The sequence below is a fragment of the Tupaia chinensis genome, unplaced genomic scaffold (assembly GCF_000334495.1).
Source record: "Tupaia chinensis unplaced genomic scaffold, TupChi_1.0 Scaffold000670_1, whole genome shotgun sequence".
Taxonomy (NCBI): Eukaryota; Metazoa; Chordata; class Mammalia; order Scandentia; family Tupaiidae; genus Tupaia; species Tupaia belangeri.
The window spans coordinates 456,275-510,889 of NW_006160192.1; the positions used below are offsets into that span (position 1 = coordinate 456,275).

The following is a 54,615-nucleotide window of genomic DNA, read 5'->3' on the forward strand; positions in this document are numbered from 1 at the left end:
CAAGAAATCACTCCCCAGGGGGGGATGGCCATGGCACAATCCCTTCTCCTCTATTCTCCTCTAGGGATCTTGGGCACACATGCACATGTGTCCAGTGTGAATTTAAGCCACCGGGTCCGGGACTCGAACCACAGTCAACTACATGGGAGTCCAGCCATTACGCCAACTGCTGGTTCCACACATTGGTCTATTTTAAATAACACAGACAACTGTGTTGTCTACATTAACTGATTGGCTACATTACTTTTTTCTTTATTCATGATAGAGCATGTGTGTGCATGTGAAAGTGAAAGATGAGAGAGACGGAGAGAGGCAGAGAGAGACACCCTCTATAGAGTCTGACCAGGTCTTGATTTTCTCCAGCCCCCACTCTGTCAGAATTGGGTGTTCGCACTTGCACCCAGTGTATTGTGTTGGGGATTTGAACCATGAAAGCCATGTGGGATCTGGCTTTTTTTGAGCAACACATGACCCCTGCATCACAGAACTGGTTATACACTTTATTCTTTACATAATGAATTGTGGGAATGTTGTAAAGGAGAAAAGGGTGGGAGACTGTGAGGTAAATCTCTGACTCTTTGCAGGTTGGTTTGTTTACTGTACACTAAAGTATGCCTCAAAACAAGCACCCTAGACTCCGGCCGCATCCTACCACTCCCATCTTCATTTGAGCTGGTTGGGAGCGGGTACTGTGAGTAAACTGACAAGTAATTAACAGGAGAAAAGAGGAGGGTGTATTTCTTTTTATTATCTGAGTTTAATAGATGGCCTTCTTCTTGGCTAGAAACTCCCCTATAGAGAGTTTTATGGCAACTGAATTTGTGCCTTCCTGAGTTAGTCTTCTCCAAAACAGGAACCAGGGAATTAAGTGAAAGTTATACTGTAGAGAGGCTCCTCTTTAGTCAGTTGAGGGATGTTCAGATGCATTTTTTTAAAACATCTATTGTAACTCAAATGTTTTCACTTTAAAGTAATCTTTATGCTGGTGTGTCTTTTGCCTGTCATCTCTCTCCATAGCTACCTATTGATGTATATGTAGATACAAAGAGAGAGAATACTTCTCTTTTTTGAACCATTTTTTCCCTCACCATATTTATGCCTGATACTTCAGGCTGCGCTTACTAAGAACAGGGATGGGTCTCTTACACAACCACAGCACGGTTGTCAACTTCAGCGGCTGACACGGATAAAATTTTTCCTCCTAATTTACCATCCACATTCTGGTTTGGCAATTGACCCAATAATGTATTCTACAGAAGAGTTTTCTTTCCAGCACGGGATGTAGGCTAAGCTGAGATGTTATATTTAGTTGTCATGTCTCTTTAGTTCCCTTTAATATGCAATATTTTCTTGGCTTTTCATTGTCTTGTTTGGTACTGACATTTTTGAAAGAAAAAGAAAAGTCTCTTTTAAACAACTAGACTATTCCTTATTCTGTTTGTCTGATATTTCTTCATGACTAGTATCAATGATGCGTTCCCTACAGAATAGTTTATTAGTGATATCTCCTCAGAGCATCACACCTAGAGGCAAAAACTCTGTGCACCTGTTCCTCGTTTGTGATGCTCATTTTGATCTCTGGGTGAAAGCGTTAACTGAGTCGTTCATATTATAGCTAGTAGTTTTTTCCTCGTCACTAATAAGCAATTTGTGAGAAGATACCATAAGATCATGTGAAGATCATGTGAATATTCTGCTCTGTATCAAATTTTTTCTCTGGATTTAGCATTTATTGATGATTTTTACCAGACTCAATTAATATTATTGTGTGGGCTGAAAAAATTTTCCAACTGAAGCATTCCGCCTATTTACAAATCAACACTTGGCATTCTTGTGAGGCAAGAGTTCTCCCTTTTATCTACAAAGGGTCTTCAAGAACTTCATGAAAGGGACCAGCAGATGGCGTAGCAGTTACGTCACTGGACTCCTACATGGCTCATGTGGTTCGAGTCCTGGACCTGGTGGCATGAAACTCATACCAGACATGTGTGCACGTGTGCCCAAGATCCCAGGAGGAGAATGGAAGAAAAGGGATTCCTCTCTTTCTGTCCTGGACCTGGTGGCATGAAACTCATACCAGACATGTGTGCACGTGTGCCCAAGATCCCAGGAGGAGAATTTCTGTTGAGTGCATCTTTCTGTTGAGTGCATGGGCCCTAAGGCATAAATCCTTAAAAAAAAAAAAAAAAGCTTCATTGAAAAATGGAGTTAAAAGATAAAAGTTAAAAATGTGACTTTATTTCTCAACATAAACTTCGAGTTCAAGACTTAAATTTTTTTTTTCCTTTATGATCTAGCACATGTACTCATGAGAGAGAAAGGAAAGAAGCGCCCTCCAGGGCTCTGGTCATGCTGTCTTCTCACTCCTCCAGCCCTCATCCCACCAGACCCCTGGGCACCTGTGTGTTTCAGGCCGACTGGGCTGGGGGAAGTGACTTCAGTCACCATGTAGGATCTGGCTTTCCTCGAGTAGCACTTTACTATTATGCCAGGGAGCTGGTCCTCCTCCTCCATTCTCCTTTTGGGATTTCTGGGCGCGCACACACACACACATCTCCTTTTGGGATTTCTGGGCACACACACACAGGTAGGCCCAGAGTAAATTTTAAGCCACCAGGTCCAAGACTCAAATTGTGGTTGACTATGTGGGAGTCCAGTGTCATAACCATTACGACATCTGCTGGCCTGGAGCGGGCCCTCAAGGCACTTTTGTGTGTCAATACCAGGCATTTAGTCCATCCCTACAGAAGCGAGGGTCCTGGGAATGTAACCATGGAAATAGTGTCTTTTTTACACTATTAACTAAAGAAAAATGGATGTCTTTTAAAGGTTTTTAATTAATTAATTAATTAATTAATTAATTTCATCTTAATCCATTTTTGTATTGCTAACAAATACCTGAGACTGGGTGAGTTATATATTAAATAAATAAAAAAAAAGAAGTCTATTTGCAAAACTCGCAATTGGTCGGAAAGTCCAAAGGCATCACAAAATGACAGATGGCGGAACTGTTAGCAGAACAGACTAGAACAGGATCTGGCTCCACGAGTTTTACCCTTTCTGGTTTCATCCCCTCCAGGGCCCTGCCCTAATGACCTCACTGCCGAAGGCTCCACACTGGGACACCAAGATGTGACTGAGTTTTCAATATAATCAAGCCCCAAATCATGAATCTTGGATTGGGGTATCTCAACTATACTATTTAGGAAACAAAAAGAAGCCAGAAGGCGCCTCCCTGAGAACATAAGCCAGGCACTCGAGTGCTGTGACCGGGGCTAGCTGGGGTTGGCAGTGGATCGCAGTGCTGGGACCCAGTTGGGAGTGCAGTGTTTCTGTATTTCTCTCTCACTCATGGACTAAATGAATAAACTTATAAAAAAAAAAAGATTCTTAGAATTGAAAATTTTTAGTCAAAGCGTATAATTTTGAAGATTGCTAAGATATATTATCAAACTGCTTCCTAGAGACGTACTCATTTTCTCTCTCACCTTTGGTGCATAAGAATGTACTTCTCTTTCCACACTCACTAAGATTTATTATCTTTTTCTGAACGTTAGAAGAAAATAGATATAATTTCCTCCCTACGTTATTAATTAAGGCTTACTCATTTATTACTTGCTTTTATTAAATTATTTGTTTATGTTGTACCCATTTTTATTAGGAGCTCAAAGTTTTATATCTCTCCTTGTGATGGGTTTTCTAGTTCTTTATTGACATTTCAATTGCGTTTGTACTTTTACTTTACATTTAAACGTTCAATTTTTATATTTTGTAAATCTACACATCTTTTAGGAATTTTTCCCTGTTGCTGTAATGCTTAGAGTCTATTTTTTTTTTTTTTTGGAGAGATTTTCACTATAGGGCGCGTGCGCTTGCTAGAGAGACATAGAGACAAAAAGTGAGAAATCACCCCCCAGGGGGGATGGTCACGCAGCAATCCCTTCTCCTCCATTCTCCTCTCGGGATCTTGGGCATGCACGCACACGTGCCCGGCGTGAGTTTTAAGTCACCGAGTCCAGGACGCGAACCGCGGTCGACTACGTGGGAGTCCAGCGACATAGCCATTGTGCTAACTGCTGGTTCCCTAGACTCTATTTTAATAGACTATATAATACATGTTTTACTGCTGATTATATTTATGTTGCCCAAATTGAAAGCAAGTTGAGTGTGTGTGTGTGTGTGTGTGTGTGTGCATGGAAAATAGGTCCAAAGGAGAATGTCAATTAGTTCCAAAGAGAATTTCATAATAGTAACAGTTATTAGTATTGAAACTGTTAAGAGGTCTATTAACATCAGGATCATTCCTAAACTTTCTGCTTGGAGCCAGACATAGTTAAAAAGTAAAATAGCATAAAGCAAAAGATTACCATTTTACAAAAGACCAAATGGGGTAAAGGTGCCCTCTAGTGGAGAATTGGGTCCTCTCTACAATCAAAGTGAAAGAATAGAAAATTATCTTCTGTTTTATAAAATATTCCACATACAAAATTGTGATTGTGGAGCTTATGTGTTTTTTGTTTGTTTGTTTTTTAAATTTTGCTTTGTATCTTTTTAAAAAGTATCTGTTTCTTCCATGACAGAGACAGAAAGACAGTCCCTTCCAATAGAACCATCTACCTGAGTCTCATCTGGCCTGGAGCATGGCCACATACACATGTGGCTCGCATGCTCGAGATTTGAACCTGGGTGGCACCAGTTGCATTACCACTGCACCAGCCTCACCTAACCTTTGCTTTTTTTTCCTGAACAAAAGCATTGATTAGAGTTTAAAAAATAACTCCTGGGCTCGTCCCATAGCCTATTGGTTAGGAGAGTCAGATCCCACTTTGCTGATTGTGGTTCAAATCCCAGGCCCAGTAACTTGAAAAACATACCAGGTTTGTGTGTGTGTGTGTGTACATGCCTCAAATCCCAACAGGATGATGAAACGGAGGAGAAGTGGTTGTAGTATGACCATACCCCATTGAGGGATGCTGTCCTCCTCTCTCCCTCTCTGTCTCTCTGTCTCTCTCTCTTTGTCTCCTTCATTGGCAAGCACACATGCTCTTTAGTAATTAAAAAAATAATTCCCTCAAAGCTTATATATTTTTTTCTGGAGGGGTTCTATTTATTTTGTTTTCAAGAGGCATTATCCTATAAATTGTAATAACCAAATTATTTTGGTCACTAAAATCTATTGTTCTCTCTTTAAAAAAAAAGTGTTGGCTACTACTCTTTCCTGTAAGTTTATGCAGGTGATTGCTGACTTGTCTAATAGATAATTTTTAATTGTATGAATGAAATTGCTTTAATATTATAAAAGAAAATAGTTTACAAAGTCACCAGGGGATCTAATGGTAAGTATCTAGACAAGGAAGATAAATGCTTATTTTATGACTTTCAGAGAGTCTATGTGTTTGAAAAGAGATAAAAAGATAAAAGGAATTGAGTTGATTTCTTTCTTTCTTTCTGTCTGTCTGTCTGTCTGTCTTTCTTTCTTCCTTTCTTTCTTTCTTCTTTTTTTCTTTCTTTCTTTCTTTTTGGTATACTCTTAGAGACTGCCCAAGATTGTGTTCATGGTGAGAATCAGAAAACATTGCTCTGATGAAGCAAAACAAGTTGTTTCCTAACCATTTGAAATAAAATCTCTGTAGGATGAATTATAAAGATGATTGAGGATGAATTATGAAGATGACTGAGGTAGCAAAATAACTGAAAAGTGCTAAAATTCATTGCTTCATCGATTTAAAATTGGCATAAAACTCACACATAGATCTTTGGTTATCATGAAAGGAATACTGAAATACGATAGTAAGAGGAAAGTCTTTTTGATGAATGATTCTGGGTCAATTGGATATCGATAGGGACCAAAAAAAAAAAAAAAGTGAATTTTAGCTTTTACCTCACAGCTTATACAAAGATAAATTGGGTGTATTGTAGACCTAACTATGAAAGATAAATAAGCAAAGCTTCCAGAGGAAAACATAGGCACCTGGGGACAGCAAATATATTTTTCAAAGAGGGCATGAAAAACACTATCCATAAAGGAAAAGGCTGACGCATTGGACTAAATGAAAATGAAGAACTTCTTTATGTAAGAAGCATCACTAGGAAAGAGAAACGACAAATAACAGTGGGAGAAGATATTTGCAATACATATACTCAATGAATGTGAACTCTTAGCAAGAGTATGTAAAGCATTCCTACAAATCAGCCTCAAAAAACCCCCAAAAATAAACAAAAAAAGCCACACAGTAGAAACATGGGCAAAAGATTTAACAGAGACTTCACAAAAAAGACATTCTAGTGATCAATAAACTTATAAAAATATGTTCAACTTCCTTGACTAAAAAAATAAATTTAAATCATGGTGTGACAGCACTGTAACTAGAGGTACATGGAGAAACAGGCTTTCTAGAGGAAAACAAAGTCTGTGGGGCACAGATTTAAATAATCAATTACTCACTACTCTTGGTAGTAAATCCCATATAGCCAATTGCTTCTTATAAAGTGCTTTTGTTGGGAGCCAGCAGGTGGCATGGTGGTTAAGGTGCTGGACATTCTCACATGGGCGTTGACGGGTTTAAGTCCCGGACCTGGTGGCTTGCTTTCTCACTTTCCCTGTCTCTCTCTCTCTCTCTCTCGGTGTCTCTTTCTGGTCAAATTAAAATAAATGAATGAATAAATAAAATTAAATAAATAATCCTTTTTAAAAATGCTTTTGGTGATTTTTGCTTAACTTTTGTATCTATATCTAAGGTTGCAATTCAATCAAGTGTTGACAATTTTTAGTCACACGTATCAGCTACATACAACACTTTAGCGTTTAATCTGCATCATCATTTTTTGCACCATTTTCTTATGTCTACATAAATCAACAAAATAATAAATCAGGTTCTGATTGGTAGCAGTTTCCAGTTTCCATGGTGAAAATACTCCACTGTGGTCAATTTCAGGAACACACATGACACTGTTGAAGAGACACAGAGAAGCACAGCTTTATCTGCTATTCCCATCATCCAGTACAGGTACAACGGATGTAAATAACCTTAAGAGCTTAGGTAGTGGTCAAATATAGTGAGGAAGTAATGAATTTCAAATACTTTTTACCTTTGTTTTAATACGTTATTTATGTTTATATACCTTAAATTTTAATAATGGTTGTGTATAATGAAGGGCTCACAAAATTCCTGAAAATTAAATTGAGTTAGTATGGACTTACTCCAGCATTCCAGAATAGAATGATAGCCAATATAAGTAAGGTCCTATGACCTGACTTACTGAATACATGTTCCACAGAAATGTACACTTATATTAAATAAAGATATGTATAAGAATGTTCATAGCGTGGATGAATCTCATAAAGGTAACATAGAATGAAAGATGTCAGATCCAAAGTTATACATTTCCCCCCTAGATTAGAAATAACAACAGGGACCAGCAGTTAGCATAATGGCTATGTCACTGGACTCCCATGTAGTCAACCACAGTTCGAGTCCCAGACCCGGTGGCTTAAACTCACGCCGGGCACGTGTGCGTGCGTGCCCAAGATCCCGAGAGGAGAATGGAGGAGAAGGGATTGCAGTATGGCCATCCCCCCTGGGGGGTGATTTCTTGCTTTCTGTCTCTCTGTCTCTCTCTGTCTGTCTGGCGAGTGCATGCACCCTATAGCAAAAACCTCTCCAAAAAAATTAAAAAAAAAAAGAATTATCATTTAAGTCAATCGCTATTGTTGTTATTTAAGTCCATTTGTCATTATTATTATTTTTCAATTTGATCACACAGAGACGAGAGAGAGAGAGAGAGAGAGAAAAGGAAAGTGAAAAAGCAAGTCACCAGATCTAGGACTCGAGCTGCGGTCACCCATGTGGGAATCCAGCACCTTTAACCACCAGGCCACCTGCTGACTCCAAAATCATGCATTTCAAGAAGGAAAAAAGGAAAAATCTAAAGGACTGTGCAAAATGTCTTCCCCAGTCATTATCTAATTATGTAATCACTTGGCATAATAAGAGAACAGTCTACATCAATGTTTTGTATATGGTTTTGTTTTGTTTGTTTTCATTCTAAACGTATGTCTGTAGATGTGAAGAGATTTGTATCTAGTCATCCTTAAGGGCATTCTTTCATCAGGCACAATACCTATTTGCTTTTGGACATGTCCTTCCTTTCAATCCAGTTTTGAATGATAGGATGCCAAGTGGTAGTGTCTCAATTAAACCCCAGCACTTTGGGCCTATCATTGGCTTGTTACATAGTATCCGAGCCTGCACAATATTGCTACAAGTTACACATTTATGCCTATACCTCAGTTTACTGTGACCACTCTTTCAACCAAAACTTAATCATCCCGGACCACCCCACTGATGCAGAGGGCTGATTTGGAGCAGTGACCAGGCTCAGTCCCTGGCTTTGCCATCTTCCAGCTTTGTGATCTTCATCAAGTCCCAGAGATCTTGAGGTTTGCTTTTCTTCATCAGTAAAATGGGATTAAGTCTACCTTCTGGGATAATAGTGACAGTTAAGGTAATGTTTCTGAACTCAATTAGAATGTTGCTTGTCACACAGTCTATGTTCAAGAAATATTAACTGAGTCTCAATCTGACAGATTCAGTTTTTTGGAATCTATGCAAAATCTTTACTGTCATTGGTTTAAAAAATATTCTGCATTTTCGCAATAAATTAATTGCTAGGATTTTAGATGGGTTTGTTGTGTCCGGAACAGACATAAAAATGTTTTCGGCTAAAAGCATTTCCTTGTATGTGAAAATAAGGCTTGTGACTATATGCCAAGCAATTCACGAATAAATATCACATTTTGGGCTGCCACTTCCCCTCTTGGAAGCTTTTCGAGAAAATTAATGAGTACCTAAGAATTTGTTGAACTCAAGTAAATCTTCACTGAGCTGTTTGATTGCTCACTGTGTTAGGCGGATTACAGGCTATTGGAGAGGGGCCATAGCTGACAGTGTAGCTGAGAGACCAGGAGACAGTGAGCCTACACAATGATGTGCAGGAAGGAAAATCACCCATAAAGGGATTAAGATTTTAATTGGTTTCTCAAAACACTTGCAGACTCTATTCAGGAACTAATTCTGAATTTTAAAGAAATACTGGAAGACTGCAGTCATGATCATTTAGGGGTTTCTATTTTACATCCATAAATATTAATTGGACGCATTACCAATGTCTAAAAATGGTCTAATAAATATTTACCAAGATCAGCCACCTATTAGACTTCTTAACTCAATGCTTCCAACTGTGTTAATGTTGGCAATGAATGTGCAAATTACTAAGCTTGCTTAAGGATTCTAAACTTGAAAGGGGCGAAGGTAGGGGAGGAGAAAGTTATTTGAAAATTAGTAAGAGGACAGGCCAGTAGGAATGAGTGGCTCAACTCTCTGTTCATCTTCAGTCATTGTGGAGTCTCCTTTATCTGCTCACATAGACGAGGCTCTGCTGTCTAGAGAGCCTGCCCTGAACCTTCGAGCTAATGATGCAGTAAGTGGGAGCTGTGGAATGCCCTAGGGTGGTCACAGAGCTGAGCCCCTGTGGAGCAGGGGTGGTGGGGCGAGCTTGAGTAGCTGGAGTCTGCACAGCAGTTTATAGCATGTATCCTCCAGGGTAATGTCTGAGTGGTCCTGACTGGTCAGTTGGCTGCTGTGTAACTCTGGGTGCTATTCCCAGATGCATGGCCCTGAGTCTGGTCCTCCAATCCTTCTTTGCTTTCTGGGACCTATCGAAAACAAATTCATAAATTCTTTTCTGCCATCATATAAGCTAGAGTCAGTTTCTCTCGCTCATAAGCACAGTATGTGGTAGAGGAATGAATTCAAGTTTTAAAAAGCCAGAGCTGGACTTAATGAAATGCTTTCATGAATTGGATTTGGTGTTTGGTACAGAAGCTTAAGACTTCCTCAGGAATTATAAGTTGTTTTTATAAACGACAGAGAAGAGAAAATATAAATAGAGTCCCTTTTAGATTTTTCTCACTTTTTCTTCCTAGTTATCAAAATAGCATAAAATCTTATCTTTGGCATTTTAACAAAGCAATAATTGTAAGGTAACTCTTTCATGAAGTATTACAGGTTCAGGGAAAAGGCAGAGGTCAGCAGGGCATGGTTGTCCATCGGGCTCGTCTTCGCTTGAGTTCTTGATAGAACCTGTGACGAGCTGGCTGGGGAATGCGTATTTCATTTCTGTCCTTTCCTTCTGAACTTTGCCAAAGGGTGCATGCCCTTACCAGAGAGAGACCAAGAGAGAGAGGGACAAGGAGAAATCACTCCTCACAGAGAATGGTCATACCACAATCCCTTCTCCTCCATCTCGTCCTCCTTTTGGGATTTTGGACACACGCACACACACACACACACACACACCCACACATATACACACACACATACACATGCCCAGCGTGATTTTCAAGCTGCCTGGTCCGGGACTCTATGTAGTCACCCGTGTGGGATCCAGCTGCCTTAACCACACTACGACGGGCTGGTCCAAGAACACCTGTTTCATTATACATAGGACAAGAATGTAGCCTGGGGGAAAGGGCAATGTCTGGAAGAAGACAAAGGAAACTTCTCTTCTTTAATACTTACAATGACCAGTAAATGTTTACTTTGGGCAAAACACTGTGTTAGCAATCTGGAGAGCTTATCCTTTGGGGTTTGTGGTTAGTTGGTGTGATCGTTCCGACTCACTTGACTAAAGATCTACAAGGCGTCATGATGCACAGGAGTCCATTAGATGTATCTAATTCTGTATTAGATTATTTATTTATTACGAATGATCATAACTGATAGGAGTATTTTTAAATTGGTATTCACTTTGGTATCTTGAGTCTACAGATATAAGCAGTATATAATCAGAAAGTTATAAATGTACTCAGATTATACAGAGGGTCTTCAAACATTTCACGGAAAATGCATATAATGAAAAAATTGTGCATGGATTTAAAAATAAACTCTTGACTTTAATTCCATTTTTCTACAAACTTTTAATTTTTTTTGTTTTTGAAGAGGTTTTTGCTATAGGGCGCGTGCTCTTGCTGGAAAGACAGAAAGCAACAGAGAGACAGCGAGAAATCACCCCCCAGGGGGGATGGCCATGCCACAATCCCTTCTTTTTCACTTCTCCTCTCGGGATCTTGGGCACGCACGCACACATGACTGGTGTGAGTTTAAGCCATCTGGTCAGGGACTCAAGCCACAGTCGACTACATGGGAGTTCAGCAACATAGCCATTATGCTAATTGCTAGTACCTCCACACATTTTTTTTTTTTTGAGAGATTTTCTCTATAGGGCTCGTGCGCTCGCCAAACAGACAGAGAGAGACACAGAGACAGAAAGCAAGAAATCACCCCCCCCAGGGGGGATGGTCACACTGCAATCCCTTCTCCTCCATTCTCCTCTCAGGATCTTGGGCATGCACGCACACACGCCTGGCATGAGTTCTAAGCCACCAGGTCTGGGATGTGAACCGCGGTCGACTATGTGGGAGTCCAGTGACATAGCCATTATGCTAACTGCTGGTTCCTGTCCTCAAACTTTTTGACGTACCCTCATATTGTCAAAGGTGTATCTCCTGAAGTTGACACATGCAGGTACATTAATTAGAAGTATGCTTTTGCACCAACTCTGAGGCCTGGTGGTTAAGGTGCCTGAATCCCACATGGTTTATAAGGTTCAAGTCCCAGTCCCAGAAGCTTGAAAAACACACCAGGCATGCGTGTATGAGTATTTAGGAGGGAGAGATGGAGGAGAAGGGATTGCAGCACAACCATGCCCCCATACTCCATGGGTGTGGTGTTTTCTTACTGTCTACCCTCCCCCCAAAGCTGATGCACCCTTGTGCAAAATTTTAGAAACAAATCCTATGACCACAATACAGAATTTATTGAAGCTTAAAGATTGAAGAACCCCAAAGTCTAAATCCACTCAAGTCATTAGATTGGGAGGAGGTTAAGAACACGTAAATATCTTAACACCTGAGTGAACGTCTGGGCTTCCCTTCTTCCTAGACACCTCACCTTGGCTAGGTAACAATATTTCTGAGTTTCAGCTCTTTCACCTGTCAAGTACAGGTTAATACCTACTTCAAAGATGATTGTGAAAATTAAATGAAATCATGTGTGTAAGGTGTCTGGCATATCGTAGGTAACTTAACAAATATTTGTTTCTTTTCTTTTTTCACTAGGACCTTAAGAGTTAGCTGGAAAGGCTATCTGTAAACCCATGAAGAGGTAAAGAGAAACCCAAGCGTTAAGCCACAATTCATGGGCACCGAGTGGCTGGAGAAGCTGATCTCTAAAGGCCCTTCTAGTCCTACACATTGATTATTCTAATGGCAGCTGTGCGAGAGTGTCACGGGGCAGTGCGTGATGAATTGGCCGTCAGGAGGCACAGACAGTAAGTGCTGGGAGGTCGGAGAGGGGAGCCGCTGCCTTGGGCTGGAATGGTTTAGGAAGACCATTAAAAAAATTCTGAGCTGTCTGAGTTATGACAAAAGCCCAATTCAATTAGGAGAGTGACTGGTAAGAGTCTGATGATAATACAAATTCATGCCAAGCCGAGGAGCATATGAAACAAAAAAATACTGGTAGGAAGAAAGGAAAAGGCAGTATCAGCAATTTGGTTTCTGAAACACACAAAGAATATGAAATCGTTACCATGCCTGTCATCCTTACAGCCGTCTTTTAATGTAGAGGAAGTATATTCGTCCTGCTAAGAATCTCTTGTGAATATCTTTAGGAATGTGTTTGGCAACAAATAATAGCAAATTGGGTAAACAGTGGCCTAAACAAATAGTCTTTTTGCTTTCCTTACAGAGAAGGAACATAAAGGTGGACGGACCAGAACTGGAACCTCCATAAGGACACTGCCAAGACGTAGGCTCTTTCTGGCTCTCTGCATCATTGTCTTTAGAGCGATGGTTGGGACCAGCAGTTAGCATAATGGCTATGTCACTGGACTCCCATGTAGTCAATCGCAGTTTGCGTCCTGGACCCACCCGGTGGCTTAAAACTCACACCGGGCGCATGTGTGTGTGTGTCCAAGATCCCGAGAGGAGAATGGAGGAGAAGGGATTGCAGCATGGCCATCCCTCCAGGGGGGTGATTTCTCGCTTTCTGTCTCTCTGTCTCTCTCTGTCTGTCTGGTGAGCGCACGTGCCCTATAGCAAAAACCTCTCCCCCACCCCTCTCTCCCCCCAAAAAAAGAACAATGGTCTTTGCTCTTACTGCTTGTGGTTGCCTTATGGTCGTTTGATGGCTGTTGCACCTCCAAGTACCACATTAGTTTTTCCAGACCGGAAAAATACAGAAAGGCCAAGAAGCAAACAGAGAAGACAAAATGACATACCTCTGAGTCCAAGTCTTTTTACTGAGAAAGCTAAAGCTTTCCTGGGAGATTGTCCAAAGGACTTTCTCTTATAATTTTCCACTGACCAAAATTATATCTCATGGTTGCTCCTAGTGCGAGAAGGGGGATGTGGATGTGTTTAATCGGTCAACCAATAGTGGAGGCAAAAATGTTGAAACGTTGTAAAAATAGATACTACAAAATATAAAGATTATTGTTTCCCTTAATCTGATAGTTTCTCTTTTTAAAGTTCAACTTTTTAAATTTGGAGATAATTATAGACTAAAATGCAATTGTAAATAGTGTAAAGAAGTATCCTGTACCTTTTATTCAGTTTCCCACAATGGACATCTTCCTTCCTTCCTTCCTTCCTTCCTTCCTTCCTTCCTTCTTTTCTTTCTTCCTTTTTTTGCAGAGGTTTTTGCCTTAGGGTGTGTATGCTCACTTGAGAGAGAGAGAAAGAGACAGTGAGAAGAAAAGTGAGAAATTGTCCCCCAGGGGAGATGTCCACACTGGAATTACTTCTCCTCCATTCTCCTCCTGGGATCTTGGGCACGCACACGATCTGGCCTGAGTTTGTAGTTTCCAGGGCCAGGACTCGAACCACAGTTGGTCATGTGGGAGTTGAGGGACATAACTGCTACACCATCTGCCGGTTCCAACAATGGACATCTTTCAAAACAGTATTACAACTGGGAAATTGACACAGACAGTTAAAATGTAGAACTTTGCCATCACCATAAGCATCCCTCATGTTACGCATTTACAGTTACATATCTGTGTCCCCTGTCCCTTCTTATTTTCTGGCACTAATCTGTTTTCTTTTACTATAATGTTGTCATTTCAAGAATGTTGTAAAGGACTGGCCTGGTGGCCCAGCAGTTTAGCACAGTACAGCAGAAGCCAGATTCCATACAGCCAACCATGGTTTGGTAAATGATGACTCGATATTCTGAAACTATCCTTGATGTTTATATTGAACATCTTAAGTATATGTAAAAGTTGTTCAATTTCCCTAAGTTTGGCCAAGATTACAATGAAATTTCATGCAGCCTTAAAGGAGAGGTGTTTTAAATGTCTAGTCCTCAGGCAATTGGCAGTATTACTTTTATGTAATTATGGATGACCTTGTCAGTTCTTGAATGATGGTAAGTGTGGCACTCCCTCTGGCAGGGAAATTAACTGGGAAACTGTGATTTAACTAATTGAGAAGTATTCCAAAGTAAAGCAGTTACACACCCAGGGATCCTTCTCTATTCGTTAAGGAAGTGAAACAACAAATGAAGCACCAATCGCGTTTGAGATAACCTGATAGGAAGAGATGAGGAGGACTTCAAAACGAGTGAGACACAGACATGGTAGCAATAGCTGAAAAAAAGGACCAGAGGAAAAATGTCTATTGCCTAGTCCTGGTTCTTAATTTTTTGGGGGACACAGAGGGTATAAAATTGTATTGTTGAAAGCTATTTAATTCATCTAAATTTATGTCTGTTTTTACCTTTTGTTCATCTTCTCTGTTAAAATACCAATGAAATTTAACCTGGTATTTCCTTATCTACTACTATAATGTCTCTCTTTCTTTTTTTCTTTTATATTTTCAGAGGTTGTATGCACTCACCAGGTAGGTGGTCATGTCACAATCCTTTTTTTTTTTTTTCCCACTTCTCCAACCTTTTGGAATTTGGGACACACACACACACACACACACACACACACGCACACACACACACTGGGCAAGTTTTTCAAGCTGCTGGGGCTGGTATTGAATTGGTAGTTGGCCATGTGGGATCTGGCTCCCTTGGCCACTAGACTATGGGATCAGCCTTATGATATTATTCTTCCCCATCATTAACATATAAAGGAGATCATTAGTCATGACCTCTTTTAAAAACTGTAGTAAAACATAAATTCTACCTCTAATATTTTGGAACTTTTAAGAATGGAGAAATTGCTCAAACATTATTATTGTACTTTTCTTTTTTTCAAGAGAGAGAGACAGGCACCCCTACTAAGGTCCGCTTGTCTTGATCTGCCCCTAGTTTTAATCAGCTTGAGTTATGGGTATGCAAGTGCACCTGGTGGGTCCATGGAGGCCTGGGGACACAAACCCAGGCTCTCCCATGTGGATCCAGCATTGTGGAGTGCTGTGCTACCCCGGTCCAACCAGCTGGCCACTATAATTTTCCTGTTTCATTGTTTTCCATTTTAGTTACTGAGATTCTGTGGAAGATTTTGTCCATATTTTAAAAACATTTTGTTGAAGTATGTACACATACAGAGATATGCCCAGATCTTAAGTTATAGCTGATGAATTTCACAAAGTGAACACTAAAATTTTTACTTTGTTTATTAAATTTTCTTCCTATTGCAAATTAAGAGTGAAGCAGAGCTGTAGGTGTAATGTTTTATCTTATTAAAAAAATTTGTCAAGCGCATGTGTCCCTATAGTAAAAACCTCTCTAAAAAAAAAAAAAGTCAAAAAATATATATATATGTGGACTGGCAGGTGGCATGGTGGAAAAGGGTGCTGGACCCCCACATGGCCAACCTCAGTTCAAGTCCCAGACCTGGCAGCTTACTTTCTCACATTCTCTCTCTTTTGCTCTCATGCTCTGTCCCTCTCTGGTCAAATTAAAATAAATAAAGTTAAATAAAATAATTATTTAAAAAAATACATGTATATGCTCATCAGAGACTGAGAGACAGAGAGAGGAGAGGGAGAAAGCATTCCCCGTGGGGAATGGTCACTCCACAATCCTTTCTCTTCCACTTCTCCATCCTGTCGGGATTTCGGGCATGCACTCATATGTACCAGGCATATTTTTCAAGCCACCAGGTCTGGGATTTGAACCACAGGGTTAGCCATGAGGGATCTGGAGGCCTTAATCAGTAGGTCATGGAGTCAACCCCAATGTTTTAAATTCTATACATTAAATGTGTGACATAGAAATAATTTCTTTTTAAATAAATTATTGCTAAGACTCTTCACTAGAAAATGGCAATACTTATATTCATAATAATTTTTTGCAGTTTCTTAAACACTTTTATATACCTCGCCTCAGTTAATTCATTTTTAAATTCTAATTTTATGCATCATTATTATTTTAATTGAACAGCAAGAAACAGAAAGAGAGAGAGGGAAATTGAGAAAGCAAAGTGCCAGGTCTGGAAAGTGAACCATAGTCAGCCATGTGGGAGTCCAGCACTCTAACCACCAGGCCACGGCCAGCCCCTTGGTTAATTCTTACAGCAACTTCATGAGGTAAGAATGATTATATAGTTTCTTAAGGAAGGGAGTCTGTAGAAATGTTTATAGACACAGGGGCCGGCCCTGTAGCACAGTTCAAATACTGGTCCTGGTGGCCTAAAAAAATAAAATAAAGTTAGGTGCTGTGTATGCATGTCCCAAATCCTGACAGGATGGAGAAGTGGAGAAGAGGGGATTGCAGCATGACCACACTCCATTGGTGGTAGTGGTGTTGGGGGATGGAGCAGTAGTGCTACAATTTCTTTCTCTCTGATAAGCGCATATGCCATCTAGCAACAACAACAACAACAACAAAGAACAAAACAACAAAAGAAAACAAAATCTCAAAACAAAAATGTAAATAAAAAGAAAGTAAGGGAAAAGATCGTAGAGGTAAAACTATTACTTAGGAGCCCAGAGTCTATCAGTCATAAATCTTAACTTGAAACAAGGACTGAGTCCAGGTCCCGTATCAGTGCTGAATGATATACTGCTTTCTGTGTGGGGCATGCTGTGAGGTACCGCCCAGGTCCCAGGTCAGGAATGGATGACTTACTTCCTCCACTGCAGGGAGTGCTGTTGGCAGAAAGCCTTGTCTCCTCCACTTGGCTGCGGAGAGGAGCATCACTCAAGGTCATGTCTCCTTCCTAAGGCAGTCACAACCAACGACTCACTGATGAGAAAGGCTGGCCTCCTTGGGGAAACTGAATAGTCGTCTCGGCCTCAAAGCTCCCCGTAGGTTAGCCGAGGCCTCTGTCGTACTGCATGGCAGCATATGCCCTCCCTGCCCAATCGTGCTCCTGTCCTTCCCCTCCCACAGCTACTGATGCTAAGAGCAAACTCTAATAAACCTGCCCTGCACTGATGTCCAATGTCATCCTGATCTCCAAATGTGCTATCATAGCTGATCATGTGAGAATTACCATCCTGCACAAGATCTGTATGTAATTTCACTGATTAGCAGATATTAAACGAGCATCTGTTAATCACTAGAGATTAAAGATAGTTAAAACTGGGACCAGCAAACAGTGTAATGGTTCCATGGCTGGATTCCCACCTAGTCGACCGTGCTTTGAGTCCTGGACTGGAGAGTTAAAACTTCTCTGGAGCGAGTGTATGCATGCTCAAGATCCTGAGAGGAGAACGGAGGAGAAGGGATTGTGGTGTCGCATTCGCCATCCCCCTGGGGAGTGACTTCTCACTTTCTGTCTCTCCAGGGAATGCACATGCCCTATAGCAAAAATCTACCTTAAAAAAGAAAAAAAAAAAAAGACACTTAAAATTAATACAACTCTACTTCTTTCAACACACTCATTCAATCTATCTCCAAAGAAGTTATGGTGTAATCCAAAACAAAAGAAATAAAAACACGTATTTATATTGACCTTAGCAGGTTGAGAAAGAGATTTTATGGACTCCAGCCTAAGACATCATTTAGTGAATCTGCAGATGATAAATATAGGCAGTGACTCTGTAAATGGGAAAGTGAGAAAGCATACCTGTGAAGAACAGTCATGTTGTAATCTCCTCTCCTCTGCTTTTCCCTCCCTTCGGGAATTTGGGCACACATGCACATGCTTCTGGTGTGTTTTTTAATCTACCGGGTCCAGGACTCAAACTATGCAGCAGCCATGTAGGATCCAGCCATCTTATCCACCATGCCACAGGCTGGCTCAGAATTTAATTTGAATACCAAGGTCAAACACATAGCATCTAAGTAAGAACTGTGAGACAGGAATACCCATTTCTTTTTTTCCAGGTGAAATTTAAGGATTAAATAAAAAGTACAAAGTGAGTTTCTCTCTGGCATAATTTACTAAGAGTGTCCCACTCTGAGACCAATTCTAGCAAGCTCATCCTCCCCACGGCAGAGACAGTTGATATCAAGTACTTAATTCTGACATCTGGAGCTCTTAGCTGGGAGATGGAGAGACATATCTAGGCACTTTCTGCCACATGAGTATCTCATTTATGAAGAACTTCTGGACAGGAATAGATGACTTCAACCTTAGAAGGTAAAGCAGCCTGGTATGGTTAGGGCGTGGGTACAGAATTAAATAAACTGGAGTTCACTCCTAGGTCTGCTACATGTTTGAGCAAATCATCTCTCCTTGGGTAGCATCCTCCTCTATAAGTCTCCCTTAGGACTGGGATCACGTCTGTGTTGTTTGCTGTCATATTCCAGTGCTTAGTTAGCCTGGCACTGTGGCATTCAGAGCCAAATCAAATAATTGTTGAAGGCTCGTGTTAAGAAAGAAAGAGCAGCCCTTGACAGTTAGAAACTGATTTGGTGCTCAAGGTAGGCCACGTTATTCTCCTCTTAGACAATTTCACAGAATACCAACCTCAGCGTTACTCTGAAACCCATGAAAAAATGAGGCAAAGCAAGGTTGTACCATGATTTTGTCTAAGTACAGCCAAAAGTAAACTCCCAGTGCAGTTCACAAAACACCACGTGTTCCCTCTCTTTGCCAAAATGAATGACTACTAGTTATTTGTGAGTTGTAGCTTTATCCTCCTACCTCCCTGCCTATAATTGAGATTTATTGAAGTGTATAATCACAGGATTGGCCCTACTTTCCAACAGCATCCAATCTAAAGCAAATCTCTATTTCCTTAGACCACCCCCCAGCATACCCAACCAAAGTCCAAATCTTACAATAGATTTGTTCTAACACGCCCTTTCTGAGACATCTCGTCATTCCCCACGCTGTGTGTGTGTGTTCACTTCAATGAGTAATAAACACAGTATGTGTACCCTTGTGTTCCCAGTGGTGGGCGGCTGAGGATACAGACAGTGTAAATGAAAAAAACTGGGAAGAAGGGCTGACCCTGTGGCCTGGTAGTTAAGGAAGCTGGATCCCACACAGTCAATGGTGTGGTTCAAAACGAAGACCCTGGTGGGGGGCTGGGAGGGCTTGAAAAACATGCCAGGCACTTGCATGTATGCCCGGACTCCCAATGAAATAGAAAAGTGGAGGAGAGGGGACTGTGATGACCATGCCCCATTAAGGGGTGTTAGCCCTCTCCTTCTCTGACTCCCTCTGTCAAGTGCCTAAGTGCTCTGACAAAAGACCAAAAAAAAAAAAAAAAAAAAAAAAAAAAAAAAAAAAAAAAAAAAAAAAAAGAAAAAGAAGGCCTCCTTAGATTGTTGTGGGTAGCAAACAGATGATTAATTTACCAGCACCTATGTAGGGCCTGCTGTGCCAGACACTGGGCTAGATACAGGGGATTCTGAGAAGAACAAGGTATGTATTGCTCTGCAGGTATTTGAATCTGCAGGGAATACAGAGTGGAAAATTTATGATCCAATTTAAAGCACTATTACAGAGGCATACAGCTCCCGTAAAGATGTTATACAGCACTATACATAAAGGATGACCCTCCAGCTCCTCTGGTCCTTAGGGAGAGAGAGAGTCAGGACGACAGGATGTGTGGTGGGCAGAATACAGGCTCCCAAAGACGTCCTTGCCCTAATTCCTGAGACTGAATATAAATGAGACTTTGCAGATGTTGATTAAGGATTTTTTTTTTCCCCCCCGAGATGAGATTATTCTGGATTATCTGAGTCTGATGCAGTCCCAAGTGTCCTTGTTAGAAGGAGGCAGGAGGGTCAGAGAAGCAGAAGAGGCTAAGACGTCTGAAAAAAAAACAAAAAAAAAAAAAAAAAAAAAAAAAAAGAAAAAAAAAAAAAAAAGAAAAAGAAGGCCTCCTTAGATTGTTGTGGGTAGCAAACAGATGATTAATTTACCAGCACCTATGTAGGGCCTGCTGTGCCAGACACTGGGCTAGATACAGGGGATTCTGAGAAGAACAAGGTATGTATTGCTCTGCAGGTATTTGAATCTGCAGGGAATACAGAGTGGAAAATTTATGATCCAATTTAAAGCACTATTACAGAGGCATACAGCTCCCGTAAAGATGTTATACAGCACTATACATAAAGGATGACCCTCCAGCTCCTCTGGTCCTTAGGGAGAGAGAGAGTCAGGACGACAGGATGTGTGGTGGGCAGAATACAGGCTCCCAAAGACGTCCTTGCCCTAATTCCTGAGACTGAATATAAATGAGACTTTGCAGATGTTGATTAAGGATTTTTTTTTCCCCCCCCCGAGATGAGATTATTCTGGATTATCTGAGTCTGATGCAGTCCCAAGTGTCCTTGTTAGAAGGAGGCAGGAGGGTCAGAGAAGCAGATGGGGTGGCAGAATGATTTGGGAGCACAAGCTGAGAAGCCTCAAGAGGCTGGAAAAAGCAAGGAAATGGATTCTCTCTGAGAGCCCTATCAATCCATTTTAGACTTGTGATCTTTAGAACTGTAAGGTTAATCTGTGGTTTTTAAATCAAATAGATTTGTGGTAATTTGCTAGAACACTGACAGGAAACTATAACAGAGATATAATCTTTAAGGCAGCGTGTCCCAGGCAAAAGCAGAGGTAGACTGATTTCCTGCACGTACCTGTCAGCAGGTCTGGATAGCTGTGTGCTTGGGAGTATGTCAGGATAGGGGGAAATCAGATCCTGAGGAATCTTCTTTCCATTTGTGGGAATTGAAATAATCCTGAAGGTGATCAGAGACCACTGAAAGATTGAAATCAGGGGAGAGTGACAAAGGCAGAATTGCATTTGAGGAGGAAGAAATGGAGTCTGCAAATGGGAGCATGGATGGGAGACCCATGGGTGAGTGATGAGGCCTTTGATTGTCCATTAAAACACACTCTTGCTTATTCCTTGAAGTCTGGAATGAGAAGACAGCAAAGAAATGGCTGTGCCCCTTTAAATATCTGAAATGTCCAGAGAAAGAATGACTAGACATGGTGTGTGCTACTCTAAGATCAAGAGCTAAAGTAATAAGGAATATAAAGTGCACTATCAGAAAGCACATTCTAATAATTAACCTAAAAATAACTGCTTCACAGATGATTTTGCCTTATAGTTCATTCTTTCATCTGTTCCACAAGTCATTTTTAGCCTTTAGGACTGGGCATGCACTAGGCATATGATGTAAACAAAATGGACTAGAGTTTACATTTTTTGGGGTAATATATTGTTTACTGATAACCTTTATGTAAAATAATTATTCAATCAAGAAGCAAGCTCCCAGTAGGCACGTGTAAAAAGAGATTTATACACGGATGAGGTTGGCTTGGAGTGAACTCTGATCATAGAAAAACTGGAAGTTAGTTAACCCAAAGGTTAGCAGCTTCGGTGAGCGACCTAGAGCTCCCTCCGGCCCTCCTTAACCCCTGGCCTCTCCGCACCAATCAATCTCCCCGCCCCAGTCCCCGCCTCCTTTCCCATGTCCCCGCCCTCTTCCCCCCCGAGCCGGTTAAGGTGGCAGTTGCCAGCTCACCGGGGTCGGTTTCGTTGCAGGTGTTTCGGGGTCTGGCCCGAAGGCGCCAAGTATGTTCCGGTCCCGAGACCGGACTGAGGCGCGCGGGGGCCCCGAGGAGGGAGCGGGGCTACATTCCCGGACTTCGGCCGGCCTCGGTCCTCAGTGCGCCGCGTGTGCGCCACGGGGCCGGGTCCGTGGGAGGTGGCGTCCGGGGGAGAGTCCGGGTCGCGGTGGATGGCCGGCCGGCGCGGTGGCGGCCTAGTCAGCGTGGGTCCGGGCGCGGTCCCCGGTGTGGGCAGGGACTCTGGTGGTGGGGCGCGGGGAGCCCCGGCGTGCGGCCTGCCTGGGCCCGGCTCCGGCATTGCTCGGCCTGGGCGGCAGAGCCTGGCGGCCTGAGGGGCACGTGGGGGACTTCAGAAATGATCTGGCCCTGGTGCTAAAGCGACTTCTTCCTAAATTTCCAAGTGCAGGGGCTTTCCTCCCTTCTTGCTTCATATGAAGCTCTGCTGCCTATTCAGAGAGGCAGAAGGAGACGTGTGTAAAGAGGAGTGTAGACCAATGATTTAAGTCCTGCCGTTCGTAATTCATTCATTTATTTTAATTAAGGTAAACAACGATGGAGTATATGACAGAACCCGCTGATCGCAGCCCCGGACACATGTGAGTCGCTTGTGTGTCTGGCCTCTTCCTTCCCTATCCCCCTTAAGTTTGAAGATCTTAAAGTGAATCTGAAACTTGTTTATGGGGAAAGCTTTTGGGGATGGGAGGAATCTCATTTGTCATTAAATGAAAAAAAAAGTCTCATATCTTTAGAAAATCAAATTTGTTTTTAATTACAAGGTTTGTGAGAGTTAAAATAGTCGCTGTATGTCTTTCCAGCTGCAAGTGGCTACTTCTATGATATGAAATAAAATTAAATACTGGGTCACCCTGTCATGTTTCAGATGCTCAAGAGCCCGCTGTGACTAGGGGCTAATTTGGGACATGGCAGATTACTGAAACTTTTCTTTTGGACAGCATTGCTTTGCATCAGTGGTTTGCAAACATTTTCTGCCCTCCCCACCCCTGGAGTTAGGATATTCCTGTAGGATATTCCTGTCGCTGAATCACTAACGTGATATGCTTCCTGTCCTGTTAAAAGAATTCTGCTCTGAGTAAAATGTTTATATTTTGGCAGTCACTGTGCCTTTTTAAAAAATGGTGAGATTTTTTGAGAATATTACTGTGTAATTACTATAAGAAATGATTTAGATATCTTTTACTGTTGGTATAGTCCAGAGGTTGATACATTTTCCAGAAATGGTTATCAGAAAGAGATGGTAGGAGCTATAGTCTTTTTATCTCATGAGCCTCTCTTTACCTAAGCTATGAGTTTTCTGTAGGCCCTGAAAATGAACTGAATTCTTGGTGTAGCACCAGAGCTAGTGCCCACAACAGATATGGCATCATAATTACTAGACTGAAGGCTTAGCATTTATACAGGTTGTAGTTGAATTAAAGAGAGACAAACATATATATATATTTTTTTTTTCTTTTTTTGGAGAGATTTTTGCTATAGGGTGCGTGTGCTCACCACAAAGAGAGAGACAGAGAGACAGAAAGCGAGAAATCACCCCTCAGGGGGGATGGCCACGCCACAGTCCCTTCTCCTCCATTCTCCTCTTGGAATCTTGAGCACGCATGCACACGTGCCCAGCGTGTTTCAGCCACCGGATCCGGGCCTCGAACCCCAGTGTCCAGCGACAGCAGTTACATTAACTGCCGGCCCTAAGACAAACATATATTCTTAACAAAGAATTTCCTTTTTGACTTTTGCCATTAATATTGCCCTGGCCTTATTATTGTCTGTTACTCTCTTTTTCTATTTTATAAAAGGGATGATGAACAACAGGTTTTCAGATTTCCCCTAAATTTGCTATTACAGTTATATTTATGAAAGTTATTATAAGTACTTGTTGGTAAAAATTAATGTGGATGTTTGTGTCTGCATAGGAAATGTCTGGGAGAGGATATCTATCTATCTATAGTTTTTTTGTTGTTTGTTTGTTTTAAGAGGTTTTTACCATAGGGCGCGAACACTCGTCAGAAAGACAGAGACAGAGACAGAAAGCGAGAAATCACCCCCTAGGGGGGATGGCCACGCCGCAATCCCTTCTCCTCCATTCTCCTCTCGGGATCTTGGGCACGCATGCACACACGCCTGGCGTGAGTTTAAGCCACTGGGTCCAGGACTCGAACTGCGGTCGACTACATGGGAGTCCAGTGACATAGCCATTATGCTAACTGCTGGTCCCTCTATCTATCTATATATATTTAGTATCTGATTTTGCAGGTAGTATTGGTTTGGTAGATAGAACTTTAATATTTTTATTGTATTTAAGTATTTGAAATTGAACTTAGTGCAAGTTTTGTGTTCTCCATTAGTATATCTCCTGTATAGTGATATGACTATATTTCTATTTATTTTTAGTAGAAATAATTTGTTTAAACCTTGCTGACTGTATAAATATCAGGTTGTCAGAAAAGTCATGATGTGTTTTTCTATTTTTTCTATGCAAAAATGTGTCATAACTTACCTGACCACCCAGTTTAAATTTAAATGGTATAAAATGAAAAAAGTGACTAGTGAAATCTCAGTTGCACTAGTCACTTCTTGTCACCCAGCTGTCACATGTGACAAGTAGCTACCTGACTGGACAGATGAGAACATTTCTGTCATTGCATAAAGATCTGTTGGACAGGACTGTCTGGATCCTTAGGACATCAGCTACCTTTTATGAATTTTTAGAATTATAGCTGTTTTTTTTTTGTCCAAGTATTTCAGGATGATTCTATATTTACTGTATTTTTGAAGGCTGCTTGGTTTTTAAGTCATTTTTAAAAAGGCAGAAATAATATTGCCTAACTTAAAGGTTTTTGTTTGGTAGTTTTTTTTTTTTTTTTTTTTTTGCTTTTCTCATTTGACAGTGAATTGTAAATCTAATTTGAAAAATTTGTTCTTTCTTTATTCAAGCTTGTGCTGTGAGTGTGGTGTCCCGATTAGTCCAAATCCTGCCAATATTTGTGTGGCTTGTTTGCGCAGTAAAGTAGACATCAGCCAAGGAATTCCGAAACAGGTCTCAGTTTCTTTCTGCAAACAATGTCAGAGGTATGGTATGGTACTATTTTACCCTACTTAAAGCTCAGATTTATAGGAAGAGAGCTACCGGGATATGCTGAGATTACACTAAGATACATAGAATAAAGCACATGTAATTGAGATTGAATTTTATTGACGTTAGTGTTGCCACAGATTTTAGAATTTGTAATTTTATGATGTGCTTTTCTAGTTGGAATGTTTATGAACCCCTTTGAAAATTCAAAAACTGTATCTCCGCAGGAAAACACATGTACATGTAAATAAACATGAAACTTTGTGTACTGTTTCAGGGTTTACAGTTTGTAGGTTTGGCTAGCGTGAAGCTTAATCTATTATAAATATTAAAAACATGGTGGAGTGAAGAAAAGTGGGCAAAGAATCAAGAGATCTAGTTTGTCTTAAATTTCTCACAAATCAGCTTTTGAAACTCTTGACCATTTATCCTCTCCAGGTCTCAGTTTCTTCTTCAGTGTGAGGAGGGGGTTTTAGTAGATATAAAAGTGTGCTTAAAAGCTTGAACCTAGGAAAGTGAAAATTGAAATTTTAAGTGTGTCAGAAAGGCATTCACATAACACTTTTGGAAGAATGTGTTTAATAAATATTTATAGAGCATCTCTGTCAGACATTGTACTAGGTACTGACTGGGTAGGCTTGGCTAAAGAACTTAAAATACATGTGTAAGGGACTTAACATTTAGTTAGGTTTTACCTAAGATTTTAAGACTTAAGTTTTGTAATTTAAAATTTCCCAAGAGACTTGAAATGTAAAGGAACAGTCTGAATTTAATGCTGGTCTATTGAGGTAGTTATAATACTCTTTGTAAGTTATAAACAGTTCTCAAGCATTTCATTATTTATTTATTTTGCCGAGAAATGATTTTTTTAAAGAATTATTTTATTTAACTTTATTTATTTATATTCATTTGACTAGAAAGAAATGGGGCAGAGGGGGGATGAGAAAGCAAGCCTCCAAATCCAGGACTTGAACCTCAGTCGGCCATGTAGAAGTCCAGCACCCTTAATCACCACGCCACCTGCTAGCCCCAAGAGAAATTTTTGCTTTGGGGTGTGTGCGCTTGCTAGAGAGACAGAAAGTGAGAACTCCTCCTCCCCCCCGGGGGGTGACCATGCCGCAGTCCCTTCTCCTCCATTCTCCTCTTGGGATTTTGGGCTCGCATGCACATGCGCCCAACCTTAGTTTTAAGCTGCCAGGTCCAGGACCCAGACTGCAGTTGACTATGTGGGAGTTCAGCAACAGAACCATTATGCCATCTGCTGGTCCCCTCAAGCAAGCATTTTAGAAGTACATAGTAGACCATTTTAATTCCATTTTGAGATGATTCTTAACCTGTTTTTTAGATCATAGCTTCAGGGAACTCTTGGGCACTTTATCATCCTCACTGGAATTTTTCCTTGTGATTTAAGTAATAAGACTACTTAGGTTATCTCATATTAGCTTTCTCAGTTTGGATTTACCTTTTAAACTAAAGCTACTGGTCTAATTGAAAGGTTTCTGAAATGATTAAAATGTTAAATGCTTCATATTAACCTGGGCATGGTTATGTCTGCTTAATAATCAGTTATATCTTCATGGAAATCTCTATTTTTTCCAGGAGAGAGTAGGCTTCAGCGTGTTATTTTTCTTCCTTAGATATTTTCAGCCCCCAGGAGCTTGGATACAATGTGCTTTAGAATCCAAAGAACTTCTTGCTTTGTGTTTGAAAAAAATCAAAGCCCCTCTGAGTAAGGTAGGTGAAACAGCTAAAATGAGTGTTCACAGGTATGATTTCCTTGAGGTTCTCATTTTCAGAAAATCCTTGTATGAGAAGGTTTTTCGAAAGTAACTGTTAAATATTTCCATTGTTACCAGTAGCACCCTGCCACAAATGCTGTTTTCATTTTTTGTTGTTCAATATATTCTTTCTATAGAAAATGAAAACTTTTTTCCTTTAAAAGACTTATAAAATAATTTCTTCCTCATACATTCATTGAGAACCTTATCCATTTATTGAGCTTTTCCCCTGAAAATCTTTGTATGAAACCATTGGTAAACATAATTTAGGAAATTATATAATTTAGAGCTATGCTATTTAGTTTCTTTTTATTTTCATTATTTTGGAAAGAAAATGTTTGTGCCTACCACCGAAAGTACATAAATGTTTCCAAAAAACAAGTACAGTTTGTTTAGAGTCTTGTTCACTTTTTTTTTTTTTTAAAGTTTATTTAATTTCTATTCGTGATAGAGCCCACATGCATGCATGAGAGAGAGAGAGAGAGAGAGAGAGAGAGAGAGAGTCTTGACAGGTTCTGGCCACCCTGTGATCCCGTGCCACAGCCCTCTAGCTCTTTAGGATCCTAGACACATAGCCTTGCCCAATATTTTACAGGCCAACCCAGGAATCTGAAATCATGGTTAGCCACGTGACTTCCAGCACTGCAGTTCAGTTTGCTACTGACTGTGTCGCCAGGCTAGGCCTCTAGTTTACTTCGTTACATAATACTTGAAAATTTTTTTGTGTTAAACTTTATCACTTATTTCCACTGTTTGTTTTTTAATTGAAATGGACTCTTAAGTTTGAAGGCTTTTCTGATTTTTCTTTGAGCTCTGATAAAATTTCATGTAATAGTTCTTTGGAATTTCTCCCTTTATTCTGCCCCAACTCCCCCCTCCCCAGAGTTTTTGCTAATCAAACATTGACCCTGTTGGCTTAAAACTTTGTCTTTTGCCTTCATATATTTTTATTTTTTTTAATCTTTTTCTCTTTTTTTTCCCTGTGTGTTCTTAGTGATTATTTTTACTTTATTTTCTAGTTCTTCCTATTGATTTGCTTTCTCCAGCAGAAATATTTTTGTTTCAGAGTCTTTTTTGATACATTCTGCCCTGTCATTTTTCTGAAGCTTTCGATAATGGGATTTTTGTTTTTTAAGTTTTCTTCTGTTCCCTGATTTGTTTATTTGTGTCTGGAGTAATTTTTTGTGTATCTTGTTTTTCTTTTGCTTTTATATGTCAGGTTTTTGTCAAAGGTCTAGTTAGTCTTAATAATTCGTTAGTTTATTCAGCAGATTTTCATTAACTAGAAGCTCTTGTCAAACTGCTTTTGTTGTTGGGATAGGCAGTGAATAAAAGACACACAGTCCTGTCTTAGGGAGCTTACCTTCCATGGAGAACAACAGATTAAGTGTTCACCCTCTTAATCCTGTTACAGTGGCTCAACAACTGCATTTTGGTAGTACTGTCCATATTGAGTTATATTCAGCTCTTCACATAAAAGCAATTTTTTTTTTTTTTTTGCCTCTTCAGATGCTGCTGATTTAGCAGTGGATTATAGTAGTGGGTTTAGTATTCAGAGTTTACTAAACTTTTTCTAATGAATGTCTGCCCTTAAAAGAAAAAAGCCACAGTCTTGGGCCAGCCTGTGCCATGGTGATTAAGGAGCCAGATTGTTAATGGCCCATTGTGATTAGAGTCCTGGACCAGAGGGCTTGAGAAACACACCAGGCATGTGTGTGCATGTGCCCAAAATCTCAAAAAGGGGAAATGGAGGAGAAGGGATTATGGCATGATGATGTAACCATTCCCCATGGGGGTGCTTTCTCACTTTCCTTTTCTCTTTCTTTCTCTCTTGCAAATGCATAGGCCCTATGGCCAAAATTTAAAAAAAAAAAAAAAAAATGAAAGAAACCATTCTTAATATAGAGAGAATAATCCAAGGGGAAACTTGTTAATGAGTTTCTACCAGATAGTGAGGCCATCAGGTCTTTGCTATCCTCTAAAAAGCATAATTTCCAGGCAAAACCCAATATCCTTTTTTTAGTGAAAAACGTTTTTTTCTTATGCAAATTGTTTAATTTTTACTTGAATTCATCAGTTGCATTAATATTAGTCATTCGATTGTCCTTTTATTTTCTGCTATTGTTGCCATATCTGTGATTACAGATCTTCCTTTGTAGTGATTGTGTGTAGTGATGTTAATCACAGATTCCTTAAGCATCTTATGAAATCTGTATCTTAATGAGTCATTCTTTTTTTTTAAAGTGAGGAATTACGTTTCTTTGTGTTTTATTGAAGGTACGGCTTGTGGATGCTGGCTTTGTGTGGACTGAACCCCACTCTAAGAGACTTAAAGTTAAACTGACTATTCAGAAAGAGGTAAGCCATATGTAATTTTCATTATGGTAAAAATTTTGGTATTGAGAATGAGGGCTTAGTGTTAAGTTATTTTATGTCTTGAATAGCTTAAAAAGAAAAGGTTGCATAGTTAATTTCAGCCCTTTGTTTTCTTTTGATCATCAGATGATTAGGTCACTTGTAAGAACAACTATTGCTCATGGTTAATGCACTAACTAATCTTTTCCATGTTACTTTTATTAGAAAAAAGATTGAAGTAAAAACATGGGCTAAGGCAGTGATTTTCTGACATGGCTGATAATCGTAATGACTCTCAGTAACTGAATCAAAATCTCTGGAAGCAAGGCCCAGGAGTCTATATATTTAAAAAGCCAAAGCTTCCCATGTGATTTCTGGTATTAAAACCATTACATTGGGAAATTTTTTTTGAGGTTTTTTTTTCTTATTTTTTCCTTCTAAAGATAGATTCTGTGTATCTCAAGGGAGGTCTTCAAAAAGCTTGTGGAAAATGGGTATTATTCAAAAACTAAGGATGGTTTTAAAATTTTTTTGCATCAAAATAGACATGTACTTCAATTCCTTTTTTTTTTTTTCTTTTTTTGGAGAGGTTTTTGCTATAGGGCACGTGCGCTTGCCAGAAAGACAGAGAGAGACAGAGAGACAGAAAGCGAGAAATCATCCCCCAGGGGGGATGGCCACACCGCGATCCCTTCTCCTCCATTCTCCTCTTGAGATCTTGGGCACATGCGCCCGGTGTGAGTTTAAGCCACCGGGTCCGGGACTTGAACCATGGTCGACTACGTGGGAGTCCAGTGACATAGCCATTACGCTAACTGCTGGTCCCCAATTCCATTTTCTTAATGGACTGTTTAATGTCCCTGCATTTATATAGACACATGTGTGTGCATGCACACATGTGTATAAATATTTGAAAGAATATCCTCATGACCACTTCATGTAAACATAAATTTGTAATGAGAATATGTAAATACTAGGAATTAAACCTGTGTATCTTTTTTGAAATAGTGTGACTTACTCTTTTGACTTTAAATTTGACTGGTACCCTCAGAGTGTTCATGGGAAAAAATTTTAAATTAAAGCATTCTTAAGAAAAAAACGTTGTTATTAAATAGAACTGAAAGAATGAAGAAGTATTATTTTCTTTATCAGGTGATGAATGGTGCCATACTTCAGCAAGTGTTTGTGGTGGATTATGTCGTTCAGTCCCAAATGTGTGGAGATTGTCATAGAGTAGAAGCTAAGGATTTCTGGAAGGCTGTGATTCAAGTCAGGCAAAAGGTAATGAGAGAAAGATGAACCCTCTATCTTATATCTCATTTTTGTCAGTTATAAACAGCTAGTACAACTTAATTCTTTTCAAGTTCCTCTGGCACCAGGGATATAGTCTTAAGTCTCCAGAGCACTCATCTTTGGAAATAGATCTAACATTTTAGATAATCCTTTTTTGGGGTGTGTGTGTGTGTGTGAATGTTTCATAACGTGTGCGCATTCTTCAGAGAGAGACAGAGAGACAGCGAGAATGAAAGTAAGAAATCACCCTCGAGGGAGGAGGGCCACACCACAGTCCCTTCTCCATTCTCCTTTTGGGATTTTGGGCATGTACGCACATACACCCAGCATAATCTTCTAGCCACTGGGTCCAAGACTCCAACCATGGTTGGTGGCTATGTGATCTTAATCACCACGCTATTTGCTGACCCTTTAGATAATCTTTAAAGATTGTTTTTGTTTGAAATTTTAATGTGTTATAACTGTGATGTATGTGTGCTATACCTATAAATGACTTTTGTGGGGTATTTAATTTGTCTGGTAATGTATTTGTATTTAGACTTTGCACAAAAAAACTTTCTACTATCTGGAACAGTTGATTCTGAAATATGGAATGCATCAGAATACACTTCGGATCAAAGAGATTCATGGTGAGTTAAAATTGAAAATTTGAAATGATGTCAAGTTTTTTTGTTTTTTGTTTTTTGTTTTTTGCCAGTAGACATGGAGACATGATTGTTTGGATTTGCGGATGCAGGAACCACATATATGGAGGACCAACTATAATATATAGTTCATTACCATGTTAGAAATTACCTTGCATGGGATTTTTTGATAGCAAAGGACTTGGATACAGGATACATTTGGCAATCACTTTCAAACTAAAAGAATTTCAGGTTTACCAACTGTTCTTCCATCTGGAGGAATTAATCTTTTTTTTTTCCCCCTGAGAATTGTTGGTTTGATTCATTTTTATTAAAAAAATTTTTTTTCTTTATTTGTGATAAGAGTTTATGTGCATGCATATTGCAAGAGAGAGAGGAGCACACTCAGCAGGGTCTGATCACATCGTAACCTTCCTTCAGTCCTGTAGCCTATAGATCTTGGGTATTTTTACACATGCCTGAAGTGTTTTCAGATTGATTGGGCCAGCTATTGGAATGGGGGTTGCCAGGTGGGATCCAGCTTTTCTTGAGTAGCACATTTCTGCTGCACCATGGAGCTGTCATTCTTGGTTTGAATTAAATGACTCTTGTTTATTTGCAACTTCTTTTTAAAAATTTAAATATGGAAATCAAAGCATTGAAGAAAATCAGTAATGTTTTAGTCTAAATTTAAATATTCTATTTCACCAGTTCAGACTCACATAAATTAATCTCTCTTCTATTGAATTTACAGTGGTACTATGGTCTGATCTATCCATTTAAACTCTGGAAGTTAACATTCAACTCTGGACTTGTCCCTACCATTAAGCTGGCCATTCTTTTGGTTGTTTTTTGTACTCTTATTATTGTGTATTCAACTTCAGTTTTCCTGGTATAGGACTGGCAAGCTAGTCTGGTGTTGGTAAATTCTTTCAGATTTTGTTTATCTGAGAACGTTTTTATCTTTTTTTCCCATATGAAGGATAATCTTGCTGGGTGTAGTGTTCTTGTTTGAAATTGTTTTTCACTTAACACTTTGAATATATTTTCCCATTCTTTGCTTGCATTGTTTCCAGTTAGAGGTCCAATGTTAGCCTTAATGGGATATCCTTTGAAAGTAACTTGATGTTTCTTGCCAAATGTAGTATCTTGTCTCTGTGGTTTTGGTAATCCAGCTATGATGTGCCTTGGGGAAGATCATCTTGGGTTGATTCTGTCGGGGGCTCCTTTGTATTTTTTGATCTGGATATTTGAGTGTCTCTCTAGGTTTGGAAAGTTTTCTTCCAAGATTTCATGGACTAGATTATCAATGCCCTTATTAGTTTCTTCACCTTCTGGGATACCAATGATCCAGATGTTTGGGTGTTTAATGGTATCTAGTATTACTCTTATGTTATTCTCTTTTTTTGTTGTTATTTTCTTGGTCTTTTTTTGGTGAATTTCTCTAGGTTAGAGATTCTATCTTCTACATCTGAGATTAGATCTTCTGCGTAATCTGCTTTTGCTATTTTCAACGGAAGTTTTGATTTCCTGTATTACAGCCTTCATCTCATTTCAGATCATGCAATAACTTCCTTACCTCCTGGAACTCGGTGTGTATTTTCTCTTGAATCATCTCGAGTTCATCATCTCTATTCTCTTGCAACTCTGTTAGCTTTGTCACTATGAAATTTTAAATGCTTTATCTGACATATCCATGAGTTCCATTGTATTCTTTGTGGAGGAAGAAAAGTTATTCTTTTCTATTGGAGGAGAGAGATTTTCTTGGTTTCTCATATTTCTTGTACTTCTGTGGTAATTTCTGGTCATCTGATGGATTATACATTTTTTTCTTTTTCTTTTTTTTTTTTTTTTTTTTTTTGTGGAGCTTCCTGAAGCTCTCTAGCTCCAAGATGGCGATTCTCTATCTATGGTTTTCTAAGACTCTCCCCTTTTTATTACATGACATGAGAGTAACTGTTGTTTTTTTTTTTTTTTTTTTTGGGGGTTTTTCCTAGGGCGCATGTGCTCGCCAGACAGACAGAGAGACATAGAAACAGAAAGTGATAAATCACCCCCTGGGGGGATAGTCACGTCGCAATCCCTTCTCCTCCATTCTCCTCTTGGGATCTTGGGCACGCATGCATATGCGCCCGGCGTGAGTTTTAAGCCACCGGGTCTGGGACGCGAACCGCGGTCAACTTCGTGGGAGTCCAGCGACATAGCCATTACGCTAACTGCTGGTTCCCAACATTTTTTCTTATTTTTTGAAGTTAAATCTGAGCAATCAGAAGAATGCAGAAGGAGATTTGGACATCTCCACAACAGTGCATATAGTTCTTTATCATTATTTTTAATTGCCGTGTGGTATCCATTAATGTGTATTTTAATTTACTTACTCCTTTATTGGTGGTCTTATAAGTTCTGTTTTTTGCTGCTTCAAATAGCATTGTAATAAATATCTTTATACGGTTGCTTTTCCTCTATTTTTCTATCTTGTTAGGATCCTGGACAGGCAAGCATGTAGTGTGTTTTTCAAGCTGCTAGGGTTGAGATTCGACCGGTATTTGGGCATGCGGGATCTGGCTTTCTGTGTACATTATGGGGCTGGTTTAACATTTTTAATTTCTTATTTTCCTTTCCTTCTCAATTAGATGCATACCTGCTATCTTCTTGGTAGCTCATTCCAGTTCTTATAGAAAATATCCTTGTTCATTTTTTGTTTTTCTCTATTCCTTGAATTTTATTTTGTCTGAAATAAATATAACAGATTTCATTTTCTTAGCAATTATTTGATTTATTTTTACTGTCCTTTTGCAAACAAGTCTTAAGTGATTCGCCTAGTTTGTAGTGGTTAAAATATATAATATTTTTAATATTTTCTAATAATTTGATTTTGTTTAGTATGGGTTTAATTTGTAATATAGTCATGTTAGAGGAAAATCTAACTTTCCAGAATTATTTTCATGTGGCTTTTTTTTTTTTTTTAAGATGGTCTGGATTTCTATTATTCCTCAAAACAACATGCTCAGAAGATGGTGGAATTTCTTCAGTGTACAGTGCCTTGTAGGTATGTTCTGAATCTGAATCTAACTGAAGTCAAAGACCTGGGAGTGTGTGTAGGTCATATCTATTCTTCAGGCTTACAAACTTTTTCTTATGTTAAAATATTTAAAATTGTAGTAGGAATATTTACACAAACAGGAGCATTTATTGGGTTAGCAACTTTAAGGGAAGTATTAGCCAAAAAGCATGTAAGACTGGCATGTAAGACTGGCTAGCCAGAGCTCACCTTGTGATTGCTATAGTGCTGAATCATACTAAATGTATTGAAATGACAAGAGAAAGGCAATAGGGTAGGAGTCTTAGGGAAAAGCTTCATGGAGTGGGTAGACTTACATGCTAAAGATGGGGGAAATTTTTGTAGGTGGAATTTATATTGAGAGGTGAGATGAGTTTAAACAAGGATTTCATGTGGCTTTTCACCCCTTTTTTGCCAGAGGGTACGTGTCCTCACTGTAGTGACAGAGAGAAAACGAGACAGAAAGCACCCCCCAGAAGGGCATGATCATGTGGCAGTCCCTTCTCCATTTCTCTATCCCCTTGGAATTTTCAAGTGTCCTTGGTCTGCGATTTGAACTGCATAGGTGTCTATGTGGGATCTGGCTCCTTTAACCACTAGGCTATGGGGCCGGTCTTAGTGTGGTTTTTAATGGATACAGTATAGAGAGTAGATTGATCTGAGCCAAGGGCATATTTAGAGATATTTGGTAGATAAGCTTGAAAAAGGTAGGGTGTAGTCACACTGGTGTGGTTTTGAAATGGGATTGGGTGAAGTTAGGCTTTATATTAGCAGGCATCAGAATGCTGTTTAGCTCTTGATTTAATTTAATGAAAATTGATGTTCCTGAGTCAATACAAGTAAGGATCTTTATATTACTGTCAACTTTTTTCTTAATAGATACAAAGCATCACAAAGACTGATCTCTCAGGATATTCATAGTAACACATACAATTACAAAAGCACTTTTTCTGTGGAAATTGTCCCAATATGCAAGGTACTTTTTTCAATTAATCCATATCTATAAAAGACTATAAGAAATTGATTGAGTAATATGTAGCTTCTGGTGTCCTGGAGTTGACTAAATATTTAGAATAATTTTCTTAAATGGTTTCTGACATATTCAGCCATGTTAAAAGATGAAAAAACTAACCATGCTTATAATTATAAATTGACATGCCTTTAATTTTGGTGTATTAAGATGGAAAGATTGGTTGCAGTTTTTTAAAGCCCTTATTTCTTAAAATTTGTGATCCTAGTGGACATAAGATGGTTTCATGAAACGTTGAATACAAGAAATGTCATCGAAATAAATATTAGTGAACCATTGTGTGGAATATGTGCAAACAGATTTTGGCATTTTTAAAATAATCTTATTGTAATGAGTTCTTAGATTGTTTTTATTTAAAAAATAACCTGAATAAAATATTTTAAACGTAGATTTAGCATTTCATCTAATTTTAGCAAGATAATACCCCGCTTCAAAAATATAAATGAATTAAAATTCAAGAAGTCATTATTGAGTTGTTACATAGTAGATACTATACAGAAGGTTTCGTATTAAAGATTATGTACCTACAGTTCTCTACCATGTTGATGTTAAATCACTGGTAATGGTAATTGCTATAAATTATTATGAACATCCTATATTTAAAGTTAATATCTACATACCTTAGTATCTTTTATCTGGGTCACATCTCATAATAGCTCATAATAACCATATCATTTTGAAGATGAGGAAATTTAATCTTAGGGAGGTTAGATAACTTGTGTAAGGTTTCATAAACCATAGAATAATGAAGCCAGAACATGCACCCAGATCTGTGACTCTACATCTGTATGCCTGTTATTGCTGATTTATAATGTAGTGTAGGGATGGAATGGTAGCTTGAAACAGGGTCCATAGAGGGCCAGTGTGTAAATATTTTTAGCTTTTGGTTTTTGCAGTGTCTTTCATAACTGCTCAGCTCTGCTATTGTGCAGGAGTAGCCATGGGTAATATATAAAGGAATGGCCAGGGTTGTGGTCCAGTAAAACTATGAACAAAAACAGGCAGTAAGCCAGATTTGTATTGAGGGTCACATTTTGCCGACTCCTGGCTTAAAATGGTGAACATTTTTCTTTTTTTTTCTGGAGAGGTTTTTGCTATAGGGCGTGTGCACTCGCCAGAAAGACAGAGAGAGACAGAGAGACAGAAAGTGAGAAATCACCCCCTATTGGGGATGGCCATGCCACAATCCCTTCTCCTCCATTCTCCTCTCGAGATCTTGGGCATGCACGCACATGTGCCCGGCGTGAGTTTAAGTCACTGGGTCTGGGAATCAAACCGCGGTTGACTACATGGGAGTTCAGCGACCTAGCAATTATACTAACTACTGGTCCCAGGTGAACATTTTTCTGGCACAAAGCCTGCGAAATAGAAATTTAATTAGAGGGTATATTTAAGCCTGTGTATTAATTGCTTTGAGTAAAGAGGTATTTTCGTTTATCTTTGGAAACACTTGAGTTAAAAACCAAGGTCTGGATTAGGAGGCATTATGTACAGAAAGTTCCTTCAAAGGAAGAGCCTATGATTATAACTAGATATAGCTTAAACTATAATCCAGATCCTTTTTAGATTTTATTAGATATTAAAAACAAATAATTATATTTCTGGTTAATATCTCCCATTGTACACATAGATGTTTGGATAGTGAAATCCTTAATTACATATTGGTACATGTAGCCGTGCAAGAGAAACATGGTATTTTTGTTTTTCATGAATATTAAAAGAAGTCACAAGTGATTCACTCTCCTCCTGATATCCATAATACTTTGTGGGAGTGTACACTGGATTAAGATAACAGATAAATTCATAATAGCTTGATGAATAGGCCTTGGAAGTTTTTTAAAGCATTTTTCTTAAGGCACATATACTTGTCTTAAGAAAATATAGCTTATTTTTTAAGTCCTGATTCATCTCTTTAGGATGCTTGTTGATATGTAGGATTAAAAATAACATTTGGCTACACTAGTACAGTTGAATTGGACTTACACTGATGAGCGCTACTGAAGATTCATTTAGGATGTGCTTCATTCTAAATGTCTGTTCTTATGTCTAGGATAATGTTGTCTGTCTGTCTCCAAAACTGGCTCAAAGCCTGGGAAATATGAACCAGATCTGTGTGTGTATTCGGGTAACAAGTGCCATCCATCTGATAGACCCAAACACCCTACAAGGTAACTTTCGGAAACTATTTGCCTTGACAGCTTTGTTCATTATGGCAAGTAGTAATAATTGTTATTGTGAATTTCATCAAGCATTCTCAGTATTTGTTTTAGAATGCTAATTAAGATGTGTACTATTGTTTCATACCTACAAAACATCATAATTATAAAGCTTTTGACTAGTTATTCTTGTATTTTTGTATTGAGGAGATTTGTGAACTTGTTATGAATTGACCAGGTATAGTAATTTTTACTGAAATTAATTTTGTAACTACTTAACTGGCAATATTGAAACATTTGACCTCACAATCCACTGGAACACTATTTGGATATGTATTTCAGCTAATGTGATTATTATTATAGATTATTTTTAATATTCTCTTTTTAAAATTATTTAACTTTATTTATTCACCCATTCATTTATTTTAATTTGACCAGAAGACAGAGAGAGAGGGAAGGAGGGAGAGAGAGAAAGCAAGCTGCCGGTTCCAGGACTCAAACTGCATTTGGCCATGTAGGAGTCTAGCACCCTTAACCACCAAGCCACCTGCCGGCCCCTAATATTCTCTTTATAAAGATTATTTTTTAAAGAACACCACGTACTGATAGATATCTCAATATTTGGCTGTATGTTCTAATTTTTTTTTTTAATTACTTTACTTAACTGTATGTATTCATTTATGTTTTAATTTGACCAGAGGGACAGAGAGAGAGAAAGAAAGAAGGTGAGAAAGCAAGCTGCCCGGTCTGGGACTCGAACTGCAGTCATCCATATGGGAGTCCAATGCCCTTAACCACTGTGCCACATGCTGGACCTATAACTTCTAATTATTTTTTCTTTTTAAAATTTTATTTATTTATTTATTTATTTATTTATTTTGGAGAGGTTTTTGCTATAGGGTGTGTGCGCTCGCCAGACAGACAGAGACAGAGAGATAGAACACGAGAAATCACCCCCCAGGGGGGATGGCCACGCCGCAATCCATTCTCTTCTTGGGATCTTGGGCATGCACACACACGCGCCTGGTGTGAGTTTAAGCCACCGGGTCCAGGACTCCAACCGCGGTCAACTATGTGGGAGTCCAGCAACATAGCCATTACGCTAACTGCTGGTCCCTTGATATTTTTTATATATTTCCTCTAATACACATTTTCTTTCATAAAAGTAGAGTTTATTTTGATATTTTCTAGAAAATACTCATGGTCCTTATCGATTAGAATTAATCAGTTACAGGTCTGTTTAAAATATTGAGATGGATATTCTTTTCCTGTCAGGTAGAATTAGGCTTCATTTCTCATAAACTAAAGCAGCTAAAAAGATTTATATGCTTTTAAAATAAAATACCAGCACATAGAACAATTATGCAACTGATCGGATCTGATTTTATTTTAAAGATACTTAGTTCTGTTTATAACTACCGAAGATACGTTTGACAGCTGGTATTTTATACTGTGAGAAGTTTGGGACTGGTTTATTGGAATAAATGATGACTCCTAGAGGGAGTTGACATTGTAGCTCCTATTGACTGGATACTTCCTAGTTGACACATTTGAAGATGCTTTGAAACACATTGGTTCTCTTGTTCTTTAGTGTTCTGTGCTTTCTCTTAGTTGCAGATATTGATGGGAGCACTTTCTGGAGTCACCCTTTCAATAGTTTATGCCACCCCAAACAGCTGGAGGAGTTTATTGTGATGGAATGCAGTATAGTCCAAAACCTAAAACGCAGTGCAGGTGCTGGGATGATATCCAAAAAGGTGAGTAAGTGATATACCAGCACTCTTCACTTAATGACCTGTGCTTAACATCTGCTCCTAGTCATGCCCAGTTCTCCAGCATGGGGAATCTCCTTAGTCTTTGTAAGTCTTGGGAATCCCCTTTCTCCGTCTTTGTCTTTCCCACAGTTGGTTAGCATTCACTACACAAAAGCATTCATAATCATACAAGACTTAAATATTTTGTGTATAAATTTGTACTTGATTGTGCACACACGGTATTCAGAATAAATAAAGATGATTATACTGGATTTATATTATTGTGATGGGTCTTGCTGATTTATGGTGCTTATCTCTAAATATTTTTTTTTTACTCTTCATACGAAGAGTATACATGAGATAAAAGGTATCTTGGTCATGAGACCCAAGTGTAAACACAAAATTCGTTTTGTTTCATCTATCCCCTATGCACACAGCCTGAAGATAATTAACAATTTTGTGTATAGACCAACCTTTGTGTACATTGAATTATCAGAAAGCAGAAGCTACATAGACAGTCTGTGGTTGCCTGCAATCACAAATTAGAGGGCCTGAGAGGGTCTTTTCCCACTGAATAAATTATGTGTGTGTGCCTGTGTTTTGACTGCATCCTGTCACATCAGGCCAGATGTGCAATTTTCCACTTAAGATATCATGTTGGCACTAAAAAAGTTTAGATTTTTGGAGCATTTCAGATACCAGGTTTTTGGATTAGGGATGCTCAACATGTATTTATTTTTTTGGCTTTATCATTTGTCACTAATTCTTGTCTAGATTGATTAAGTAATCTTTGTATTGTATTATAAAATCTGTTGTTCTAAAATACTAAAATTACATTGTATAATTTTTAACCTGTATCTGAAATCAAATATTTCTTTAAGGATATAAGTCAGATTTCTTTTAGTGTGAAATAGTATTTAGAGACCTCCAGTCTGGGTACTAAGAGTGCTCATTTTCTTTGAGGTAATAATTGTTATTTAAAACAAAAATAATGTCTGATAATTTGGGGAAAGTCCATGGAACTGGAGAGTATTACCTTCTATATATTTATTTCATTTGAAATTTAAAAATTAATATAGTTATGAGCGCATATTTCATTTATAATAAATGTAGAATAATACCACATCCCCTCAGGCAGATACAAAACTAGATACTGAGTTTTCTTTGGTTTTCAGAAAATACACTTAGCCAATAAGCCAGAGCAGGTTCATACGTCTCTTCTAAACAGAAGCAGTTGAATTCTGTTGTATATGATAGTCTCCCCCTGATCATTCACTTTTTAAGTTCTTTCTTGAATCTGACATCTGGGAAAAAAAAATCTGAGACTTAATGCTTCATGCTTTTTCTTTTCTTTCATCTCTTTACTTTTAAGATCCTTTATTCCACCAAGAACTCGGTATTTTGCTCTGGATCTCACTTTATTTGGTTTATCTTTGTTAATAAAAGGTGTTGGCATGTGCTATGCTTAATTCGGCCTGGAAGTTTGAAATGTTAATTACAAGTGCTTGTAAAAGCTTATGTTTGAAATAGTTAATAGTTTTCTAGTTTAAAATTTCAAACTTGGGATGTTTCTACAACAAATAGTTTTTTTTTTTTTTTTTTTTTTTTTCGTTTTTAAAAAGGGTTAAATCTCAAGCTAGTAGATATCCAAAAGATTAATCTGGTAAAGGTTTTGGTTCTCTAGTGGAATGCTACTGGGATTTCTTGGTTGTGTTGTTAAAATCCTGTGTGTCAAACAAGGGCTTTGTTTAGATTATTTTCTTGCTTTAAGATTTATCTTTCAGTTATTTTGTTTGCTCAATCTGTATTGGCCCTTTAATTGCCAGAGTTAAGCTTGTGCTTGCCAGAGAGAGACAGAGGGAGGGAGAAGGCAACTCCCAATTAGGGGTGGTCTCACTGCGATCCCTTCTCCATTTCTTTATTCTATTGGGTTTGGGGGCATGCCATGTATGTGCCAGGAGTGATTTTTAAGCCTTTAGGTCTGGAGTTCAAACATCAGTGGCATCTACTTCCCTAACCACCGGACCATAGAACCAATTCTATATGTCTATTTTTAGGTGACATTGTTAATGTTTTCTACTAAACCTTGACTAAAATCTTAACAAAAAAGACCAGTGACTTTTGTAAAGTTCCTTTAAATCTTTTTCTGTATTCATGATTCATTAATTTGACAGTGTTTAAGAGATACAGAAATAAAACCAATTCCGGTTTTTTAAAATGAAAATTAGAAAACCAAAAATCAGTATTGTATTTAACTTGTCTATGAGATGGTTTCTGAGTTGTGTTTAGATTATTGAAGAGTACATTTTTCTTCCTGTTAAGCATACCCTCGGGGAAGTCTGGGTGCAGAAGACATCTGAAATGAGTACAGATAAACAGTATTTTTGTCGCACCCACTTGGGACATCTTCTAAATCCTGGAGACCTGGTATTGGGGTTTGTATTATTTTATAGCATTGTAAACTGCCCATTAGCATTGTTAATTTTCTTTGGGAGCCAGCAAAGCTAGTTAAAATGTTAGTTGTTTATTCCAAAAAGATTTAAGAGTCCTTAGGAGCCTTATAACTTGTTTTATTATTGAGAACTAAATTAAACTGTGGATTAGGCAGAAACGCATAGTTACTAAATTTTGACCATCATCTTAAGGACTCATTCACTTGAATGTTTTATTAATTGAATGCTGAAATTGTATGCTTAGATCCATATTTACAGCTTTTCAGAGGATTAGGTGTTCTTTTCCTTGTGCCTATGCTGTTGCTTAAAGCAGCCACACATATAAGGGTCAGTAAAGGTGTAGAGTAGCACTTTCTGAAACAAAGTTTATCAGTGATCCTGAATCATTACTTTTATTCTTAGAACTTCAATTACTTTTATTATAGAATTGAGGTGGATTTTAGTTTCCTCTTGTTTTTTCGGTTTATAAACTAGATGGAAACATCCAGCTGAATCCTGAAGTTAGTCTGATAAATACCTGCTTTGCTTCTTTTGCACGTATTTGCTAAGGAGGACAGTAAAGTAATGGATAAATGTGAAACTCAGAGATAGAGTGCCTTATCTTTTCCAGGATATGCAGGAGTATGTTATACAGTAAATGATACACTGTAAAAGTAGGAAGTCTATGAAATGTTTGCACTTGAGAGGAGGTTTTAGGAGATACCCATAAAATGAAAGGTCGCATTCATAGAGTACATAGTTATTAAGCTTTTCATTGTTTTCACTGCAGGTTTGATTTGGCCAACTGTAACTTAAATGATGAGCACGTCAACAAAATGAATTCAGATAGAGTTCCAGACGTGGTAAGGCTTCTCTATTTTCCCCCCTTATTTTCTGTTTTGAGGAGGATTGATGTCAGCTGTGTGGTAAGGCATGAGTTCACACTTGAAAATAACAAACTAATTTAGATGTTTCTTTGAAACTGCAGTTAAGCTATATTACAAAGGCCTTCATTTTAAATCATTTTTCTTTGTAGAGTGTGTACAAGATTTATTAAGTTTTTTATTGTTGCTATTGCTCTTAAAATCAGATTTCCATTCTCTGTCAAAACATTTGATACTATCTGTACAGCCAAATAAATTTTCAGCTAAAAATGATAACATTTAGAAATGATTCAGGTTTTTTCTTGGAGAGAAATTTAAAGCACCCTCTTGACACACTGCCTTTCACTTTCTACTCCTTTATCCTGAGATGTAACAACTATCATCAGTTTGGTGACTACCCTGGAATTCCCATCACCTTTCATTTTTTAACTTTGTTAGATTTTATAGCCTCACTATTTTATTTCCATTTTTAAATAACTGCAAGTATTTCTGTTACAGGTATTGATCAAGAAGAGCTATGACCGCACTAAACGTCAGCGTCGCAGAAACTGGAAACTGAAAGAGCTCGCGAGAGACAGGGAAAACATGGACACAGATGATGAAAGGTCCTACTTTTCTTTAAATTTTATGTTGTCTCAAAGGAAATCCTATGATAATTCTTTTTATGCTATAAAGAAATGAGCAGCACGCAGTTGATCCTTATAGTCAATATTTATTTCATATTCTTATCAATATGATGGAATCAGTATAAAGATGCTTTGACATTGATTTAGTAGTTTTTTCCTGGGTTATGACCTGACAATTGCATTATTAACATAAATAGTTCATTAAAATGTTATGAATGTTGAGCTAGCCAGTGACTGGGTCCCACATGGCTGACTGCATGGTTTGAGTTCCATATTCTGCAGCTTGAAAAATAAGCCAGGCATGTGTGCCTAAAATCTCAAGAGGAGAATGGAGGAGAAGAAATTGTGGTGGTGCTATCTCCACTTGGGGGTGCTATCTCACTTTCTCTTCTCTTGGTCTGTATCTCTCTAGGGAATACATATACCTTATAGCAAAATTTTAAAAAAGAAAAAAGGTTATGAATATGTAATGTTAACATGTTTAATAAAAAGTTAAAACATAATAAGTAGTAATATTATGGATATCACAAATTATAGGTGAGTACTTATGACTTGATAAAAAGAAAGTAGCTCATTGATGTCAAATAACTCTATATTGATGTCAATATGTGCAACTTAAGCAGAAATATGATAATGTTTTATTGGAGGGCTGGTTTCGTGGTGCAGCAGTCATGTGCATTCATGAGAAGCCTGACCACACATGGTGACTGTGGTTCAAATCCTGAGCCTGATTGGCATGAAACACATTGGGCATGCATATCAGGGCCCAGGAGCCAGTGGGCTAGAGGGTGGAAGAAAGGGGATCATGGCATGACTGACCAGACCCTGTGAAGGGTAGTCCTCCTGTTCTTTCTATCTTCTATGATGAATAAAGACAAATAATTCCAAAGTTCACTGGATGATTCAAAAGTGACTTTAATGATGGTGAAGACACTGATGTCTAAAATAATGAAGATTATATAAATTGTTTCATTAAATGTGAGTGGGAAACAGCCATATTTCTTTTTTTTTTTTTTTTCCTTTTTTGGAGAGGTTTTTGCTAGAGGTCGCATGTGCTGGCCAGTCAGACAGAGAGACAGAAAGTGAGAAATCACCCCCCAGGTGGGATGGCTATGCTGCAATCCCTTCTCCATTCTCCTCTTGGGATCTTGGGCGGGCACGCACATACACGCACCCGACATGAGTTTAAACCACCGGGTCCGGGACTCAAACCGTGGTCGACTACATGGGAATCCAGTGACAGCCATTACGCCAACTGCTGGTCTCCCATATTTCTCAAATACAATGTCCTAAAATAATTTAAGGGGCCGGCAGGTGGCATAGTGATTAAGGTGCCGGACTCCCACATGGCTTACCATGATTTGTCCCCAGCTGGCAGCCTGAAATTCATGCTGGGCACGTATGCATGCATGCCCAAAATCTCAAGAGAAGAATAGATAAGGTGTTGTGACATGGTCATCCCCTCTAAGATATGTTTTCTCACTTTATATCTTTCTGTCTCTGTCTCTGGTAAGCACATACGTCATATAGCAAAAGTCTCTCTTTAAAAAAAGATAATTTAAAATAAGTATGAATATTTATCATGTTAAATAAGATATTTTAAGTACATATTTGACTTTTTCATATGTAGTCTTAAAAGTGTAGATATGCAGCCAGCAGGTGGTGTGGTGGTTAAGGCACTGGACATTACCACATGGCCTGTCACAGTTTGAATCCTGGACTTGGTGGCTTGCTTTCTCACTTTCCTTCTCTCTGTGTGTCTCTCTTTCTCTGGTCAAATTAAGATAAATAAATGAATAAATGAAATAAATAATTCTTTAAAAAAGTGTATGTATTTCAGCTTGGCCATTAGACTTGAGGGGGGAGCTATAGAGTAGGAAGGGTCTTCTTAATGCCTTATATTTAATGTCACCTTATATTCAACTGCTTTTTTTATCATGGAATTTTGAAAGATTTTTTAAGCTTGTCAGTATTTGTTATCTATATATAACCTTGTTTACGATTTCGTTCTTGGAGCACATTTATCTTATAAAGGTGAAAATGAAGAAAACACTTTCTTTGTGAAGATGAAATATTAACTTTTTAAAAATCTTATAGGCAATACCAAGATTTCCTGGAAGATCTTGAAGAAGATGAGGCCATTAGAAAAAATGTCAACATTTACAGAGGTTAGTGTTAAAGGGGAGTGTTTGGTTTAAATCTTACGTTTGATCTGTAAATATAGTATTGAGTATGAGTATTTGGTATCGTAAATGTTGATTCTCATAAATTACTTTCTGTGTTTAGTTTTTAAATCACTGTAGTAAAACTTTTAAAAAGCACACCTGCAGGGACCACGTATGGTGTAATGGATATGTCGCTGGACTCCCACATAGTTGACTGTGATTTGAGTCTCAGACCCAGTGACTTAAAACTCACACCGGGCACATGTGCGTGCGTGCCCAAGATCCCGAGAGGAGAATGGAGGAGAAGGGGTGATTTTTTGCTTTCTGTCTCTGTCTCTCCAGTGAGTGCATGCACCTTATAGCAAAAAATTCTTCTTAAAACAAAAAACAAAAAACAAAAAAACCTCACACTTGCAGTATAGTGAAACTTATTAAAAGCTGTTGAGTATGTTGTATCATTTGCATCCTTGCATGATCCTTCAAATTGCTGATCACTACTGGCAGAAATGTATTCATGCATTTATTCAGCTCATCCAATGATATTTTAAATGCTTATTCAACATAAGATAGAAAAACTTCTGATGCAGCATAGTTAAATAATAATAGTGACATGAGGGACAGGTATTTGTATATTTTCATATTTATGATTTTTTAATTTCTCCGTATGTGTATATATATATTTGTTTTTTCCTTTTAGATTCATCTATTCCTGTGGAGAGTGATACAGATGATGAAGGAGCACCCCGAATTAGTCTGGCTGAGATGCTGGAAGACCTTCATATTTCCCAGGATGCCACCGGTGAAGAAGGTGCATCAATGATGACATAACGAGGTCATGTTGTTGTAGCCTGTTTCTGTCCTTGAGCTCAGGAAGTTGGACAAAACAACCTTTACATCTGTTCCATCTATGCCTCCATACTGCAAGAGGAGAAATTTAGTTTTAAACACGAATGAATATGATTTTCGATTGCTCACTCAAAGCAGTGAGAAAGATGATGGCTTTGAAATTGTAAATAATAAAAGTTTGCAGAGAATGTAATTATTGCTGATATTTAGGCCATTTAATATATAAATTTTATCACTTGCTTTTTTCTGTGACACTAGTATTTTTATATACTATAGGGCTGGATTTAAAAATCTCAAGTTGTGATAACTTGAATATTAACTTCAAGCATAAAACAAGCTTTTACATTCTTTTCATGTTAATTGATTGAGTAAAAGATAATATGAAGAGCTATTTTTAAGTCCTTGAGGTTAGAAAATGGGAGCTTGCCTCACCACTGGACATTCAGGGGGAAAGTTAATAGTTTTTATTACTTTGTAAAATTAATATCCTCCCAAACTGTTTAAACTGGGTGTTACCATAAAGAGAAATATATTTAAAATATTTATAGATATGTAACAAACATAGATTAGTTACTTAAAGGTTCTTTTGCTACTTTGCCTGTACTACAGTTCAGGACAGTTAGCTACATATGTCATAAAAATGTCTTCCTTTCACAATAGGGATTTTACTTTGAAAATTTTGCTTTATAGATTGAGAAGGAAGGAATTCTCTCTGTATAACTTTCTGTCATTGAACATATCACCATCAAAAAGAATAAATACTAGATTCTGGCATGTAGATGAACTAATAAAAATGAGGTACATGTTGTATAAAACTGAATCAGGCTTGAATAAGAAATGCTTTTTACATCCTTAAAAGAAGAACCTGGGTTTGGGTTTTATTTATTTATTCATTTTAAAACCTGTAGCACCTACTGTTCTCATGCAGTCTCCCATTCAAGTACTAAGGAAGTCTAACCCTTGTTCTCTTCCAAGATCAGATGAATTAGAGCACATTCAGTGGTCTTGCATTTTAAAGCGTTCTGAGAACAAAGCATTAAGATCTTTTTTCTGTAAGCAAGATTAGACTTGGTAACTATTCCAGAAGGAGATGCTAATTCATAAGTTTTCTGTAGCCTCTAAAAGAGACAGAGAAAGTGCTGAATGAAACATTTTCCCTTTTTTAAGATTGGACTCCCCAATTTTGAGTTTATTAATAAAGGTCTGAACTTTCTGCAGTGTGTTCTTTTCTGTCTGCATATTAAGTTGTGGATCTAAAATGCAATATCTTGTCCTTGGTGGTAGCTTAGTATGGGTGGCTTGTCCTAGTTCTTCCAAGGTGAGCATGGGCCCAACTGTGTTGGCCCAGAGGAAGGGCACTGCTTTGCACTGCTGGAGCCACTGGAGCCACAGGGAAGACCATGCTTGTGTTTGTGGGTTGACCTGCAGTATGCAGTGTGTGTATACCCCTGACACCGTCCGGCTAGAAACCAGGGGCAGGGGAGGCAGGTTGCAGTAGGATGAGACCTTGTTGAGGGTGCCCATTTCTCTCTCTCCAGAAATAAAGTTGTTTTGTTTTATGGAAAAAAAAAAAAAAGTGAGCATGGTCACAGAAAACTCTAACTTTTCTGTAGTTACCTCTTCTATGTCAAGATTTTACAAAGCATGAAAATAATGTTCCTCTTTTTGTGTGCCCTTGAAGTGGTTGCATCAGTGTCTTTATTTACATGAGAGTATTTCATGCAGTTTTCCAAGGTGGGATTTCTGTGGTTTATGCTTAGTTATGTGATTTTCCCACTGAAGAATAGTTTCCTTTTAACCTCATTTAGTCTAACTCTTTAGAGTGTATCTTTTTGCATATTGAAATCTTGAGAGAGGCCTGTGACAAGCTAAGAAAAAAAAGCAGTCATCTAAGAGGTTGCACAGTGTTAAACAAAATGGAAAGGTGGCAAATAGGCAGCTAACAACCATCACAGGGAACTGGAAAAACAACAAAAAAATAGAAAAAATGCCAGGAGAAGAGAAGTAATAAAGATTTGAGCAGAAATCAATGAAATAGAGAATAAACAAACTATATAGAAAATAAACAAAACCAAAAGTTCTTTGAGAAGTTAAACAGATCGTCTGAGAAAACTACCAACGTCTATATACCAAACAAACACGATGACCTAGATGAGTGAACAAATTTCTGGACAGAGATTTCCCAAGATAGAATTAGGAAGACATAGGAAGCCTGAATAGATTAATAACAAGCAACAAGATTGAAAATAATGAATAGTCTCCCAACAAAGAAAGGCCCAGGTCCTGATTTCACTTCTGAAACCTTTAAAGACGAGCTAGTCCTCATTCTACTCAAACTATTTCTAAAGATTCAAAAGGAAGGAACCCTCTCAAATTTATTCTATGAAGCCTCCATTATTCTCATTTCAAAAACATACAAGGGCATCACACAAAAAAAGAAAACTATAAATATCCCTGATGAATACAGATGCAAAAATTCTCAAGATTCTAGCAAATAATATCCAACAATGCATTAAAAAAATTATACACTATGATCAGGTTGACTTTATTCTGGTTTATGCTTAGTTATGTGATTTTCCCACTGAAGAATAGTTTCCTTTTAACCTCATTTAGTCTAACTCTTTAGAGTGTATCTTTTTGCATATTGAAATCTTGAGAGAGGCCTGTGACAAGCTAAGAAAAAAAAGCAGTCATCTAAGAGGTTGCACAGTGTTAAACAAAATGGAAAGGTGGCAAATAGGCAGCTAACAACCATCACAGGGAACTGGAAAAACAACAAAAAAATAGAAAAAATGCCAGGAGAAGAGAAGTAATAAAGATTTGAGCAGAAATCAATGAAATAGAGAATAAACAAACTATATAGAAAATAAACAAAACCAAAAGTTCTTTGAGAAGTTAAACAGATCGTCTGAGAAAACTACCAACGTCTATATACCAAACAAACACGATGACCTAGATGAGTGAACAAATTTCTGGACAGAGATTTCCCAAGATAGAATTAGGAAGACATAGGAAGCCTGAATAGATTAATAACAAGCAACAAGATTGAAAATAATGAATAGTCTCCCAACAAAGAAAGGCCCAGGTCCTGATTTCACTTCTGAAACCTTTAAAGACGAGCTAGTCCTCATTCTACTCAAACTATTTCTAAAGATTCAAAAGGAAGGAACCCTCTCAAATTTATTCTATGAAGCCTCCATTATTCTCATTTCAAAAACATACAAGGGCATCACACAAAAAAAGAAAACTATAAATATCCCTGATGAATACAGATGCAAAAATTCTCAAGATTCTAGCAAATAATATCCAACAATGCATTAAAAAAATTATACACTATGATCAGGTTGACTTTATTCCAGAGATGCAAAGATGGTTCGACATATGCAAAAATGCATCATATCAATAGAAGGAAAGTTAAATACCATATGATCATATTTGATGCAGAAGCTTCTTCACTGAGAAAACACCAAATGGTGGATGACGATGATGCAGCAGCAGGATCCGCAGTCCCTGGTGGACCTTGCTGATTGAACTCAAGCAGATTACCCCCAGAGTACAAGAAAAGTAATCAACCTGATTAAAAGATCCAGCAAATGAGCTTGAATAGACAACTCTCTAAGGAAGGTATATGAGTAGCCAAGAAGCATATGGAAAAAATGCTCAACATCACTTATCATAAGGAAGATGCAAATCAAAACCTCAATGAGATAACCCCTAACCCCAGTCAGAATGGCTAAGATTAAAAAAATAATAATAAGTGCCGGTGAGGCTTTGGTGAAAAGGGACCTCCCTACACTGCTAGTGGGAATGTAAATAAGTACAGCTACTATGGAGAACAATATGGAAGTTTCTCAAAGACCTACAAGTAGAACTAACATATGATCCAGCAATTCCACTTCTGGGTATCCACACGAAGGATATAATAGACTCAGTCAGAAAAACACTTTCATATCCATGTTCATTGTGGCATTATTTACAATTGCTAAGACATGAAACCAACCCAAATGTCTACAAACAGATGAACAGATTGAAAAAACTTGGCACATATACACTATGGAATACTACTCAGCCGTAAAAAACAAGACCCTGGCATTAGATAGAAAATGGATGAATATGGAAGATTTACTGCTAAGTGAAGCAAACCAGGTTGTGAAAGAGGCATTGTATGTCCCCACTCAGTATATACCAAATGTTGGCTCTCTGTGGCAGAAACTGAAATACTGGAAGGTATAAAAGCATGAAGAGCAACTGTAGCCCCTGGAGACAGTGTGGGAGGAGGGTGGGACATGAGGGAGGGAGAGAATCAATGGGGAAAAGAAAGAAGCAAAACATTTAAGGGACACATAAATGGAAAATGATCTGCTGATGATAATATGTATGATAATATCTTTGGACTAATACATAGTGTATTCATGCTGGGAAAAATTCATTTTGTATGTTCTAGTGATATATAATGATCGAATATATATATATATATATGTATATGTGTATATATATATATATATATATACTTTTGGATTCAAAAGTTTCTTTCTTTCATGAGCTAGAGAGACAGAGAGAAACAAAGGGATTCCCCAATAGACTCTGGATGCCATGATCGATCCTCAGCCTCAGCCTGACTTGGACACGCGCACCTGTCTATGTAGCATACTCAGGGAAGTCTCTGGATGGGAACCCAGAACCTTCCTAAATAGATCAGCCTCACAGAATATTGCATTTTATTGCTGCATGACTGTCCAGCCCCGCACTTACATTTTTTTTTTTTTTTAAGGGAGAGAGTAAAAGCTCCCAATTCTTTCAAACAATAAATTTAGGCTTACTTATGGCCACCAGGTGGCACCAATGCCTGATAAGTGCTTCTGAAAAGTCGGAAGTCAGAAGCATTATTCTCACACTTCCCTTAAAATCTATTAAAATAAAAATGTACTGGTGGTGTGATTAAGAAGATGAGTCTGCCTCCTCACTTACTGCTTTCTGATCCTCTGTGTTGATGAAGTGTCTTTCCTCTGTGCTATAGCACTCATCAGGTGCTCTGTAATCATTTACTTGAGTCTTATCTCTCACTGAAGGTAGAGATTAGAACATTTTCACCCTCACAGGCCCGGAAGTGTGTGATTTTTATTCCCTTTTCTAGTAATCATTAGGTTGTGAGTTAAAGCCAGGTTTTGGAGAACTAAAATCTAAAATGTAGACTTTCCAATTTAAGATGGCTTTCAATACTTACAAAATTTATAAGTTTGAAAGTCTAATGGCAATAAACATTTTATTGTTTTAACTTCCTATATTGATTTGATAATGAAGAAATAGCCAACATTTTTTACCTCATTCACTGGACTGAATGGTAGAAGTCCCATTTCCTTTTGGGAAATGGACATAGATATACTAATGGCCCTGGAAAAATATGTTTATTTATGAATTATTGTGTCCAAGGACCATACCGCTGACTTCGGAACAACAGCCTGGCCTCAGAATATGAAACTTCTTAAAAACCATGGATCCTGAAAGGCACTAATGGGATGCAGGCTTTGTCAGCACTATCTGTGTACTGTAGAATGGTTTCTATCAGCTCCTTCTCTCTAATCTTAGAGATGACCTCTCTCTGTTATTTTTGGTACATTGAGAGGCCCAGCCAAGTATGAGGCTTTGGCTTTCCATCCCTGGAGAGTGTATCTCCAGAGCCTTCTTACTTCTGCTCATTTATGGCACATACTCAATACACTTTCACTGTTGATATTCTTTTAAAAATGATCAATACCAACATTTTGCAAAGTGTAATTAGTCCTTCAAGAAATGACTTGGGAGAGAAAGAAAGTTCTTTGTTTCTCTCTTCACAGCTGATATTTTCATATTAAAGACGCTCTAAAGCCCTAAAACTGTAGTTCTCAATGGAGAGATACTACCCTCTAGGGGATGTTTTATAAATGTGTGGGAGTATTTTGTCATCACACCCTTGGCCAAGGAAGTCAGGTGAGGTACTATGCAGTGCACACAACAGTCCCATAAAAGCAAGAGTTGTTCCTCAGTCCCAGGATTTTAACTCATCCTGACAATCTTGTAGCTGAAGAATGTGTATATAATGAAGCCTACTGTCCAGCTCTGTTCTACATGTAAATACAGAGTAGTCAGGAGCTATAAGACACTGAAGGCAATGGCTGTGGAAATGAAGGAAGGATGACATTGTTTTGTATGGAGTTTTACCGGGTATTGTTCACTATTTCAGAAGGGCACATTATCAACACCCCTGATTATGTTTGAGTCACTGACACAGTACCACTGTGTAGACTGTGTTTGTAGCTGTCACAATCATGACTCTCCTCTACATATCAGAGACTTCAAAAAGTTCATGGATAAGTGGAATTAAAGTATTGGTTTATTTTGGTGTGAAAAAAATGAAATTCATGCATAGTTTTCTCCATGAACTTTTTGAAGCCCTCTTGTATACTGAAGCATCTGATTATTTGTGTCTTTGTGCTAGTCCTGCACAAGCATTTGCATTGCATTTTAAGACACCTGGGCTTGAACTGCACAGCCAACCCTATGAAATCCAGCCCTTCACTAGGCTACTGACCGGCCTGGAAATAAGCAGATTCAAAAAAAAAAAATCTGAATTGTGATGAATTATTCCTCAGTTGTGAAAAACTGGTCTGACAGTTATCTGAGTGGAGACTTGGACGTTTAAAATCCTGATATAAAGAGTAGCTGTCACAATCATGACTCTCCTCTACATATCAGAGACTTCAAAAAGTTCATGGATAAGTGGAATTAAAGTATTGGTTTATTTTGGTGTGAAAAAAATGAAATTCATGCATAGTTTTCTCCATGAACTTTTTGAAGCCCTCTTGTATACTGAAGCATCTGATTATTTGTGTCTTTGTGCTAGTCCTGCACAAGCATTTGCATTGCATTTTAAGACACCTGGGCTTGAACTGCACAGCCAACCCTATGAAATCCAGCCCTTCACTAGGCTACTGACCGGCCTGGAAATAAGCAGATTCAAAAAAAAAAAAAATCTGAATTGTGACGAATTATTCCTCAGTTGTGAAAAACTGGTCTGACAGTTATCTGAGTGGAGACTTGGACGTTTAAAATCCTGATATAAAGATAGTTTGCTTTACACTCCTCTTATTACATGCAAAAGGGACATGCATCATAAAGAAAGGAAGTAAAGTGAGGATGATTCGTTTCAAACACGTCCATAAAACATTTTCAGGGAGTGTGCAGTAGGTATTAAGTTGGTTGAATGCTGAACAGTCAGCTACAGGAATTTGTCACCTAACAAACTCAGACAAAGCACCTGACAGGTGAAATCTGGAGATGGCTAAATAAAATGATAAGAGTAGATGGCAGAAGTTTTCCCAGTGACCACACACAGCCAGGAAAAAACCACAGGATGGGGACTTGGCCTTCTGGGGCTTGAGTCCTGCTTTGCTGTGAAGCCTGGAGGAGCACTGTGAGAGCATCTGACTAATGGCAGGTGGGTCCTGGGAGCCTAGGCTCGACCTCCTGGAGTAGCTCCCCAGGACGGATAGCACTCTGCGGCAGAGAGAGATGAGATCAAAGAAGCCAAGGGATGGGAAACGAGGGACACATTTTCACATGTAGGGCAATATTGGGCTGGGCTGGGGCTGCAGGTTCAGAGGTAGGTAGCTCATGGGTCCAAGGGTTTTGCGGTGACAAGAGCTGGAATGTCCTTTGCTCTCTGTCTTTGAATTTCTTGACTTGCTTAAAGACACAGGGCTGGACCAGATACTGGTACCTAGTTCCGGGAGTGCAAAATACCTGCCTGTGAGAGAGGAATCGTACTCTAAAAGGAGTGGCGTAAGATGAGGTTGAATGTGACTGAGGAGCGTAGGACCTGAGTAACAGCACACGTGGGAAGAGAAGCTACGGGCCCAGGAAGGCTCAGTGGGCTGAGGCACAGGCAGATTCAGAGACCCTGACTCTTCCACAACCAGCCATCCATGTCACACAGGAAGCCACAGTGAGGTCTACGCCAGGCCACATGACCACAAGTGAGGGTAAGACCACCAGAACAGTGCAGCCTTGGCCACAGTCAGTTCACCTTTCTCCTTCTCAACACCTGAAGGAGCTCGTTTGCCATGGAGCTATTCCCGGTGCTTATGTTTCAGCATGTGAAAGCCAAGATCTCCAGACTCTCTTATGTGGCCAAGCAGTGGCAGTTGGAATTGGCCACTGCAAATGTGAGGTGGCATTCTGCCACACTGAGATGACATGGTGGATCTGCCTTCAGGATGGGGAGAGTGTCCCAGCTCCACCTGGGACTGACTCACCCTGTCTGCCCAATGCCTCTTCTGTGGCACGTTTTCCTTTCTCTGGTAGAAAGGGACAGCCTCTCCACTGGGTCCTGTGCAGGCCGCACCTCTTGGTATGAGCAGGAAGGAGCCCCGCTTCTCCTGGGGGCCCCCAGAAACACTCTTCTGCAGGCTCTGCACACCTCACACTTGTGCTTGCGTTCCGAAGCGTGGAATTTTCCATCTCTCTGACGCTGGAAGTAAGATGCTCATCAACACCTGGCA

General features: G+C 38.7%; 1 protein-coding gene across 3 annotated transcripts; it reads left to right on the forward strand.

The window, feature by feature from the left end:
- The first annotated feature begins 21,893 nt into the window (after positions 1-21,893).
- NMD3 (NMD3 ribosome export adaptor) lies at positions 21,894-47,291 on the forward strand. Of its 3 annotated transcripts, XM_006159957.3 has the most exons (16): positions 21,894-21,991; positions 22,530-22,583; positions 24,937-25,071; positions 26,713-26,809; positions 29,131-29,211; positions 30,361-30,489; positions 31,040-31,130; positions 34,095-34,173; positions 35,065-35,161; positions 37,266-37,383; positions 38,983-39,128; positions 41,448-41,560; positions 42,348-42,420; positions 42,940-43,046; positions 45,165-45,235; positions 45,930-47,291. In XM_006159957.3, exons 2-16 carry the CDS (start codon positions 22,540-22,542, stop codon positions 46,058-46,060), a joined length of 1,512 nt encoding a protein of 503 aa, XP_006160019.1. In that variant the 5' UTR covers positions 21,894-21,991; positions 22,530-22,539; the 3' UTR covers positions 46,061-47,291. The 3 variants fall into 3 exon arrangements, with proteins under 3 accessions (XP_006160019.1, XP_006160021.1, XP_014447666.1); XM_006159959.3 differs by lacking the exons at positions 21,894-21,991; positions 22,530-22,583 and having other exon boundaries at positions 24,943-25,071; positions 26,675-26,809; XM_014592180.2 differs by lacking the exons at positions 21,894-21,991; positions 22,530-22,583; positions 26,713-26,809 and having other exon boundaries at positions 24,943-25,071.
- The last annotated feature ends 7,324 nt before the right edge of the window (positions 47,292-54,615 follow it).

Excerpts from the sequence above, each read along its gene's own strand:
- NMD3 (XM_006159957.3), top strand. The coding sequence starts at position 22,540 with ATGGAGTATATGACAGAACCCGCTGATCGCAGCCCCGGACACAT. Across the intron at positions 22,584-24,936 it reads GATCGCAGCCCCGGACACAT|CTTGTGCTGTGAGTGTGGTG; the intron begins GTGAGTCGCTTG and ends TCTTTATTCAAG. Across the intron at positions 26,810-29,130 it reads TCAAAGCCCCTCTGAGTAAG|GTACGGCTTGTGGATGCTGG; the intron begins GTAGGTGAAACA and ends GTTTTATTGAAG.